Source organism: Sarcophilus harrisii, chromosome 1 (assembly GCF_902635505.1).
Source record: "Sarcophilus harrisii chromosome 1, mSarHar1.11, whole genome shotgun sequence".
Classification (NCBI taxonomy): Eukaryota; Metazoa; Chordata; class Mammalia; order Dasyuromorphia; family Dasyuridae; genus Sarcophilus; species Sarcophilus harrisii.
The window spans coordinates 223,626,015-223,698,103 of record NC_045426.1 but is presented as its reverse complement, the minus strand read 5'-3'; the positions used below and the strand labels follow the sequence as shown (position 1 = coordinate 223,698,103).

The following is a 72,089-nucleotide window of genomic DNA, read 5'->3' as shown; positions in this document are numbered from 1 at the left end:
CACTGAAATTGATAGAAACAATGCTTATGTACTTTCACACCTTTGGAGTTCACATCTTTGGGAGAGTTCACACATTAGCTCACACATTAGAGTTCACACCTCTAGCACCTTTAGAATTCATACCTTTAAGAGATCATATATAAGGAGCTCCCACAAGCCAACTAGAGATGTTAAGAGATTCATGAGTCGAGGAAATTCATGAGTCTGGGAGATTCACAAGTCATAGCTCCCACAAGCCCACTCTCTCAGAGGAGGAGTCAGATCCATTCGATATTTCACCATTGTGCTGGCTGGAGCTTTTGGATTCAGAGAGAGCTGGAGGCTGAAGCTGGCAGATGCAAAAGACTAGCAACAAGCGCTCTTGGAACCAAGGAAAGCTCACTGGGCTATTTTGGAAGAGATAATAAAGGATTGGATTTTAACAGGTGGCTGCATTTGATTATTTGATTATTATTCTGAACTGAAACAAGGTTGCCTCCAGAAGCCTCCCAAGAAATCTGCTCCCAGAGAACATTATATTTTAGAGAAGAGAACATTACATATTTGTGATGTTTCTCTTTTTGCTCTGTTTTGTTTATCATCAGGTTAATTTGCTGGTGATGATCCTTATCAGATCTATGAAGCCAGGATTTCAGATAGGATCCAGGGCCATCTCTAGTCTACCTGATCTATATCTTGCCACTGGATCTAGATACTTTGGAGAAGAAAATGAGGCTGTTGACTTGGGACCCATCCTCAATTAAATCCAAATCACTTGCCTATTATTGAATCAATTCCCCAATATCATGCTCCTCTTCAAAAATGAAAGATGAACAACAATACCTTTGAAGCATTTTTTTTAGAAAGCTAATCCCACTGTTAGAGCTTAATGGAACTAAGATACATGAGACTAGCTCTTATACTTCAGGGACAAAACAATGTTGGGAACTAGAACTATAGGTAGAGAATTTAATTACCAGTCCAATCCTCCTTAAGAGTAACAAAAGTCCTAAAGGACTCATGAAATGCAATATACTTTGCCTTCTGCTAGTAGGGCTGATGGTAATAAAAGAAATTATCTTTTCCCTAGGATCTGCTGCCTGATAGATCCAGAGAACAATTTCAATTGTTTTATGTAGAGTAATTTTTCCCTATAGGCAAACTCCTGGATATTATCTGATATGGAAAGAGTACTACCTCCTTCTTGACTGTGATTTGAAGAATTACATGGATAATCCAAATCAGATACTAATTGGGCTTTCTTGCTCCCCAGGGGGCAACTTTAACTTTATAAGAGATAGAACTTTCTCTTCCACTACAATCATATTTTTTACTTTTCTTCTTTGTCTCTAGACTAAAAATTATATTTTATTCCCAATCCATTTTAAATATTAGTCAAAGGTTGGCAAAGGCCAAATATATTGTTGAGCCCTATGGTTAAGAGAACCCTCAAAGAAAAAAGGAAGCTGAAGGCTTCATATAGTCATGAAGACTAAGGATGTTTGTGTATTCTGAATTTCATTGATTGGGGATTCTTTTCCTTATTCCATCATTGTTTATTCATTTAATATCTTCACAATTTTATTTCCTTTTTCCCTCTTTCTTTTCCTTCTCTTGTGCAATAATTAAATGATTTCTGGGCTAAATATTTTGTTCTCCTACTTCAATCAAATCTCCAGAAACTAAATGGCTTCTGATGAATACTGGCAATGTTTCCTTGGACAAGCTGTCATTACTCTGTATTGTTAAGTTACAAGCAAAGTACTTACCTTAATTAATAAGGGGAGTTTATTCATTGGGAAATTCACTATATCAATGAAATCACAAATTCAGTCTCCGTTCTTTTTTTTAATTTTTAATTTCCCCTGATACATGTAAAAACAACACTTTTGTTTATACATATACATACAATTTTTTACATATTTCCTTACGAATCATGTTGAAAGGAAAATCAGAACAAAATGGAAAAAAAAAACACAAGAAAAAAACAAGAACAAGAAGAAAAAATGAACATAGCATGTGTTGATTTACATTTAGTATACAGAGTTCTCTCTCTAGATGCAAAAGGCATTTTCTATCCAAAATTTATTGGGATTGCCTTGAATCACTGAATTGCTGAGAAGAACTAAGTTTAACATAGTTAATTATTATATAATTTTGCTGATGCTGACTTTTCCTGATTCTGTTTGTTTTGCTCAGCATCAGTTAGTGTAAATCTTTGCAGGCCTTTCTAAAATTAGCCTTTTCATCACGTTAAAGAAATTGTATTCTATTACTTTTATATACCATAACTTATTCAGCCAGTCCCCATTTGGTGTGAATCTATTTATTTTCCAATTCTTTGCCATCACAAAAAGAGCTGCTATAAACATTTTTGGTACATATGGGTCTTTCTCCCTTTTTTATGATTTATTTGTGATAAAGACCCAGTAGTGGCACTGCTAGGTTATGAAATTATATAGCTCTTTGGGCATAGTTCCAAATCACATTTCCACCAACAAAGCACTAGTTTTCCAGTTTTTCCACATCCCCTCCAACATTTATCATTAACTTTTCCTGTCATCTTAGCCATTCAGAAGGATGTGAAATAGTAACTCAGAGTTGTTTGAATTTGCATTTCTCTAAGTAATAGTGATTTGGAGCATTTTTTTCCCATATGACTATAGATAGTTTTAATTTCTTCATCTGAAATTTGTCTGTTTATGTCCTTTGACCATTTATCAATTGAGGAATGACTTGTGTCAATTTATGTTATGAATACAAATTAATTTAGTAACTGGCTAATAGGATTAAGGTTGTTTTTTGCCCCAAATCCTTATAACTACTGGCCCAAAGTCTTGATGCCATACTTATAAATAATCCAATCTATTTCTTCCTTCTGTTTACTTAGTTACTGGACAATCAGAAAACAAAAATTCCAATGGGACTTCTATTAAATGTGGTTGATTTTAATCAACCAATAAATACTTACTAAGTACCTCCTATGTGTCAGGTATTTGTTGCTATCAGCTTTCACTAGCATCTGAAATGGAACCTCATTTCCTGAGCTGTCATTTAAGTCTCAAGAAAACATTAATGAACTTTTCTTAGAGTCCTCTCAGACGGCTATACATTATGCCTTTTCATGTTGCTCACTAGGGAGTCCTACAAACTCCACACTAAGTAATGGGTTACAATTTGATCTATAATTTTCTTGGCATAAGAAACTCATGATGTAGAAATTCCTTCTATAAATATTCGTTAAAAATAATTTTCTTCAGGGAATTTCTTGAGATAGTAGAAAGTCAGAGATTAAATAGTTTGTTTGTGGTCACACTGGTAATGTTTATTAGAGGTAGTTCTTGAATAATTTTTCTAATGCTAAATTTTTAGAAACAATAGTATTCAATTTCTTACCTTTTAATTTATACCTAATAAATTTTATATTGAGAAACAAAGGTAAAATGTAGAGAAAGCTAATCTTGGAGTCAGTCCAACCTCTGGTACATTCTGACTATATGACTTTGGATAAGTCATTTATTCTCCTAGTAGACAAAGCAACTCAGAGACTCTTTCAGCATCTATGTTGATATGAATAAATAAGAGTTTTCTCATCTGGGGTTACCTATAACAGGAAAACTACCAATATATAAATGAGTTCCCTATAGCAATGAAAATTCCCCATACAAATAAAATGACAGGATTCACTACCCACACCTCCAAATAATTTTATTGCATTTATTCTGATATTATAGCCTGCTGAGAATTTGTGACTCCTTGCTATAATGCAATGGATTAAGTATTTCTCTAGTTTGTATGAAATATATAATTCACAAAGTACAAAATACAAATCTACAAGGTGCCAAGTAGCAAAATCATTTGCAAAGTATTTATGTTGTTGATAATTTTTACTATCTATTATCTTGGATAATTTGCTGACATATATAAAGGAGTTTTTACATAATACATTTTTAGCTTGAATAAAAAATGTTTGGAAGAAAACAGAGAACCTCATCCTTTAATATATTATAGGGAAACTCTAATACACATATAGAAAATTGTAATCATATTTAAATTGGTCTCCCTGCTTTAGTCTTTGCTCATTCCCCATTCATCTTGGATAACAATAATATTAATCTTCATAAAGTGATGCATTGGTCTTGTTACTTCCTTTATAAAAAAGCTTCAAAATGTCCCCTTTGCATATGCACTGTTTGTTTCTTGATTTGGTACATTCTGTTTTTATACAATATAAAAATATAATTCTGGGAAAAGATGAAGCAAATTGAAAGAAAAAATAAATCACTATTTGTAAATGTCATTTTCAACTTTTAAAAAATAATATGCAATATTTTTAAAGCAGTAAGTTTGTGTTCTTTAACAATTGTTAATCATAATGATAAATGTTTGTATTTCATTTGAATTTCATTGACATATAATGTTCTTTGATTTACATAGTCATTAATTGATATATTGTTATTTTTCATGTTTTCTTTACTATGTATCATTTAATTCATTTCTTCAATTATTTGTTTAAATTCTTCATACTATTTCATCCTTAAGGAAAAATATTCCATTTTATTCATATGTCATAGTCTATTATTTACCCAAGGTAAGGAACAAAGTTTGCTTCCATTTTTTTTTTGCCATTATAATAATATTCCTATGAGTGTCTTTGAATTACATGCCTTTTTGAAACTTTTTAAACGTGATTTTAAACTTTTTATTAACATAAAATTCACTCTAAAACTAGTTGTGTAATCACTGGTCAAAAGGTATAAGTAATTACATAATTTTTCTTGCAGAATCCATATTGCTTTCCAAATGAGACCAATTAATTACTCCACATATCAAATCAAACAAAATAGCCCAGAATTATTATAATCGAGCCTAGAGTTTATAGGACCAAGAAATATACTACAAGAAATCAGAACAAAAGATACTAAAGGAACACAATCAAATAACAACAATAAAATAAATGTGAGAAAATTTTAGAATGTTACAAAAGAAAAAGAAAAAAAAGTTTATAACCAAGATAACTTGAACTGAAAATAATAATGTAATTCTATAGAAGAAGTAATGGGTCTTCAAATGCAATTAGGACTTGCAAGTGTTCTTAAAGAACAAACCAGCAAACAAAATCCAGAAAAAAAATTTGTAACACACAAACATATAAACAATTTCTCACTCCATCAAAAGAACAACAGTAGGAAAAAACAAACACCATGTCTAACCAAAAAGAATATACTGTTAGAAGCTAAATGATAACAAAATGTTTACATCTTCATAGTGGTATCAGAGGTATACTGTCAATATAAGAAGCTTATTAATTCAGGTTTGATATTGGCAGAAAATGAGGCATTTGTAAGTTATTGGACATTTAATATAAGTATGATTATTTTATCCTAAAATAGCAAGGAAATCCACAAATTATGCAGTAGCACTTAGCTTTCTTTTTCTAGATTTTGTTTTCCTTACCTCCATGTAGAAACATCTGGTAATTGCATCAAGGTAAGAAAACTTAATGGGCTTCAGAAATCCACCAAGTACCAAGAGGTTAGACTTTACCTGATTGAGAATTTTATGCCCATAGATGACCAGGAAGCTGGGTCAGAGATTTCAGGAAAAATCAAGTCATCAAATTCCAGCTGCAGCTTTATTTTGGGCTTCTGCTTCTCTTTATCCTGAGGAGGACCTTCTGGGCTTCACAGAAGAGATTATCACCACCTGTCCTAAGTTTTTAATCTGAACAGAGGGCTATGAATAGTCTAATTATCTCTTTCTATCATATAAACTTCTCTCTAGTTTCTTATACTTGGACTAAAGTTCTCAATAGTTATCACATTTTTTATCTGTTTACTTTCACTCTATCCCAAAGATTCTGAACCTCAGAGTAAAATCCATTCTCTCTCCCTCATCCATAGACCCTTTCTCCCACTCCACTCAATTTATACAATTCCCTTAGATTCCTTCTCTATTCTACCTCAGGAATTTACAGAGATAGTCATATCATTAATTTTTCCATCCCCACAAAGTTCTACTTCCAAGTTTATTAACTGTGAAATATCTGATGATGTTTGTAATCATTTACTTTTCACTTATATTTTCAAACCTGTTTTTCATTTTCATATGACACCCAATTTCTCCTCCCTTTGGATTTCCCTAGCCTTTATTTCACTGGCAACACTTTCCTCTCTTCCCTAATTTGATTTTTTGGGTAATCAATTTAAATCTTGAACATACTCTTTACTTAAGTTATTTGTTCCTTTGTCTTATTGCTGAAGCTACATACCCACACCTGACACATTTGTTATGTTTGCTTCAAGTTCTGTGTGTGTTCTTCTTAAGAAGCTGCTGGAAAGCATTATGATACCATTCAGTCCACTACAAATTGATTTTACCTAATCTCACTGAAGCCCTCACTGAAGCAAACAAAATTCTATTTTTCCCCAATTGATTCACTATCTCACTAACCATAAGCTGTTAATACCAAAGTTTCTTGTCTCTCCTTAAGTCTTCCACCCACTTTCCCAGCTTTATTGTTCTTCCTCATTCAAAAATTTTGCTTCTTATTAATTGGAAATAAACAAACAAAACAGGAAGCCATTTCCTGAGAGCTTTTTTCTTCTCCCCTTCCTTATCATACATCATTCAGCTACTGGTCCTTCTTCCCAAGCAAAACTCCTCTAGATGCACCTCTGATTCCTTCTCAGTCTTCTTTTACAATAGATTATTTCCTTTATCATTCCCACTCTGTCATTAATCTTAACTTTCCCTTGTCACAAGTATCATACTTGCTGTCTATTATTTGTAGACAAATAGTTCACATATCCCCTATTCTTTAAAAATAAAATTACAAGGTAATAATTCTGGGAAGATGGCAGATCAGAAATTTCCACACTTTCCAGATTTCCTCCACAAACAGACAGAAAATCACAATGTAATAAATATATTATTTATTTGCTTATTTATTTACATTTTTATTATATGTAATAAATATATTATTTGCTGCTCTAATATAGAGCAGCAAAATAAAGATGTAAAGCAGTTGTCTTCTTAAACATCCTGAAAAGACCTCAAATAATAATCCAGGGGCTCCAACCTACTAAAAAAGTGGTGATTTTGTCTTCTCCTAAGGCTCAAGAGGCCATCCTCAAAAGACTGACTCTGTGTGAAATATAAGCATCTCCAGGATAACTATACTGAATCAACAAACAGTAGAGCCTGAGAGAACAGGCTAATTTTACCTCAACTTTCACATCTTTCATGGTCTCAAGAAATTTTACTTCAGGAATTTTTACCTCACAAAGTTTCATCTAGAAGCTAAGTGGGAAAAGACTGAAGGACCCCCTACTGTTTCTAGAAGTCAGGCCCAGGGGTGCTAATCAGACATTACCCCCAGCTGTGTTGAGGGTGAGAAGCCCAAGTCTGGTGAGTGCTGTGCCACACTGTGCAAGAACACTTTTAGGACAGCTTGACTGGGGTGTAGTAGAGGAAGAAAAGAGTCCCTGAGTTTGAGCCTCCGGACTGAATGCAGAAAGTAATAGGAAAGAAAACCTGAGAATTAGGGGAATATTACACATAAGTCAGGGTTAAAACTTGATAATAATATTAAGCTACTAAAATAAAATTAGACAAATTGAAAATAAAAATAAATGAGGATGGGGAGACTGACTTTAATAGTCATTTTAGTGTAAAAGAAGAAATGGATTCATTTTCAGAAGAAGATAATGAGGTTAAAAAAAAAAGAAACTATACTTATCCTAAAGAGTAATATCAAATGGCTATAAAGCCAAAAGAAATCTTGAAAAGACTTAGGAAAAAAGGAATTCAAATAATAAATAAAGAAAATGAAGAAAAATGGAGGGGAATGAAAGCAATGCAATAAAATGATGAAAAATGTTTAACCGGTTACAAAAATATATACAAAATCTTAAGTAAGAAAATAAAAAAGAAATTCAGAAATTAAATAAGAAAGAGAAAAGAAAAAAATAGAAAGATTACAAACAAAGAAAACCAATGCTGTCAAGATTAGAAGGGAAGGAGAAAGCTGGGGCTAATAATTATAGCCATTATTTCTGATAAAGTCTTCATTTCTTTTTTTTTTTTATTTATTTATTTTATTTTTTATTGAAGCTTTTTATTCATAAAGCATAAGCATGGATACTTTTTTTCCAACATTGACCCCTGCATAACCCCTTGTCACAAATTTTGCCCCCCTTCCCACCCATCCCCTCCCATCATATCATCTTCAACGAGTGATAATGTGGCTTCCTCATTACCTACTCTAATTTCTTTAATCTTTTTTTTCTCTTATTGCCAAGGCTAGCATTTTTTTTCTTTCTTTTTTTTTAATAACTTTTTATTGGCAGAACCCATGCCAGGGTAATTTTTTACAACATTATCCCTTACACTCACTTCTGTTCCGATTTTTCTCCTCCCTCCTTCCAGCCCCTCCCCCAGATGGCAAGTAGTCCTATATATGTTAAATAGGTCACAATATATCCTAGATACAATATATGTCTGCAGAACCGAAAAGTTCTTTTGTTGCACAGGGAGAATTGAATTCAAAAGGTATAAATAACCCAGGAAGAAAAACAAAAATGCATACAGTTTACAGTCATTTCCCAGTGTTCTTTCTTTGGGTATAGCTGCTTCTGTATATCCTTGATCAATTGAAACCGAGTTAAATCTCTTTGTTGAAGAAATCCACTCCCATCAGAATACATCCTCATACAATATCATTGTTGAAGTATATAATGATCTCCTGGTTCTGCTCATTTCACTTAGCATCAGTTCATGTAAGTCTCGCCAATCCTCTCTGTATTCATCCTGCTGGTCATTTCTTACAGATAACATTCATATACCACAATTTACTCAACCATTCTCCAATTGATGGGCATCCATTCATTTTCCAGCTTCTAGCTACTACAAACAGGGCTGCCACAAACATTATGGCACATAGAGGTCCCTTTCCCTTCTTTAGTATCTCTTTGGGGTATAAGCCAAGGCTAGCATTTCTAAAACAATATTGAATAGCAATGGTGATATTGGGCAACCTTGTTTCACCCCTGATCTTATTGGGAATGGTTCTTGTTTATCCCCATTATATATGATGCTTGCTGATGGTTTTAAATAGATGCTGCTGATTATTTTAAGGAAAAGCCCATGTATTCCAATTCTTGCTAGTGTTTTTAATAGTAATGGGTATTGGATGTTCTGAAATGCTTTTTCTGCATCTATTGAGATAATCATTTTTTGTTAATTTAGTTATTGATATAGTTAATCATATTAATAGTTTTCCAAATAGTGAACCAGTCCTGCATTGTTGGCATAAATCTTACTTGGTCATGGTGTATTATCCTGGGGATGGTTAACTGTAATCTCTTTGCTAATATTTTGTTTAAGACTTTTACATCAATATTCATTAGGGAGATTGGTTTTTAATTTTCTTTCTGTTTTCATCCTACCTGATTTAGGTTTCAGTACCATGTCTGTGTCATAAAAGGAATTTGTTAGGAGTCCTTCATTCCCTATTTTTTCAAATAGTTTATATAGGTTGGAGTTAATTGCTTTTTAAATGTTTGGTAGAAATCGCATGTAAATCCATCTGGTTCTGGGGATTTTTCTTAGAGTGTTGATTAATAGCTTGTTCTATTTCTTTTTCTAAAATGGGACTATTTAAGTAATTTATTTCCTCATCTGTTAATCTTGGCAATCTATATTTTTGCAGGTATTCCTCCATTTCACTTAGATTGTCAAACTTATTGTCATAAAGTTGGGCAAAGTAACGCCTGATAATTGCTCTACTTTCCTTTGCACTGGTGGATAATTCTCCTTTTTCATTTTTGAGACTAACAATTTGATTTTCCTCTTTCCTTTTGTCTTATCAAATTAACTAAAGGTATATTTTTGTTGTTTTTTTCATAAAAGCAACTCTTAGTTTTATTTATTAATTTAATAGTTTTTTTTTAGTTTCAATTTTATTGATCTCTCTTTTTATTTTTAGAATTTCAAACTTCATTTCTAAAATAAAGAATTGGACTCAAATTTGTAAGCAGTCATTCCCCAATTGACAAATGATAACAGGATATGAACAGACACTTTTCAGATGAAGAAATTAAAACCACTTATAGTCATATGAAAAAATTCTCTAAATCACTACTGACTACAGAAATGCAAATTAAAGCAACCCTGAGGTACCATCTCACACCTATCAGGTTGGTTAAGATGACAGGACAGGTTATGATGAAGGAGATGTGGAAATACTGGAACATATATTTTGATGGAGTTTTAAATTGATTCAACCATCCAGGAGAACAATTTGGAAATATACCAAAGAAGTAATGGATTGTGCGTAACTATTGACCCAACAATATTACTAATGGGTCTGTATCCCAAAGAAATTATAAAAGACGAAAAAGAACCCATATGTGCAAAACTGTTTGTATCAGCTCTTTTTTGTGATTGAAAGAAACTGGACATTGAGTAGATGCTCATCATTTAGGCAACAACTGAATAAGTTATGGTATATGAAAGTAATGGAATATTATTGCTTTATTTAAAAATGATACACAAGCTATTTTTAGGAAGGCCTGGAAAAATTTGTATGAACTGATGCTGAGTGAAGTAAATAGAATTAGCAAAACATTGTACAAAACAACAAGATTTTGTGATGATCAATTATGATAAACTTGGTTCTTCTCAGTGCTTCAGTGATCCAAAGAAAGACCAATAAATTTTGAATGAAAAATACTATCCACATTCAGAGAGAGAACTATGGAGACTGAATGTAGATCAACATATACAATGTTCATCTTTTTTTTAAATTCTTCCTTGTGGCTTTTTTTTTATTTTTATTTGTCTCTCCCAACATAATTCACATGGAAATAAGTAAAAAAAAATGAATGTATATGTATAACCAAAAAGATTTTTACTTGTAACAGGAAAATAAAAATAGTTTAAAAATAAAAAAGCAAAGCAACCCTCCCAAAAGATATAAACAGCTATATTAAAAAAGAGTGAAAACAATTAAAAAAGAAACAAAATCTTAAGGAAAATCTTGCAAATTAGAATTGAGCATGTGGAATGAATCAAATTATAAGTCACCAAGATATAATAAAACTAGAAATAATGGAAGATAATGTGAAACATCTCACTGGAAAAACAACTGTCCTGTTGAAGAGGTTAAGGAAAGACAATATAACTATTGTAGGACTACTTAAAAGTTACAATAAAAAAAAAATAATCTGGAGACAATATTAAAATAAATTATTAGCTAAAATTGTCTTGAAGTTCTGGAATAAGAAAGTAGAGTAGAAATAGAATAAAATTCATCTTTTTAAAAACATTTTTATACAGTTTTCTATTTTTCAAATTACATGCAAAGATAGTTTTCAACATTCACTCTTGCACAATCTTGTGTTCCATATTTTTCTTCTTCCCTCCCCACCTCCTCCCTCCCCTAAACAACAAGTAATCCAATATCGGTTAAACATGTGCAACTCTTTTAAGCATATTCCCATATTTATAGGCTGCTGCACAAGAAAAATCAGATCAAAAAGGAAAAAAAATGAGAGAAAAAAACAAGCAAGCAAACAACAATAACAAAAAAGATGAAAATACTATGATGGTGATCCACATTCAGTCCCCATACTCCTCCCTCTGGATGCAGATGGCTCTATCCATCATAAGTCTATTGGAATTGATTTGAATCATATCATTGTTGAAAAGAGTCAAATCCAGCACAGTGAATCATCACATAATCTTGTTCTTGCTGTATATAATATTCTTTTGATTTTACTCATTTCCTTTAGCATTAGTTCATGTAACTCTCTCAGGCCTTTCTGAAATCACTTTGCTGATCTTTTCTTACAGAGCAATAATATTACATTACATTCACATACCATAACTTATTCAGCCATTCCCCCAACCATGGGCACCTTGTGGGAAGATCGTTATTTTAAGATCAGACGGACAGGAATTGGTTGGGGAAAATGTAAGTCTTTATTCTTAGTGAAGAAGGATCAGGTGGAAGAGAATCATGGATGAATTGCAGCTAGTCAAGAAGCTACACCAGCAGCCACACAACCACCACTGGAGTCTCGAACCCCCAATCTCCCCCAGCTTCTCTTCCTGTCTCTCTCTCTCTCCCTCCACCCACCAAAATCGTCATTTCCTATACAACACATCAGGACTTGACAGAGAGGGAGGGACCATTTCTTTATCCAATCATGTATATTAATAGAGTATAGCCCAATTACTATCTGCCCTATGTACTTTGGGACCCATCATCAGCTCAAACCTCAGCCTAACATTTCCTGCTTTTTTATTTTAGAACACTTGGTCTGTCCACCCTCAGGGAGGTCAGAGCCCCCGGATTGATCACAGCCTCCCTAACTTCCTCAGGGAAGGAGGGAAAGACCAAAAGAGGTGATCACAGCCCCCTGACTTCTCAGAAAAGGAGTGAAAGCACTAAAAGGAGATGATCAGCCCTACCTGACATCTCAGGAAGGGAGATGAAAAAGCACCAAAGGGAAATGGGGTTAAGGGGTTTCTGGGTCTATTTGCACAAACCATCAGCATGGAGGTATTAAAACAATAATAACGCAGAGGTTTTAGGGATGACCCTCCTCAGTCAGTAGGCTCGATTTGGGTAACAAACATGAATTTAACGCAAAAGGGAAAAAAAATATAAATCAACATGGTTTGAAAAAGATCACCAGAAGTCCTAAAAGGTGAGTTAAAGCAACAGTCACACATAAAACCTTCTTTCAGCCAAGAAAGTCCAAAACCAATCTATTGTCCATTGTTTCAGTTCAGGAATCCAATGATCTCCTGAGTTTTAATCCTGAAAAAGTCTTTTTATGTTTTAGGGAACCAATGATTCCAGCAGATTTTGAAGTTTGGAAAGTCTTATCATTTCCAGAGAATCCAATGATTCCTGAGAGTTTTGTCCAGTCTCAGAAATCAATGATTCCTGAGGGTTTTCAAGTCCCATGGCTCAGAAATCCAATGATTCCTAGGGTTTTAAGTCCAACAATTTTGGTCCATGGTCAAACGCCATAACTGCCACGCCTGTCAATGGTGACAAATCAGCAACACCACCCGATTTTTCGGTCTTCCTTTTTTAAAGGTCTGTTTTCTCTTGGATGGAAAGGCGATTTGGTTTTGGGGACCCATCGATTTTCTCCACCTGTGAGATAAACAAACCCTCCCCAAACAGTTAGCCTATCTGGTCCTTTCCATTACCACTTTCTGGGTCTCCACATCACCGGGATGATCTAAAGATAGTGGAGCTGCTCCACTGGACACACCTTCCGGGGGTTATAAAACCTGTCAGGAGCCTTTATCTTTGTCAAAATCAAAAGTTAATCTTTTCTCCTCCCATTGCCTGTCCTTGAGGTTAAAAGGTTTTGTGTAAAACAACTGTGACAAAAAGTGTGCAAAATTTTCAAAGTATAAAGGGACCATTTCGTTTTTATTGTTGCAACCCTAAGGCAAATGTTGTATAGGGAATTGTGACCACTGGGCTGTCTTTTTGCTTACAAAAGTGAACTAAAGGTGTCTAACAACATGGATAAAGAAACCCAAAAGATTTAAATGGGCCATCCATTTGCGATTTCATTGGGTCTTCAAAACGAGGTTCTTCCCTGGAGGGTGTAGGAGATGGAAAGGAAGGAAGCCGTACAGGCTTTTATATGCTCCTAGCTTCCTTTTTTATTCCAAATGTAAAGTGCCTAGCACCTGATGATATTTAGAATGAGATGCCTAGCTTCTTGGAACAAAAGGGGTATTGACCAACATAGTTAGAAGGCATCTGTCTTTGAATTATCAAATATGGGCCTGGAAGTCACTATGAGAATGGACATGTAAATATAGATCTTACCTGGATGTTTTCACTTGTCTTGAAGTTTTTAAAGAGTGAATATATTAAGGCTGCAAATTTTATTTGGGCGTAAACCTTTGTACCCCACCTACTGAATGGCGAATCAGATATTATATTTATGTCTCCTGGATAATGAAGAGCTAGAATGATCCTACAATTCATTCTGCTGAGGGACTAAAAGGAGTTCATACCTTTTATAGTTAGATCAAGGAAACACAAATATTATGTTTGGATGTCTGAAAGATTGTTGGTCCTTGAAGAGGAACTTTGAAACTTTTCTTCAAAGAGTCCATTAATTATGTAATAGTCTAGTTATCTTTAATGGAGACCCATGTAAAATTTGGACCATGGTAATAAAAATTTCCAATTTGGATTTCCAACACACATTAATTTGTATTGGTATAAAGGTGGCTTATCAGGTCTTGTCCCAGATAATTGTATGCTCTTGTGGCCTTTAATAAAATTCTAGCCACAAGTTGGGTAGGGTGTAAGGTTTGATCTGTTGTGCCGGGAGGTTCACCCCTTATCCCTGTGTCCTTGATGGGACTGCTGGTGCCTCTTGTGTGAAAACGTTCTCCAAGGGTTTTGGGACTTTTCAACCAATTGATGCGTTAACTTCTCTCAAAGCCTCTTGAGCTTCTTTTGTGTGGCGTGGTGAATTTAAAGTTTCCTTAAATTCATATAAGGTTTTGATAGGTGTCAAACCAACACTGGTCAATCCATTGACTATCTTCTATCAATTTTGAAAAATCATTCAATGTGTTTAGCTTTTCTGTTCTTAGGAGTTTTTGAACTTAACTTAGGGTATACTTCATATCCTAAATATTGAAAAGGAAGGTTTTGAATTTTTTTCTGGTGCTTTATAATTTGTAATTCCTTAATGTTTCTGTGGTCTTTTGAATGCCTCTAACATTTGTTCCTCAGGGTGCCATCCAAAATGTCATCCATGTAATGTAATACATAACTTTGGGAATGCTTTTTCATTTGGACAAGAGCAAAAATACTTTGAACATAGTAGGGCTTTTTTCATTCCCTGTGGCAAAACTGTCCATTCAATCTTTTATAAGGCCAGCTGAACGCTATGAAAAGGCAAATCTTTCATATCCTCCTTATCCGAGGGAAGAATAGAAACAACAATATCTAGACCCAAAGAGACCATTCTAGGCAACTGGTGGAGATGGAAGTCCAGGCTGGAGTTCCCATAGTTTCCATCTGTTCATCACTTTCTTAAATCCGTTAAATCCTCCATTTTGATTTCTTTTTCACAACAAACACTGGGGAATTCCAAGGACAGAGAAAGGTTTTAAGTGTCCTTGGTCAAGCTGTTCTGTACTTATCTAATAAGGCCTTAATTTTATCTTTACTTAAATGCTCATCCACATGGTGTATCAGTTTTCCATTGGATAGAAAGGTGGTGTTGGAGGCCTTCAAAGCAGCCCTGAAAACCGAAGTACTATTTTTAACCTAATTGCTGTAAATTCCTTACAGATTGATGGGGGGATTTTTCAACTATAAAAGGAGTAAAAACTCCTGTTTTGCCTTCAAAAGTCCATCTCATAGGGGCAACTCTTAGTTATTGATCCTCCTACACCAGACATGTAGGTGTCTGTTTAATCTTTAGCAGTGACGGGCAGTGGTACCTCTAATGACCATCCGATCTGCACCAGGGTTTCACAACCTTCCAATGGAAGGCCATTTATATAGATTGTGAGCATAGGTCGGGAGGTTAAGCTGCTGTCCAGTAAATTGCTGGATTTTTGGATCTGGAATCAGAACTGGGGTGACATCACCAGGCTGCTTTTAGGTTCTGTTGAGTAAACCTGATTATATTTTCCTTGGGATAAGTCACACATTGTGTGCCTGTATTGGTGACTGGGATATTATCTAATTCCCCAGTTTCCCATCAGTATGTGGATGGACACTGTTTTGTATGTACTGGAGGTAAAATGGTCCTTACGGCCTGGAGGCAAGGGATCCATAGGCTGGAGGAAACAGATTTCACCTCTCCAGGGGTATCCCAGTTGCCAGCTGCAACAACTCTTTCTCCCTAATTGTAATCCCTTTCTTCCATCAGGTTGCTTCCTTGATTGATTGTGTAATCCTTTCTGCCATCATATGGCTTCCTGGCTGATTGGTCATTGGGGTATTGGCCGTCTGGGCCTCTCTGGGTGCACCATTGGCTGCCATCATGCCCAATTTTTTGCCTGGGGCCCTGGGGCTCCATCCTTTCCCTGAACCTGTCTACATTCTGAGGCCCAAGGAACCTCTGTTATTTGGACATGGGGTACTGGGTCTTGTTCTCCCCACCCTTTTTCCCACTCTGCCTCTATACCAACATTGAACTTTTAGATGCCCTATTTTCCACACGAAAGATTGACATGTTCTCTCTAGAAGTCCCTTGCTGGAAGGGGACTCTGTCACCTGTTGGGACCGGGAAGTTCATCATAGCTGGCTATAAAAGCATTTGTGCCCGCTGTGGGTTCTATGAACTCCTCTAAAGGGACATCCTTATGCAGTCCTAGAATAATCCTTCTGCACACGTCATTAGCTTTTCCCAGCAAGTTGCCTTATTAAAAAATCTGTTGTTGGTTTTCCCCATTAGTTCTTGTGATGAGTCTCAAACGTCCCACAAAGTCACAAAAAAGCTCATCTGGCCCTTTTATTTTTGGAACCTCACCATCATTTTTTGGGGAATCGAAGCCCACGCGATAGCTTGCAACAATTTGTCTATGCTGCTACTGAATAATTAACCTGTGCTGTGACGTCGCATATGGACCCTTTTAGTAGGTCATGGTGATCCAAATGCATTTTGACTATTTGTTGGGCTTGTATCCTACCAAATATTTCAAAAGCCACATGTAATTTTTGTCCATGTTCTAGGCATACCCTTGCTATGGGATTTCCAGTCATCAGGGAGTCAAGACTTAAAAAAATTTTAAAGACCTTAACATAAGCTGATTGCCCCCAAATTAATGCAGGCCTTTTTAAGATCTTTAATGATTTCTAAGTTAAAGGGGCGTATCTTCGACTTTGTTGACCTGGGCATTAGACGGGGAAATTACAGGACAGATAAGGCCAAGGCTCCTGGATGTCCACCCTTTTCTTTGGCCTTCTTAAGCCCTCTTGAAGCCTACAAGATTGGTCCTGTCCTGCCCCACTGCCCCTCTCCTCCATCCCGGAGTGGAGTTGGTGGAGGAGAGTCAATCCTTGCTCCTGGGGTGGGGCCAGCAGCCTCCTGAGGGAAGGTCACCACCCTTTGCTCACTTAAGTCTCCATGCCTGTGGGGATATGGTCATTAATCTTACATTCTTCCTCCTAATATCATGGCTAATTTGAGGAGGAGGGAAGGAACCAAAGGTTTTTCTTTCTTCTAGGATTTAGTCTAACTGAAATACATTTATAAATAAAATGCCTCATGAAATTGAATGAGGACCATATTCTCCAAAATGTATGGACATCTCTTGCCAACCCCGGACCAAGTTATCTCAGAGATCTGCTCCTACTCTATGATCCAAGGGAGATGCAGTTTAATATACCCACAAATCTGCTATCTGTTCCCAAGTTATAAATAATCCATGTATTTCTGTCATTAATATGCTTTCCATACCACCTCTTGGGTGGGGTTGGGGGGGATGGAGAGTCTTTTCTAGCATTTGTCCCATTTTAGCCAAAAAAAAAAAAAAAGATTACTGGTTTAGTTTTTAAGAAAATAAGTTCCTTATTTGTCTATTAACAATACTCACCCAAGTTCCTGGTCACTGGAGACTTCTTCAGTCCTTGGTTCCTACCGTTAGGCGCCAAATGTGAAGATCGTGTATTTTAAGATCAGCACGAGACAGGAATTCAGGTTAGGGGAAAATCGTCAGTCTTTATTTTCAGTGAAGAAGGATTGGAGGTGGAAGAGAATCAGATAGCAATGTTGCAGCTGGTCAAGCTAGCTCAACCAGCAGCCACACAACCAGCCGCTCAGAGTCTGAACAACCCAATCTCCCCACTTCTCTTCCTGTCTTTCTCTGCCCACCCACCAAAATCGTCATTTCCTATACAACACATCAGGACTTGCACAGAGAGTGGGCAGGGACCATTCTTTATCCAATCATGTATATTATTAGAGTATAGCCCAATTACTATCTAGCCTCATGTACTTGGGACCTCAGTGCATGAGCTCAAACCTCAGCCCATTACAACCTTGCTACTAAAAAAGCACTGCTACAAATATTTTTGCACATGTGGATGCTTTTCCCCCTTTTATTATTCCTTTAGAATATAGACTCAGTAGAGATACTGGTGGATCAAAGGGTATGTACAAATTGATAGCTCTTTGGGAATAGTTCCAAATTACTCTCCAGAATAGTTGGATCAGTTCATAACTACAACAACAATGTATTAGTGCCCCAGTTTTCCCACATTCCTTTCAACATTTATTAATTTTTCTGTCCTTTTAGCCAATATGAGATATATGAAGTCAACCAATCATCATCTTAATGAGGTACTAAGAAGGAAAGTTATAGGAATGTTATAGTCAAGTTTCAAAATCTTCAGGTTAAAGAGAAAATATGGAAAGCAACAAGAAAAATATAAAAAAAAAAATCAATGAAGAGCTAATGGTTCTTACCTTAAAAACCATACATCTTGGAATATTTTATTTCAAAAGAGAAAAGGGACTGGTGTAACCAAGAATAACTTATCCAGCAAAGTTGAGTATAATCCTGAATGGAAAAAAAAAAGAGTAAAAATTTGGTAAAGTTGATGACTTTCAGGTACTCGTAACAAAAAGGACCAGAATGCAGTGGAAAAGGTGATATAAAAGATCCAGAAGAAATAAAGAAAAAATTAATTACAAGTCACTGATTAAGGTCCAACTATTTACTTATAATATATAAAATCTTATTAATAGTAGTAATTATTAGCAATTACTATTAGTATTCTTAAAGCTATTATCATTCAAAAGGTATTTTGAAAGGAAGGTTGGAGCTGAGTTGTGTATGAAAAGCAATTCTAAAATATTGGATAGGATAAAGTTAAGAGGAAAAATTGAATTGTAAAAAAATAATACAGAGAAAGCAGGTGGAATGGAAGCCTGGAAATATTGGAATGTTATTTTCATCTGAGTTGAAGAGGAAACAATTACATATCTGAAGAGGTTAAGACATCTTTTGAAGTTCTAGAGATGTGAGAAAATAGTGTAGTTTGGGAGAGGGACTTTTAGAAGATTTTATAAGATTAGGTAAGTGGAATGAATAGATAAAGGGGAATTTTTAGTGGAGTGTTTGATAAAGGGAGAAAATAAGATAAAATTGAAAAAGGATGGAGAAGGTGACAAAGAGTAGTGATTAAACATGAAATGGAAAGTAATTCACAAATAACTATAACTTGGAATGTTATTTGAAGATTATTTGCAAAAACTAGTATGAAAAAATGAAGAGTGAAATAAGCAGAACCAAGAGAACATTGTATACACTAACAATAATAATGTTTTAAGAATATTAAACAAGTGAGTTATTTTGCCTGTTATAAATATGCAAATTAATTATAATAGACAAATAAAAAAGATGGTATATTCATCTAGAGATAGAACTGATCAATAGAAGCATGTATAGAATAACTATATACACACACATCTCTATATTTATCTGATGGTAGCCATCATCTGGTGAGGGAAGAACAAAAAAAGAAAAAAAAAAGAAATTTACAGGATAATTTTGTTGTATATTTGAAAGGAATGGCCATCTGTATACAGTAGATTTGCAGCTTCATGTACAATCTTTCTAATATAGAAATGTTTGTTTCATTCCATGAATTGAAAGTAAAATTTAAAAAGTTAAAGACTCTTACTTAGGGTGACTATCCTCAGAGCTCTTCAATTTTTTTTTTTTTTTTTTTTTTTTTGTGCTTTGTTTCTCTAATTGCTCGTTTCTCATTCACTTCTAAATCCTCTTCAATCTGACTTCGAACTTAATCATTGAATTGAAATTCCTTTTTCTAAAGTCATTAGTTATTTTTTAATTATAAAATTGAATTGCTTTTTCTTAGATCACCTGGACTTTTCTCTTGCATTTGATACTATCAATCTTTCAAAAAAAAAAAATTAAACCTTTTTTTCTCTTCTACCTCTTTTTCTCTAGGTTTTTATGACACTACTCTCATCTAATTCTTCCCAAACCAGTTTTACTCCTTCACTGCTACTTTGCTGATTCTTCTTTCAGATCATTAATCCTAGGTATCTCTATGATGTGAGCCTTAAATAAGATAATAAATATTATTTCATTTATTATCTCACTTTTCAAAACTTTAGTGCTACATAAATAATATTTATTATTTAGTGATAGCAGTAGGAGCAAGAGCGGTAGTAGTAATAGTAGTAGTAGCTGTTGTAGTAATAGTAGTATCAGGGAAAGGAAAAGACAAACAACAGGAAGAGGAGAAGGAGGATGATGAGGAGGAAGAACCTATATTCACCAGGACTCCTGTCTGTTGATAGATTCATTCAGTGCTCTTCTATTACACATTTTTTCCCTGAGGCAATTGGGTTAAATGATTTGCCCAAGGTCACACAGCTAGAAAGTGTGAAGTGTCTGAAGCCAGATTTGAACTCAGATCCTCCTGACTTCAGAGATGGTGCTCTACCCACTACACCACCTAGCTTCCCTATTGCACTCTTAATGAGCTAAAACAATGTTTATAAAATAAGAGAAGATTGTACTAGTAAAAAGTTAAATAACTGAAGTAGGGGTGGGGTTAGGTTATTATATATACATTTTATGTGTATATGTAATGTAAGGTAATGTATATATGTAATATAAAATGTAGATTTTAAATTTACTCCAAATTATTAAAACTTTCTTAAATCTACAAATTAAAAAAAATAAGCTGAGTAGCTTTTGTACATTTCTAAAATATTTGATAATAGGTTCTCAAAATTTGCATTTGCATTGTAAGAGCTAGTTGTTTTATTCCCTTGATGGTTTCCCAAGGATATGTCCCAGACTTTTCTCTCTTTAGAATATCTTGCTTGGTGATTTCATCATTTCAATAAAATTCTACATATTCATCACTAATATTTCAGTCATGAATCAGCAACTATCACTTGGATCTCTCAAATTGGATATTCAATAAACATCTCAAATTCAATGTCTCCAAAGTATAGTTGATTTCTTTCCCCTTAAATCTCTCCTATCTTGAATTCCCCTTTTACTGTTATGGACACTGTCATTCTCCTAACCAACCAGGATTGACACTTCAGTATCATCAATGAGTTTTCACTTACCTGACACACAATTTTTTTTTCTTTCTTATTATAGCTTTTAATTTACAAGTCCTATGCATGGGCAATTTTACATCATTGACAATTGCCAAACCTTTTGTTCCAATTTTTCCCCTCCTTCCCACCACCCCCTCTCCCAGATGGCAGGTTGACCAATACATGTTAACTATGTTAAAGTATAAATTAAATAAAAATAAGTATACATGTCCAAACAGTTATTTTGCTGTACAAAATGAATCAGACTCTGAAATAGTGTACAATTAGCCTGTGAAGAAAATTAAAAATGCAAGTGGACAAAAATAGAGGGATTGGGAATTCTATGTAGTGGCTCATAGTCATCTCCCAGAATTCTTTTGCTGGGTGTAGCTGGTTAAATTCATTACTGCTCTATTGGAACTGATTTGATTCATCTCATTGTTGAAGATGGCCACGTCCATCAGAATTGATTATCATATAGTATTGTTGTTGAAGTATATAATGATCTCCTGGTCCTGCTCATTTCACTTAGCATCAGTTCGTGTAAGTCTCTCCAGGCCTTTCTGAAATCATCCTGTTGGTCATTTCTTACAGAACAATACTATTCTATAATCTTCATATACCACAATTTATTCAGCCATTCTCCAATTGATGGGCATCCCCTCAGTTTCCAGTTTCTGGCCACTACAAAGAGGGCTGCCATGAACATTTTTGTACATACAGGTCTTTTTCCCTTCTTTAAAATCTGTTTGGGATATAAGCCCAGTAATAACACTGCTGGATCAAAGAGTATGCACAGTTTGATAACTTTTTGAACATAGTTCCAAATCGCTCTCTAGAATGGCTGGATGTATTCACCATTCCACCAACAAATGTATCTTTGTCCCTGTTTTCCCACATCCCCTCCAACATTCCACATTATCTTTTCCCTGACATATACAATTTGTTGTGGTCTTAGGGTTTCTACTTTAACAGTATTCTTTATCATTGTTCTGTAAGAAATGACAGCAGGATGATTTCAGAAACGCCTGGACAGAATTATATGAACTGGTGCTAAGTGAAATGAGCAGGACCAGAAGATCATTATATACTTCAACAACAATACTATAAGATGATCAATTCTGATGGCCCTGGCTCTCTTCAACAATGAGATGAACCAAACCAGTTCCATTTCTTCAATAATGAATAGAGCCAGCTACACCCAGCGAAAGAACTCTGGGAAATGAGTATAAACCATTACATAACATTTCGAATCTCTCTTGTTTTGCTTGTTTGCATTTTTGATTTCCTTCTCAAGTTAATTTCACATTATTTCAATGTCTGATTCCTCTTGTGCAACAAAATAACTATATGGATATGTATACATATATTGCATTTAACATATATTGGTCTACCTGCCATCTGGGGGAGAGGGTGACAGAAAGGAAGGGAAAAGTTGGAACAAAAGGTTTTGCAAGATTCAATGCTGAAAAATTACCTATGCATATATCTTATAAATAAAAAGCTATAATAATTAAAAACAACAATATTCTTCATGTCTAGTCCTTCTCCCTACGCAAGTAGCTATGAAAATATCAGACACTCATCATTTCTTGTCTATTGTAATTGCTTTTAAATTGTTGTCACTTCCTTATATTTTTCCCTACTCCAATTCATTCTCTATTAAGCAGTGTGATAATTGTCATAAAGCACTTATCTTCTCATACTAAATATTCTAATTGATTTTTGTGACTCTTCAGTACCTAGACCTTTTTATCTCCTTAAGGTTTTTATAATTGACTCTTGATCTGATCAGCCACAGTTGGATACATGGTAACTCAACACTAACATAGTGACATCATTTTAATTCTCTTCAAGAATGAAGGACAACAACCAACCAACAGACTCCTCCAAATATTCTATCATCCAGAAATCCTGGCATATTTCCCTATTCTTTGTCTTTTCACTATGATTTCTCAATGCTCTTCCTCTTTACTTTGATCTCCTAGATTACCTTTCTTTCTTCATGAGTCAGCTCATCTTTTACAGGAGATGCTTCCCAGTCTTTCTCACTGCTAGTTGCCTTGCCTCTGAGATTCCTTTCCATCTTTTCTCTTTTTATCTCATATGAGGTTTTTTTTTCCTGCTTGCCACCCTGTTAGGATGCCTGAGTTCTTGAGGGGAGAAACTGAAGTGCCCAGATGAGATGAAAGTTTAAGAGTGTTTATTGATAACTGGCCAGGACTGAGCCCCACCAGGATGAGGTGGGGATAAGTGCCAGGTCAGTACCAAGCATTTTCAGAGACACATATTTATAGAAAAATCTACAAAGGGGTTCTTTAAAGCATTCATTATAATAATAATATTCTTTTCCTAGATAAGAGGTAAAGATTATCACATTTAAGAATTATATTCCTAGACAGGCAGTAAAACAATATTTCTTTATGTTTATAAAATTCTCAAAGTCTTAGGTAATGGATAGCAGTGCATCTGGGGTATATAACAATAAATACCATCTGCATTAGGGTGTGAAAAGCTAGCAACATAGTTCTGACTGCAGACAGAGTTTCAAACAAAGATAATGTTTCTCAGAGTCTCAGGGTGTCCTTCCACTTCAAAACCATGTTTTTATTTTTATCTTTGCATAGCATCAGACACCTATCAATCATTTATTTTTTTAATCGACAAAGTTAAATTTTGCAAGTTTCATATAGATCTATCACAGTAATATGACATTGAAAAACATTTTTATTTGTTTTAAAAATGACCTATTTTATGAAAAAAAAAATAACATCTGCATCCAGAAAAAGAACTATGGAGATTGAATGTAAATCAACACAAGCTCTGTTCATTTCATTTTTCCGTTATTTTTTTTTTCTCTCTTTTAATTCCTTAGTTTTTTTTTTTTTTTAAATCACTGTTGAAGTATCAACATCTACAGGATGAGAAGTACTTAAAACCAATTCTCCAGTAACTAGTGCTCTCCCCCATGTCCTGAAATTATTCTCTCTCCTTCCTCCTCCCCTTTCTCCCTTTCCCATACGCTCTCCCTTTTTTCCCTCTCTCCTCCCCCTCTCCTGCTCTCAGATAACATAGATACACATGCGCACACACACACACACACACATATATATATATATATACATTTATATATGTGTGTATAAATATATATATATGTGTATATATATAATATATACACATATACATATATACATTCACATTGCCCACAATATTAAGTGCAGCCAAAACCATATAAACATGTAATTAAAAATACTTAAGATAAATGAAATATAATAAATCAAATAATATGTCCTGCTTAAACTATGTTAATAAATACATGGCAAAGATCTCTATGTCCCATTTAATATTGACTGTTTCTATTTGAGTTTGATAGCACTTTAGTAAATTTTGTCTCCACTATTAATAAATGATGACTGAATTGAATTGAATTAGTTATCTCCAGATTTTTTTTTCTGAGTGAAAAGCTACTTAAAATAAAAAAAAAAAAATACTTTCTTTAAACTGGAAGATATAAAGGTTCATTTCCATAAAGCATTTTTGTAGTTGTATGCAATTATTTAATTCCCACATATTAGTTCTCTGCAATTTTGACTTTTACAGCACCCAATAAAACCCCTGCAGTGGTAATGAAAATGTTAATTCAAATTTGGAAAAAACCTTTAAGTAGTTTTAGAAAGAAAACTCCCATTACTACTTTGCAAATCTTCATTAGTCTGAATAAACCCTTTTTCCTATTATATCTGAATATATATATAATGTTCAGAAACATCTTTGATATGTAGTAAAAGCATATTTTTGAACGATTTTGAGTAATTACAGAAAAAATGTTTCGATAATAATTTTGGACATTTTGTCCATTCTTAAGATTTAATGAAACGTCAAAGAAATTATTTGAACTTTGTGTTAGAAAGGTGCTAAAGTAAAGCTTCATCAATTAGCAATCAAATAATTCTTAATCAGTGGTTATTCAAAGGCAGATTGGTTTTTAGTCTACCTTTGCATTTTTCTTGAGAGGAAAATGATTTGCTAAGCAAATTGAGAGAAGAAATAAAACCAAAATGAAAAGGGACATATTATAATAAATTACTTTTGAGCATTTAAAATGCAATTTGATGTAAAAATGGTGATGCGATCTAGAGTGGCTAGGTGGGGTTGGCAGACAAAGACTGAAGTATTGATAAGATATTAAGGAAGAGCATAGAAGGGAATCATCTCAGCCTTGGGAAACTCAACCTTAGTGTATCTAATCAGAAAGTTGATGTCAAACTCCCTGGCCTACACTTTGCTAAATTCCTTTTAGGTGTTAGCCTGCCATGCTCTACCATATGATATATTTTTCCTTACTCCATCTCCCATGCCTCATGGTATTTTTCTCTTTTTATAGCAAAGTCTTTTAGTATGCTAAATTCCTTTTGGGGTTAGCCCATCAAATAATGCTTTAATCCCCTTCTCTTGTGGGATTAATCTACTAAATTTTATGGATTTAGTCAACTAATGACATATTCCTGCTCTCCTGACTTATTGTGAGTTCCACTAGGGAACTTGTCTTTTTCCTTGTCAATTATTTAAAAAATAATTTCTTGCTAACTATATGTTCTCCTAAATTGACTTCATATTTACTACCCCTGATGTCTATTTTACCTCTTCATTTTGTGTATAACTTCTTCTGATAAAAAGATACCTTTTAACAAAGAGATCATTGCGAATTCTTTATATGTGCCTTGTGTCTTGACCCTAGTGTTTGAACTAGGAATTGCCAGCCCAAATCTTTCATTTGGTGTCCAAACTCATCAATAGGACAGTTACAAAGCATAATTACCTATTCATTAAAATATTAGCTGAACTTTCACTAAATTTGGTTCAATTTTACATTTATATGTATTTCCTATCTGGGGATACAGAGCTCACATATAAATGCCAAGGAACCTGAAAATAAGTATACATACAGGTATAAGAAATAATATGAAATAAAAAGAAATTTCAAGAGGGAAAATACTTCAACTAACCAGAGTACTACAAAAAGATTTCTGTAGGAAACCTGTGCTGAAAAAGGAAAGCAGGGGCTCTAAGAAGCTGAAGACAAGCAGAAATGTATTCAGATATGGGAGAACAGCTGGTCAAAGGCACAGAGGTAAGAAATAGATTGTTTTATGTGGTATGTCTTGTGTGGATAACAGCTAGTGACCTAAATTGATTGAAATGGAGAGTATATATTAGGGGGACTAAAATGAAGTAAAACAAGAAAGTTAGTTGGAAGTAAAATTGGGGATGGCTTTAAAAGCCAGGCTGAGAAGCACATATATAAAAATCTCTTGGCTAATAGTTTCATTACATAGTAACATTTTGTTAAATAAATAAATGTACATATAAATAAAAAGGTTTTTTTTTTCCAAGTATCACTTTTTTAAAATTCTAAAATGCAATTTTCCCAGAAATTCCAGAAGAATGAATGCTTTTTAACTAATACTGGTAGATAAGTGTTAATTGGAAAAGAAGAAAAACTTTGGAATATTTTATTTTCTTAAAAGTTTTGCAAAAAGGTAGCCAAGACCTGCAGACACATTTAAACATGTAATTAATACTCCAAAAATAAACAAGAAAAACTAAATTAAAATGTTGGAAAACCCAAAGAGTAGCTATTTTTCAATTCATTTGCAAGTGCTGGATGAGGAATTAAGATAAACTATGCTTTTCAATGTCATTTTATGCCATTCATTTACTATACTGGAAGAGTCAGCAATATTGCTTTATAGAAATGATTATTATAACAATACCACATCAATTGTTTTGGGGAAGGTCCCAATAATTCTAATGGGAAAAAAATCTATAAATATTTGTATAAAAACAAAAATAACAAACTTATTTTTAGTCATCACTAGCAGTAGAAGGAATACTTGATATGTCATCTGTAAATGTGTAATTGGCACCAAAGAAAACAAAGATGAGAATAGGAGGTTCTCTAGGGTAGTAGAAACCATATAGGATTTAGAGTAAGAAGACACAAATTCTAGTTCTGTTTTTAAAAATTATTACATGAGAATTGAAAAAAAGTCACTTAATTTCTCTGAACTCAAATACCTGAAAGAGGATACCAAATATTTAGTAAGCCCACTTTAGAAAAAGCCAATTTGGAAAATATCAGTCATATAATTAAGAGCCATTCTTTAAATATTTGCTACATAACAGAAAACATGCCAGACAAAGGAATTTGGAAGTGCAAAAGGAAAGTTCTTTTCCTCAAGGAACTTATATTTTATTGAAGGAAGAAAACAAATATCGAAAAAGTAAATACCTGATAGTTAGATAGAAGGAAAAATGATTGATATTTAACATCAAACTCATGAAAAATACAAACTAAACAAGTCCCTCAACTTGGGAAAATTTTCTTAAATTATGTCAAAGTGTCACTTGATCTTGATCAAACTATTATTTTTAATGTACATGAAGGAAATATAGAAACTAAAGGCTTTAATGTGACATTGAATGTCACATTGAACAAATGGACAAAAATGATTACTCCAAATATGTTGGTCTACTTTAGCCAAGACACATGAGATATAAAGTTATTCCAAAGAACAGTATAACAGAATCTATTGAAAAGTTTCACTTGGGTAGCACTGTTACAATAATTGTAAGCAATGAGGTAATATAGTTAATTTGTATATGGTTCCCTCTTTTGTTGTTCTAAAATTGTTGTGCCACAGTTCCCTTTTATTGCCCTGCCTCAGTTTCTGTAATTGTCTTGCCTCAGTTTCCCTACTTTGTTCTGCCTTATTTCCTTGAATTGTTCTGCCTCAATCCCCCTGGTTGCAACCCCCACTTTTCTGTTCATTAGTACTGAGATAATTAGGGCTCTGGAGATCTGGTCACTCTGGCATTCCAAAAGATAAAACTCCAGATGTCTTTATCTCAGATACCTAATTAACATCCTTTACCTCTATCTCTCCAGACTTCCTTGGATCTAGTTGACAATTTGAAAGAATTTATGGTCCTACCCCCAATCTGTCAGAGGAGATTAATGATCCCTTCTTGGAGATTCCCACTAATCAGAGTTTGGATTCCACCCCCACTGCCTTTGTCTATCCAAGCTTAGAGCCATGTGGGGCTCTCATTCTCACATTCCTGGATGGATTCTTTGAGATAAAAGTCTGATTCAGATAAAACTCTGACACCAAAAATGCATCCATTTGGTCCCAGAAAATCTCTCCCTCTCAGATAAATAAAATATTTTAATATTTAATTTAATATCTCCAATCTCTATCTTGCCTCGGTATCTCCAGCATTACAGAATGTATATATAAAATGAAAAAGTTAGTAATATCATCAAAACCATTTCAAAGCTTTAGTTATGAAAATTCCTAACATTTAAGTGAGATTTCATTTTATTTTTTTTTTTATCTTGAAATATGTAAAGGTTTTTTTTTTTTTTTTTTTTTTTTTTTTTAATTTTTCTCTTTCTAACCATGGACCTTTTTGCATCAGAGGCAAAATTTGGGTTACAGGAAATTTCTGAGCAAAGAATAAACACTGAGAAGAAATGTTAAGAAAAATCAAAGAATCAAACAATTTCCTGGTACTTCTCGTTAATCTTTGAGGACTTGCCACAAGTATTCACATGAACCTAAATTATCTACTTTGAGATGCCTTGGTCTTTCTCTTTTTCTTTCTCTCTCCCTCTTTTTCCTACCATACCTAATTCTACTTTCTTTTCTTTTGATGGTCATTCTCTCCATTCATTCTAAATTATCTCTTAATCCTCTTACTATTTCTACTCCACTGTCAGGTCCTCAATATCTTTATCTGGTTTTGATATAGTTCCTCATGCTGTACAATATCTTTATCCATCCTGAACCTGAGTGGAACTGGTTTGTTTTGTATCATCACTGCAGTTCATCCAATGACTTTCAAGATTTTTATAAACTTTAATAATTTACTTAATGGATTGAGATGTAGTTTGATGAGATATTGACTCAGAGTCAAATAGTCAATATATGTTCATACATTTTATATATATATATATATATATATATATATAAACACATACACACACACCTATATATATATATATATATATATATATATATATAGGTGTGTGTGTGTGTGTGTGTGTGTGTGTGGTGTGTGTGTGTGTGTGTGTGTGTGTGTGTGTGTGTATGTATTGATTAGAGTAAAGGTGATTTCAACCAATACTGATTTGCACCCCAAAATAAAAATGAATTGGAATAGCATATTTGAAAGAAAGTTATTTGACAAAAACTTTTATCACATTCACAAAATATAAGCCTATTATATTATATCATAATATTATATATATTATTATAGTCCTAAGATAGATGGGAAAAGATGAATATTTTTTTCAGAAAAAGTAGAAAGACTATTAATAGATATAACAAGAATATTGATAGACATGATAAACAACATTTGATATTCTGAAGGTACTGAAAGTGGTTTATCTCAATTTGGGGTCTATTAAATGACTGATGTCAAAGAATTGAAGCACATCTTCATAGATACCATCTTCATGAATTCAACTAGCAATATATTAAAAAAAGAAAAGTCAAACAAATGTCTGAGTCATGTGAATTTGTTTATGGGAATGAAGGCACTTTGTAGTGGTGATTTGTAGTTATCACCACTAGAAAATATGGAAAAGTTATTTTTAAGGGGCCAAGAGTTAGAGATCAATATGGATTCATTAGCAACATGTTGAAACTTGTACAACATACTTTGTTAGTCTGCCAAAATTAATATCTAGTGCAATTTTAATAATAAATGTCCTAGTGGCTAAAATTATTCATCAGAAAATTTGCTACATTTCATAATCTGACATACAAAAAAATCCTCAATACAAAAATTGACTTCAAAATATTGGAAGTTGAGGCAAGGGGGGGAAATAGAAGGCTATTGCAATTTTGCAAAAGATTATGAAGGCCTGCACCAGCATGGTTACTATTTGAGTTAGGGAAAAAATGTATATGAAAAATTGATTGAAAGTAGAAACAATAATTGAAATGACAGGATATGTTGGGGAAAGATTTAAAAGTCAATGTTGAAGCCTTTGTTAAAACAATTGGTAAATGGGAAAATGGTACTCAGACAATATTATGAACTTCATTGAGAGAAGGCATTTTCAGGAGAAGATAAATTCTGTTTCAGATATTTTGAGTTTTAGATAACTATGGAACATAAAGATCAAGATGTCTTTATATCATGCAAAATGCATCTAAAACAAAAAGTTGAAAATAGATTCCCTTTATTGTCCAAATAATTATATGTTTGGGTATTTGTTCAAAATATTTACAACTTGTATCACTAGAAAAATCTATAAATGTGAGAAAATTGCATGAAGGTAGTTTTAAAATGTTCAGCTTGAAATAATGCTTTATGAGCCCCCATAGAATAAACACAGAGGTATTGAGGAGAAAGTAATGGCTATGTTAATCAGGACATGACAATGACTCATAGAATTCTAGAGCCCCTTTGTATTTCATCCTACCAAGCACTCATACCTTCCAAAGAGTCAGCCATTCAATAAATATTTACTAAGCACCTATTATGTCCAAGGCACTGACATCAGAAGATGAGCTTACAACTTAATTGAACCATTTAGAAAATAAATTTTATCCCCATGATTCAACAAATATTAAACCTAAATGAAAATAAAAAGAGAGCGAATTCTTTATTTTTCCAGCAATGTTTTAATTTAAACTCTTGTGAACACCAGAGAACAAAATAATAGTGTGTTGTTATTGGAATTATTATTATTTATATTTGTCTTTTAAGATTTTCAAAGTGATGTATATATATATATCATTTCACTTAAATCTATAAATATGCTTATAAAATAGTTATTACGTGCAATAATTTTGAAAAATTTACATAATTTCATAAGAAACTAAACTTCTCAAGGTTTAAATTTAATCTTAAAAACAAAGGACACTTTGTGCTTCATGATCACAAAGTGACCAATTGGAAGAAGTGGGATTCAAACCTAGCAACTCCTGACTCAAAGAATAGAGTTTTTCTATTACATTTACAATGACGTTCTGAGAACCAGAAGTCATGGCTGAATCCAATGGGCTTTGAAACAGTGAGGGTAAAGAGTAGTATATTTGGAGATCCATATAATATTTGCTAAGATTAAATTGAGAGGATATGGGCTATTATTGACAAATTTTTCCTTACTATGTTCACTCACATGTGGGGTTGATAGATTTTTCATGCCCATGCTAGTCTCATGAAAGATTGGCTATTCATTCACTAGAACATCTAAGAACTATTTGTTCATAATTGTGTGTGTGTATGTGTGCGTGTGTGTATGTGTGCACGTGTGTGTGCCCATGCATGTGTGCAGGTAGGAGAAGGGATGAGGTTTTAAAATATTTCTGTTTTCCATTTGTTTCTGTGTTACTTGTTATACTACCTAAATTAAAAACATCTCAATCTTTGATCCATCCAATAGTGCAGTACAAAAAATGCTGAAATTAAAATTCAAGGACTTGTGTCAAGGCCTACTACTGACATTCACACCTGTAATATTTTTAGAAAATATTTTAGTATTTTTGGCCCTCATTTTTTCCATCTTTGAAAGGAACTGATTGAACAAATTTTCCTTCTGGATCTTGATCTAAGATTTTATATAGTCTATAATTAGAAAATTTGCAGTAGAAGGGTGCTTAAATCACATTTGCATAAATAAATTTGCATAAGTAATTATAATTAAATAAAATAACATAATATGTAATTTAAAAAAAAATACTTATCTAATCTTAATTATCCAGAAAATGCAGACAGTGAGCATATACAAATGAAACACAAGCTATAGAAATGTAGATAATATATATATATGTATATATGATTAAACAGTTTCCATTTTACATTACATTGTATATTATAACATGCAACTAATAATTGGAAATAGATAACTGAGAACAGTGGTTTGGAAAATTCAATTCAGAACTATTTCTTTTAGTAGCATTGTTACGATTATTATTATTTCTAAAGTTCATAATGAGCACATCTATAGCTTTTTATATTATGCAAGCACTTTCCTTAAAACAATGTTTTAAAGTTAGAAGCTCAATAATTAGTACTCTCATTTTAGAGATTAGAAAATAATGGATTAGAAAGATTAAGTGATTTCTATAAAGTCATATATCTAGAAGAGCTGATAATGACATTATTTAATCAATCTGCTATGTGAAAGAAAATACCTATGACTATGCATTAAGAAGTAGATTTGTAAAGATTCCCAACATGTTTGAATGAGTTATCTAATATGAAAGGTGATGCTAATGTGTAGTAAAATTAAATATATGTACAAAAGGAGAGTGATCCTTTTCCTCAATTTGGAAAAATTAAAGATTTCCAAAAATATTATCACATAACAATATGAACTAATGTTTTCTTCATATATGTGTTTCTAAAGATGAATATATTGTTAATCCATTTAAAAATTAATTTTGTTTACTCCACTTTGCGAATATAAAAAAATCTTCTAATTTTATTTTTATATGGTTTGTCATTAGATTACTGAGTAATGAGATTACCATCTTATATTCAGTTTGAGTCACTCACTCTGTATATTGAACCCTGGATACATTTTTATGAATATATTTTCCTTTCATGAACTTTTGAGAGAGTAAATATGATCAATTTTGTTTAGCTTTATAGACAAATAATTGCAAATAGCAGCAAATCATACAGAATGGGAATGAAAAAAATTATAAACTCAGAATTGCAATGATGTTGCCATTAAATATGATTTTTCAGCAAAAATAGTTATTGGTATAGCTGATCCTTATTATTATTTTTTTTCTTATATGCTTTGTTTTAAAATTGCTATTCCACAGTGTAATGAAGCCATCCAGGAAAAGGAATGAAAGTCAGTATTTAATATAAAAAAATAATCATGAAGGACAATATTGAATATATGGAATAAGTTTTAAAATGTATTTAAGTAAATGGGAGCCTTTTGGTTGCAAGAGGTCACCTTTTTAGCTAATCTCCTTCTCTCTCTCTCTTTGAGCCCTTCAAAATACACATAAGGAACGTGGCACAGACTCAAAAACCCAATTCCTATCATATGTGATATTTACCATTTCCTTCTATTCACCAAATATATTTTTATCATTAATGCCTTCCATATATCCCCTGCTGTTTATGACAAAGTAGGTTGGTCACTTTTCTCTAAATAGCTGGCTAGTACTTAACCTGAAAGTCTGTATTGTAAACTTGAATAAACCTGCAATAAACCAAAGCTTTGATTTTCTGTTTGAACTATGGGTCAAAGGCTGTAGAACTAAAATTCTATAATACTTTTTTTTTCAGAACTTCCTGCAGTCTTTATAGGTTCCAATGCTTGGTGAACAACTGAATTTTGTACAAGGATATAGTTCTATAACCCTTTTTGTCTTTCTCTTATCTATGTCTCATCTCTTTTACCCATATTTAGCTTTTATTATTTTTCAACCAAAAAAAAGATATTGTTTTACTAGATCTCTAGCATCAGCAACCACTCAATTATAGAGAACAGAAATGATCCAACTACAGTCTAAAAATAGTATTTTAAATCATAAGTATACTTTCAAGAATGGGATTTTATTGGATTATTATATTAACAGTCCTTTATTGTTTTATTTTAAATATGTAATAATATATACATAATAGGGGAAAAAATCCTAAATGTGGCTTTGAATAAATATATTGTAAATACGTAATTAAATAATTTACTTCTTACTAGATAAAAAAATATGGTGGACATACTTCACTTCTGCTCCAGAACATATTAAAATACTAAATACCATTTTTCTTGGTTACTACTAGCTCAGTGAATCAGGTTTAGAAATATAATGCAATGAGAAACATGAAGACTATAAACTACCAGAAAATAAAACAACTTACAATAGCCAGATGTTTTATGAAGCTCAAATAAAAGTAAGGGATGTAAAATAGTTTTCAAACATTAAAATGCTAAATGTTGATAGTGATGGTGGTGTCAAAATACCAGACTTTCTGTCTAATGATGTCTTTATTCCTTGATCCTTCACTATACTTTCAGAATTCAAATAGTATTTATAGGTCAATATAAGGGTCTGCTTGTATTGGACTGGACTCTAAGGAAAAAAAAAAGTAAAAATTCTAAAAACTTAATCTATGTTGTTAACACTTTATTAAGTCTGGATAATTAGAAAAAATAATAAATCAAGTCCTGATTTGAGGTGATTAACAATTTCTGGGTTATGAATGCTCACACTGAAATTTTAACAATCAACTAGAACATATTAGGAATGGCTGCAGTACATCGCTGATTATGGTTTAAAATGATAGAATTTGGATAAAACAATATCCCTTTTCACATTTTCATTCAACATAGCAATAGTCATCCCATGTGATACAGGTTGAGCATCTCTGAGTAATAGGGATTGGGTTGAATTTCTAATTTCAAATTCTCCATATGCTTAGGGTTTTTTTTTTTTTTTTTTTTTTTTGTTTTTTTTTTTTTTATGGCACAGACAGTAAGAAAATCAAACATATGATGTTTTTCAGAGTATACTCCACATCCATAAAGTAGAAAAGTCTACATGAATCAGTATATGCAGTGTTCTGGGTTGGTTTTCTGGAGCTCCTGGAGCAGCCTTCTTTTCAGCCAAGTAATCACCAAGAGAAAGTCCAAATCCATTATTATCTCCTTCACAGTCTCCATTCCTTGCCTGGGGCCCAGCTAGCTTTCTTGAGAGCCTTTCAGACCTACCTTGATCTCAGTGGGTGGAGCAGGAGCACAGGCCAGCCACCATGGGCCTGATAAAGATGGAATGAATCTGTCTCTGCTTGGCTCCAAGAACTTGAGCTCCCACTTTCAGCATGCTTGTCTTCTCTGGCTCTGACTCTGACTAAATTTGTCCCAGCTTTATATGCTCTATTTTAATTACATTATCATAGGTGTGAATCTTGTGGAACTATATTAAGAAAGAAGTATCTGTACTGAACTAGAGAAATATTATGCACCATGCTAAACTAGATAACCATTGTCTCATTAATTCCACTGATTTAATACCTTGTAAGAATCCTTGTTTTCAGTATGGCCATAACCAGTATAACTTTTGCCATAACTCTCACCTTAATATGAATTTTTTTTCACTATAGTTTTATTAGAAAAAAAAAATGATTTTCCAGAGAAGTCTTTAAAATGTTTGCATTATACACTAGGTTCATAAGTCAAATGCATCACCTTTTATTTCCTATATCCTAATTTCCTCCATTATGGTATAGAAGTAAACATTTGTTCACTTTTGGTAAGTCTTTTTGGAGAAATTAGTCTTTTAAAATGTAATAATAGAAAACGTTGTCTCAGTTTCACTCTTTTTGTAATATTTATTTTGTTATTCTCCAAGATGCACTAAGCACTGGGGATGTGAAGCCAAAATGCAACAAATTCTTGTCTATAAAAATTATATTATATTGGAAGAAGCTACATAAACAAGTTAAAATAAATATACATATCATGTAATTTCAGGAGACAGGAGAATTGAACTATTGACAAATTGAACAGATGAAAAAGACCTGCTGTAGATAGTCAGCTGAATCAAATTTGAAAAGATGGGAGTGATTCTGTGAGACAAAGGTGAAAAGAGAGTCCATTTCAGACAGGGAAATAACCTGTTCAAAGACAGAGAATAAGTGGAGAGATGGAATGCCAAAGGCAAGATCAGCAATTAGATCAACTTGGTAGGAAATTTGGGTGCAAGAAGGAGAATTATTACGATAATAAATCAATCTTTCTTTTTAAAAAAAAATTAATAGCCTTTTATTTACAGGTTATATGTATGGGTAAATTTACAGCAATGACAATTGCCAAACCTCTTGTTGCAATTTTTCCCATCCTTCACCCCACCCCCTCACCCATCATAGCAGGATGACGAGTAGATGTTAAATATATTAAAATATAAATTAGATACACAATAAATATACATGACCAAACCATTATTTTGCTGTATAAAAAGAATTGGACTCTGAAATATTGTATAATTAGCCTGTGAAGGAAATTTAAAAATGCAGGTGGGCAAAAATATAGGGATTGGGAATTCAATGTAATGGTTCTTAGTCATCTCCTAGAGTTCTTTCACTGGGCATAGCTGGTTCAGTTCATTACTGCTCCATTGGAAATGATTTGGTTGATCTCATTGCTGAGGATGGCCAGGTCCATCAGAACTGGTCATCATCTAGTATTGTTGTTGAAGTATATAATGATCTCCTGGTCCTGCTCATTTCACTCAGCATCAATTCGTGTAAGTCTCTCCAGGCCTTTCTGAAATCATCCTGTTGGTAATTTCTTACAGAACAATAATATTCCATAATATTCATACACCACAATTTATTCAGCCATTCTCCAACTGATGGAGAACCCACTCTCTTTCCAGTTTCTGGCCACTATAAAGAGGGCTGCCACAAACATTTGTGCACATACAGGTCCCTTTCCCTTCTTTATGATCTCTTTGAGATATAAGCCCAGTAGAAACACTGCTGGATCAAAGTGTATGCATAGTTTGATAACTTTTTGAGCATAGCTCCAAATTGCTCTCCAGAATGGTTGGATATATTCACAATTCCACCAACAATGTATTAGTGTCCCTGTTTTCCCACAAACCCTCCAGCATTCCACATTATCTTTCCCTGTCATTCTAGCCAGTCTGACAGGTGTGTAGGGTATCTCACAGTTGTCTTAATTTGCATTTCTCTGATTAATAATGATTTGGACCATCTTTTCATATGGCTAGAAATAGTATCAATTTCTTCATCTGAGAATTGTCTGTTCATATCCTTTGACCATTTATCAGTTGGAGAATGGCTTGATTTTTTATAAATTAGAGTCAATTTTCTATATATTTTGGAAATGAGTCCTTTATCAGAACCTTTGACTGTAAATATATATTCCCAGTTTATTGCTTCCCTTCTAATCTTGTCTGCATTAGTTTTGTTTGTACAAAAACATTTCAGTTTGGTATAATCAAAATTTTCGATTTTGTGATCAGTAATGATCTCTAGTTCTTTGTTGTTCATAAATTCCTTCCTATCCACAGGTCTGAGAGGTAAACTGACCTGTGTTCCTCTAATTTATTTATAATCTCATTCTTTATGCCTAGGTCATGAACCCATTTTGACCTTATCTTGGTATGCAGTGTTAAGTATGGGTCAATGCCTAGTTGCTTCCATACTAGTTTCCAATTTTCCCAGCAATTTTTGTCAAACAGTAAGTTCTTATCCCAAAAGCTGGTGTCTTTGGGTTTATTAAACTCTAGGTTACTATAGTTGTTGTCTGTTTTGTCCTTTCAACCTAACCTATTCCACTGATCAACTAATCTATCCCTTAGCCAATACCAAATGGTTTTGGTAACTGCTGCTCTATAATATAATGTTAGATCTGGTACCCTAAGCCACCTTCATTTGAATTTTTTTTCATTAATTCCCTTGAAATTCTTGACCTTTTGTTTTTCCATATGAATTTTATTGTTATTTTTTCTAGGTCATTAAAATAGTTTTTTGGGAGTCTGATTGGTATAATGCTAAACAAATAGATTAGTTTATGTAGTATTGTAATCTTTATTATATTTGCTTGCCCAATCCAAGAGCATTTAATATTTTTCCAGTTGGTTAGATCAGACTTAATTTGTGTGGAAAGTGTTTTGTAGTTTTGCTCATAAAGTTTCTGATTTTCCCTTGGCAGATAGATTCCTAAATATTTTATATTATCAGTAGTTACTTTAAATGGAATTTCTCTTTGTAACTCTGACTGTTGGATTTTGTTAGTGATATATAAGAATGCTGATGATTTTATGCAGTTTTATTTTGTATCCTGCAATTTTGCTAAAGTTGTAGATTATTTCTAATAACTTTTTAGTAGAATCTCTGGGGTTCTCTAAGTATACCATCATATCATCAGCAAAGAGTAATAATTTGGTTTCCTCATTGCATACTCTAATTCCTTTAATCTATTTCTCAACTCTTATTGCCAAAGCTAGCATTTCTAATACAATATTGAATAGTAATGGTGATAGTGGGCAACCTTGTTTCACTCCTGATCTTATTGGGAATGGTTGCAGTTTGTCTCCATTACATATGATGCTTAATGATGGTTTTAAATAGATGCGGCTGATTATTTTAAGGAAAAGTCCACTTATTCCTATACTCTCAAGTGTTTTTAATAGGAATGGATGTTGGATTTTGTCAAATGCTTTTTCTGCATCTATTGAGATGATCATATGGTTTTTGTTAATTTGGTTATTAATATGGCCAATTATATTGATAGTTTTCCTATATTGAACCAGCCTACTGGTATAAATCAAGTAGGCTTGATCATAGTGTATTATCCTGGGGATAATTTTCTGTAGTCTTTTTGCTAATATCTTATTTAAGATTTTAGCATCAATATTCATTAAGGAGATTGGTCTATAATGTTCTTTCTCTCTTTTCAACCTACCTGGTTTAGGTATCAGTACCATGTCTCTGTCATAAAAGGAATTTGGTAGGACTCCTTCATTCTCTATTTTATCAAATAATGTATATAGCATTGGGGCCAATTGTTCTTTAAATGTTTGGTAGAATTCACATGTAAATCCATCTGGTCCTGGGGAATTTTTCTTAGGGAGTTGGTTAGTAGCTTGTTCTATTTCTTTTTCTGAAATGGGACTATTCAAACAATTTACTTCTTCCTCTGTTAATCTGGGAAGTCTATATTTTTGGAGGTAGTCATCCATTTCACTTAGGTTATCAAATTTATTGGCATAAAGTTGGGCAAAGTAACTTCTTATTATTTCTCTAATTTCCTCTTCATTAGTGGAAAGTTCTCCCTTTTCATTTTTGAGCCTACTAATTTGATTTCCCTCCCTCCTTTTTCTAATCAGATTTACCAAAGGCTTATCTATTTTATTGGCTTTTTCATTGAACCAACTCTTAGTTTTATTAATTAGATCAATATTTCTTTTACTTTTAATATTATTACTTTCTCCTTTTAATTTTAGAATTTCAAATTTAGTATTTGATTGTTTTTTTAATTTGATTTTTTTTTAGTTCTTTTAATTACAAGCCCAATTCATTGATTTTGCCTTTCTCTGCTTTATTCAAGTAAGCCTCTAAAGTTATAAAATTTCCTCTTATTACCACTTTGCTTGCATCCCACAAATTTTGGTATGATGTCTCATCTTTGTCATTATCTGGAGTGAAATTATTAATTGTATCTATAATTTTATGTTTCACCCAATCATTCTTACAGATGATATTGTTTAGTTTCCAATTACTTTTTGGTCTATTTACCACTAACTTTTTGTTGAATGTAGTTTTTATTGCATCATAGTCTGAAAAGAAAGCATTTACTATTTCTGCCTTCTTGCATTTAATTTTGAGGTCTTTATGTCCTAATATATGTTCAGTTTTTGAATAAGTTCCATGAACTGCTGAGAAGAAAGTCTATTCCTTTCTGTCTCCATTCAATTTCTTCCAAAGATCTATCATACCCAATATTTCTAATATTATATTTACCTCTTTAATTTCTTTCTTATTTGTTTTGTGGTTTGATTTCTCTACTTCTGAGAGTGCAAGGTTGAGATCTCCCATTATTACAGTTTTGCTGTGTATTTCTTCTTGCAACTCTTTTAACTTCTCTTTTAGGAAGTTATATGCTATACCACTTGGTGCATTTATGTTTAGTATTGATATTGCTTCATTGTCTATGCTACCCTTTAGCAAGATATAGTTTCCTTCCTTATCTCTTTTAATTAGATCAATTTTTGCTTTTGCTTGATCTGAGATAAGGATGGCTATCCATGCTTTTTTGACTTCACCTGAAGCATAATAGATTTTGCTCTGTATATATCTTCCTGCTTTAAATGTGTTTCCTGTAAACAACCTATTGTAGGGTTCTGACTTTTGATCCAGTCTGCTATCTTCCTCCTCTTTATGGGAGAGTTCATCCCATTCACATTTATGGTTAAAATTACTAATTCTGTATTTCCTACCATCCTAATATCCCCCAGAATATGCTTTTCTTTTTCTTGCCCCCCCCAATGCTCTTTCCCCTTTTTAAACTTATGTGCCCCACTTGTATCACGACACTCACCCTCTTTAGAATTCCTCCCTCCCCCCTTTGAATCTCTTCCTCTTTCTTGTGCCCTTCCCTTATTACTCTTTTTCTTTTCCCTTTTCCTCTCCCCTTTTTTAATGAGGCAAGAGAGGATTTTCTGTAAAACTAGTATGTCAATTATTTTTTTTTTGAGCCAACTCTGATGAGAGTAAGATTCACAGAATGTTCCTCCCCCTCTCTAAATTCCCTCAGATACGATGTTTCCTTTGCCTCTTTGTGGGATGTGGTTTCCCTCTTTTTATCCCCCTTTTCCTCCTTTTTCCATATCTACTTCCCTTTTTTATGTTATATCAGTAAAATCAAATTATTTATGTAGTCTTTTTGTATATCCACAACAGAAATTCAATTCTCAAGAGTTCCTTTTACTTTTTCTGCATCTCTTGAGTCCTGTGGTTGGAGATCAAATTTTTTGTTTAGTTCTTTTTTTTTTCTCTTAGGAACAGATGGAATTCATTTGTTTCATTAAATATCCATCTTCTTTCCTGAAAGAAAATGGTCAGCTTAGCTGGATAATTTATTCTTGGCTGCATTCCAAGTTCTTTTGCCTTTTGGAATATCAGATTCCAGGCCCTTAGATCCTTTAATGTGGAGGCAGCCAGATCTTGGGTGATCCTTATTGTGGCACCTTGGTATTTAAATTTTTTTTTCTGGCTGCTTGTAAAAAATTTTCCTTACTCTGATAGTTCTGAAATTTGGCCACAATATTCCTTGGGGCTTTTATTTTAGGGTCTCTTTCAGAAGGTGTTCAATGAATTCTTTCAATGCCTATTTTACCTTCTGATTCTATTACCACTGGACAGTTCTCTTTGATGATTTTTTGTAAAATAGTATCTAGGCTCTTTTTTTCATTATAATTTTTGGAAAGCCCAATAATCCTCAGATTATCTCTCCTAGATCTATTTTCCAGGTCTATTGTTTTTCCAAGTAGATATTTCATATTTTTTTCCAGTTTATCATTTTTTTGGTTTGCTTGATTCTTGATGTCTCAATGAATCATTAGTTTCTATTTGCTCAGTTCTGATTTTTAATAAATCATTTTCTTCATTAGCTTTTTTTCTTCTTTCTGTATATGTCCAATTGAGTTTTTAAATGAATTGTTTTGCTCTATGGAAATTTTTTCCATTCCACTATTTTTTTTTTTTTAGTGAATTATTTTCTTTTTGTAATTCACAGGTCCTACTTTCTTGCGAGTTCTCTGTCTTTTCCAATTCACAAATCTTACTTTCCAGAGATTTTTTTTTTACTTTTTCCAATTCACAAATTTTGTTTCCCTGCACTTCCTTGGAATTTTTTATCTTTCATAATTCATATTTCAGGAAGTTGTTGCTCTCTTGTAAAACTTCTCTTTCCTTTCTCCATTTTTCTTTTAACTCTCTTTTGAAACTTTTAATGGTCTCTTCTAAGAGAGCATTATGTAAAAGGGGACAGGTAACATTCCCCTTTGGAGTATTGTCTAGTGCCTCATTCTCTTTGGGGTTGCAGACCTACTCTTTTTCTGTATAGAAGCTGTCAATAATTTTTTTCATTTTTTAATTCATTTTTTAAAGCCTTTAGGGTATGCCTTCTAGGCAAGGGGGTTACCAGCTTCCTCTGCAGAGCAGGGAGAGATGTAAACTGGCTTCTGGCTCCGAGGAATGGGAGTGCTCTGAGTGAAAATTTCCCCTTCCCCCAACCAGAGGTGATTTAAGACTGGGCAAACTATCCAAGTGCTCAGTTGAGCTGTGTGGTTTAGTGACTGCCCTAAGACTAGAGACTAAGTGGTGAAAGTGTCACTACCCCAGTCCAGAGCCCCTTGTGGGGCTGTGGTTATTAGCAGCTTTCCAACAAGTAGCCTGGTTCAGACCAGAAGTCTCCTCCCGGAAGTCTCTACCAAGACACAAATCGCCGGGCAAAAGCTCTATTGCCCCAAGCCGAGTCCCCTACTGTGCATATTAGAGGCTGCCCTGGGCTGTGCCCCCCTTCCGTACAGCTTTGCAACTATCCCAAGGAAAAGTTCCGTGTATGGGTTGAGGCTGTGAGCTTGTGCTGCAATCTGTGCTCTCACTTCCAGTTTGGGGCTCCACTGCTCTAGTTCTTTACCTGCTTGTGCTGATCTCTCTGGCCCCAGGGACAAACCTTTTCTGGAGAGACTCCAAATTATCTTCGGCTGGTGAGTTGTTATAATTCTAATCTTTATGAATTGTAGCAGTCAAGCCTATTTTTGAGGCTAAATATAATATTGATAATGAGGGTAAGAAAGGAGCTTAGAAAATTGCGTGTGCCTTCTCTGCCATCTTGGCTCAGCCCCTGGTCATTTCTTACAGAACAATAATATTTCATAATATTCATATGCCACAATTTATTCAGCCATTCTCCAATTGATGGGCATCCACTCAGTTTCTAGTTTCTGGCCACTACAAAGAGGGAGGTCAGATTCTTTTTTGATTGTTACTGATATTATTTATCCCTCCTATCTTCCCTCCCTTCTCTAACTTTTTAAAAAAAATTTCTTTTTACATTTGAGGTCTGTTTTACAGGGGAAAATAGTATTTCTTGTGCCAGTGGAATTAAAGCATTGGCTCCTTATATGGTATGTGTTGCTGGCTGGGGGGGGGGGGTCAAGGTAAAGATTTCTTGGCACTAATGGAGACTCTAGATGTCTGGCATCTTACTTGGTGCTATTGGGGGCCTAGTGTTGGTGTTTAGAATGTGCTGGGGTCATATGGAGCTACTCTAAATCACTTGAAGATTGGTCCACTGGCGTTGCAACTTTGTTGCCTATGGCTATGCTGAGGCATATTGAGGTCTAGAAATTGACAGATGCCTTGTTTGGCTGGAGTTACTTTGGAGCATGTATTGATTTCCCAGACTTGGGTTCTGCCTGGTTTTTCCAAGGCACATAGGGGGTCCTGGTGTTGGTATTTGAGTGTTCCACCACCCTGAGGTTTAGGATTTCTTGTTGATTTGCTAATGGAGCTTGCTGAAAAATTGTTTCATCCTGTCTCCTTAGTCATCTCAGGACCACTCTTGGGACTGCTATTTTATGGTTGCCTCAGAGGTGATCATGGGAGTGTTACAGTTCATTGCTTACTGCACCATTTTGGATCTTGAATTCTTATTTCTAATCAAGTTTGCTATCCATTTTTATTTTATGGGTATTCTTATGCCATTCATATTCATAGTTATGATTGTTAACTACTTTCCATTACATTTCATTTTCTTCATTTTCTTCTTTCTCTTTTTAATCTATCCCCCTTAAAAATATATTTTTGTTCTAACTGCTAACTCCTTTAATATGATTTTTTATCATCACCACCTTTCTCTTATCTCTTTCCTTTCCTATTACCTTATTAAATAATTTACTTTTCTATATTCAATTGAGTGTGTGTATGTGTGTGTGTCTGTGTATGTACATATATTCTGATTCTTTGAATAAATTTCAACGTAAGGTTCAAACATTGCTTAACACTTCCCTGTTTTTCCCTTCACCATAAAAACTCTTTCTTGCATGTATCTTTTATGTTACAAAAAAAAATCTTCATTTTACTTCTCACTTTTCCTTTCTCCAAGTGCATCCCTTTTTCTCATTTGTTCAGGCTTTTTGAGGGAAGAGATCACATTCTTGCTTTCTTTCAATGTAAACTGCTTTTACTTATCAAATATTGGAGGGAATGTGGACAAATTTAGAAACTAATTTTAAACTCTAGAAACTAATTGATAGAGTTGTGAACTAGTCCAACCATTCTATAAAACAAATTGCAACTATGTCTATAAAACTGTGCATACCTTTGACCAACAATACCAATACTAGGTATATACATAAAGAAAATTAGGAAAACAGCTTATTGTTTTGGCAAAAAAATTGGAAATAAATAGCATAACTGTCACTTGTCAAAAAAAGTGTGAAATATAGTTGTGTTGGATTATTATTGAACTATAAAAAATGATGGTTTTAGAAAAAAAAAGCTTGAAAGGTTTACTTGAACTTATATAATATACATTGTATCCAGTAAGGAATATTGTAAGAATGATTAATTATGAAAGACTTCAATTTTCTTTTTAAGTCATTGATCCAAGAAAATTCTGAAGTACCAAGGATGAAAAATGCTATCTACCTTCAGAGAGAAAAGTAGTAAACTCTAAATGATGATTTAAGTCTCTTTTCTTTTATAATATGGATAACATTAGAATAATAATTGCATGAAATCACATGCATAATTGATTTTAAATTTGTTTTTTTTTTCTCAAGGACCCAGGGCCAGAAGGAGCAAGAGAATATAACTAATTTATATAAAATTTATTTACATGTAACACATATATACACACATATATATATATATATATAAACATATATATGTATGTATACACCCATGTTCTATATCTATATCTATCTATCTGTCTGTCTATCTATCTATGTCTTTGGATCTAAAGTGATATTTTTTACACAATCCATGTAGCTGTAAGAAAAAATTGAAATAATCTATGAATACATTAATTGCATTTGATTAAAAATGCTCATAATAACTACATAGTACAAACTTTGCCAAGTCAAAATTCTAAATTAGTTGATAGGCTTGGTTTTTTAGATTCTCATTCACTGATTCAAGTAGCTATCAAGTGATCGTAATGAGTTTAGTTATAATCAAACCACCTAATGTAATAAAACATTATTGTAGTTGATGAAATAGTTAAAAGACATGAACTTATTCATGAATAGTCTATTTCTCAGGCTTGATACTGGTGCTGAAAGACTATTTAATCAGTTGATGAGTAGTTTATAAGTATTTCAATTAATTAATTCTAACACATAAATCAATCAAAGCTAGCATGATAATTAGCTACTTCCTATCTATTTCTCCTGATTTTCTATCATTCTTTATTTGCCCAGTCAAAATTATTATCTACTAGTCAACTTCATTTTATATATCATGACCTTTTACTAACTCAGGTTCTTCTTTTACATTTCAAACAAATGATTTTAAGACAAATAGTTTATTTTTAATATTTTAAAATGTTATTTTATTTTGCTTTTCATTTGTACTATAACTACAACATTTTCCACCACTTAGTCAATAAAGGTATCTTATGTGTGTATAAAATTTAGTCCATTATCATTTTTTTAAACCAAAGCCACTTATTTTTAGTTCTACCATAAAAAACTCATATATTACATTGTTAATAGTATCCATTTTCAGTATAATGTCATTTCTTATAATTTCAAGACAGCTAGGGAGTTCAACTGCATTTCAGTCTCAAATCTAGCTTTCAACGAACTTGATCATATAGCTCAGAAAGTAAGGACATGGGAATACTAAGATCAAAAATGATTTTATGTAATTTAGATATTCTTTTCTGTTAATCAAAGATTTCTCTCTTCATATATGACTGATAACTTTAGTTTCTTAATGTACTTCTTCTGTTAATATCTGCTAAGTACAATCTATCCTCTAATCTTTTTCTCTTTAGTTTATAACTTCCTATTTCATAGAAGCATATGAAATAACGTAATATTAAAACTGCATTAATAAAATAATTAGTATTAATTAATACAAATAAAATATGAACGGTCATAACTATTGGCCAATTGGCCCATTTGTCTCAATAAAAGTTTAGAAATTTATTTAAACAACATAAGGACATATTTATATTTTTACATGATACATGATGGGTTTATTTTCATGTTTCCTTGCTGTTTAAACATAAAAGATGTAAACTTAATTTTTTTTTTTAACTTGAATCAGTAAGTTATTATTTTTAATGAACTAAAAAGAAAAGGTTCAACATGCTCATTTCAAGTAGTTCATTGAATTTCACACAATTTTTGAATTGTGTGAACTCTTTTAAATTTGATTAGAAATTAAAATATGAAAGTAAATTAAAATTTACTTTAAAAATACACATGTAATTATAAGTGAATTTGAAAACCATTCTGTCTTTGTGAGCCCCTTTTCTTCCTTTCTTCCCTCCTTCCCTCCGTCTCTCCCTCCCTTCCTCTTTCCCTCCTCCCTCCCTCCTTCCCTCCTTCCCTCTTTCCCTCCTTCCCTCCTTCCCTCCCTCCCTCCTTCCCTCCTTCCTTCCCTCTCTCCCTTCTTCCCTCCTTCCTTCTTTCCTTCCTTCCTTCCCTCTCTCCTTCCTTCCCTAGTTCCTTCCCTTCTTCTTTCCCTCCTTCCCTCCTTCTTTTCTTCCTTCCTTCCTTCCTTCTTTCCTTCCTTCCTTCCTTTCTTTTTCCTTCCTTCCTTCCTTCCTTCCTTCCTTCCTTCCTTCCTTTCTTTCTTTCTTTCTTTCTTTCTTTCTTTCTTTTCTTTCTTTCTTTCTTTCTTTCTTTTTTGTCTTTTCTTCCTTTCCTTCTTTTAATTTGGTGATTGAAACCATAGTTGTTATTAATTTTAATTGCCATGTTTATTTAGGAGAATAATGCAATATGTAAAATGTCAGAATCAATATGTACCTTTTGAAAGCAATAGAAGGAAGAATCTGTACCTTATGTCAAATATTTTTGGACAGAAGACTTCTTCATCTCTATATCTCTATTCAAGTTTCCTCCATTCCTAGAATATATTCTCCCCTCCCTTCTGCCTCCTAGAATCTTTACCTTGCATCAATTTTCAAATTTAATTTTAAACAGGAAGGAGTAATATGTACACTATATTGTTGACTAGAACTTGAATAATATAATAATTTGTTTTGTTTCTGGGGAATGATAGTGGACCTCTAGCCTTATTAATTTGCAAGCAAGTAGGAGAAGATATGAGTGAATAAGGAAGGATAATGAAATTAGCTTTCATATAGAGGCTTTAAGAAAATAACTCTAAATAAGCAATCACTGATGTACTGTTGGAGAGGTTAGGGAAACTGAGGATTCTACTAGAGTAATGGAGAATTGAGATCTCCAGAGATGAAAGATTACAATGGAAGGCGGTCATAATTCTGAAAGTTTTAGGTACCAAGAAATTCTGAAGAAGAGAGTAAAACTTTGTTACCATACACATCTATGTTCACAGATCTGCCAGCTTTAGGAAGGAACTTTCAAAGAGACTCATCAGTGCTTTCAATATGATAAAGCAGGACACTACATTTTGGTATTCAATGTGGGGCCCTACACTCAGCAGTTGCAATAGTAAGCTCAGTGGAGAAGTCCCTATGACCTGGAAATAAGGTGAGGACAAAAATAGACAAGCAGGAAAATTTGGTAAGGGCCAAATTAGTCACTTTCATTTTTAAGCTGAAATGGGGCAAATACTAAGAAAAGAGCCTCCCCAACCCCAAGGGCAGTATGTAGCATACATAAGTAGGTTAATAGAGAAGCATGGTTTGTTGATAACTCAGAATTGGACTCATAACTGATAACTGGACTCTTAAATATATTAGAGTGCACATCTCCTTGGCTCTCTAAGGAAGAAAATTTAGAGCCAGACGTGGGAAATAGTAGGAGAGAAACTAATAGAATCTTACAAAGCTATGGGTCTTGGTTCAATTCCTGACCAAACATGCCTTACGTACAATATAATATAAATGGCTTTAAAGAATCCCTCAAGTTCTAAAAAAAAAAAAGGAAACCATTTTAATGTGGACAGTCAGATAAGGAAGTGTGAAGAGAAAGAGCAGGAATGGTATTGACAATGCAGCTGGAAAGCATTGAGAGAGGCAGGAAAAGAATTAAGTTCCTTAAGAACAGTGTTGATGAGCTTAAGGGGTGTGGAACTTGTCATGTTCACAGCTCAGTTTCACTTCAGCCTGCACTTGAGCAGATACCCTTAGGTCATTCCCCATCTTCTGTCTCTTCTCCCTCAACTCTTCAGAGGGAAGAAGGAGAGTGGGAAGGGCAGTGACACCATCAGCACCACCTATGCAGCAGCTTTCTCCACCCCACCTCCCATGTCACCATTATAAGAGGCATTAGTTAAAGCTAAGGAGGAAGGACAGGATACATCTGATTTGAGAACAGAAGCACATCCTGTGATTGAAGAGCTTGACTCTTCAGGTCAAATCGGAGAAGATACATTTTTTTTTAATCTGGAAATTATCAAAGCTCTAAAAAAGGCTTGCATTCTTTATGGATCTACATCATCTTATGTTAAGATGATATTAGATAATTTGGCTTATGAAATTTTAACTCCTAACGATTAGAAATCTATAGCAAGGACATGTCTAGAACCTAGACAAGACTTGTCATGACTTTTTGAGTATAGTGAACTCTATAGAATACAAGCCCCACAAAATAGGCAACCTGGAGTTGATATACCAGTCACCTTTGATCAACTAGCAGGTGTAGGTCCTTATGCAGACACTTTAATGCAAATTAATTACCCTTTAGCAGCATATGAGCAAATTGCTTCCACTGCTATCAAAGCATGGGGCACTGTCCCAGGAAGACAAGATAGAGGGGAAGGCTTCATGAAAATAGGACAAGGTCCAAATGAAACCTTTGCTGATTTTGTGGGACATATGAACAAATGGTGAAAATGCAGCAACAGAAATTATGATAAGACAACTTGCTAGAGAAAATGCTAATAAGAATTGTAGAAGAATTATACCAGGACTAAAAAAGGATGCTCCTTTAATGAGATCATAAGACACTATGCCACAGTGGACACAGTGTTTATACCCAGACTGTGATGCAGACTTTTCAAGATCTGAATATGGGAAGATAAAGTCCCTTTTGGGAAGGGACTTACAAAGAGACTTGTCAATGCTTTCAGGTTGGTAAGGCAGGGCACCTGAAAGCTCAATGTTAACAAAAAGATAAAGTAAAAAGACAGGGTGGGAGAACAAGACCCAAAACCTTATGTTCAAATGCAACAAGGACTTCCACTGCGCATTGGAATGCAGACTGAGTCAGGGAAAGGGGAAGTGAGACTTGGCTCCAGGGCCCCAGGCAAAAACAAACAAACAAACAAAAAAAAACCACACACACTTGGTGCATGATAGCAGCCAAAGAGTCTTTAAAAGATCAGTACTCCAACATGATCAGCCAAGAAGCAACCTAATGGGGGAACGTTATTGCAGTTAGGGAAAGTAAAGCTGTATGCTACTAGGACTACTGATATATCCTCTGGAAAAGTGAAATCTGTTCCTGTCTGGCCTATAGATCTCGCTTCTACACAATTGGCTTGAGCATTTCGCCTCCTGAAAGTGCTTACAAAACAATGTGTATCCATAAACTGATTTGGAAAACTGGATCCAGCTAATATCCCAGTCCTTAATTCAGGTAGATAATGTGGGATCTATCACCCAGGAGAAGTAGTAGCATCAGGTTTACTGATACATACTCCTAATAGGCAATCTGGTGATATTTACACAGATTTTGACTTCCAGCAACAGAATTTAGGAATATTCTGGACTGTAGCCATTACAGCTAACCATCCTATGCTCACTATCTATGTAAGTGGTATATCATTGAAAGTGTTGATAGTCACGGGTGCAGATTGTATAGTCATTACAAGTGCCCATTGGCTTAGTTATTGGCCAAAAACTATGACAGACAACCCATATGTCTGGCATAGGAGGATTAATAGCTGCTGAAATTTGTGCTACCCTTTTGAGATGGAAATTTGAAGATAAAATTGAAGATTTTACTCCTCTTGTAGTTAAAAAAATCCCCATCAATGGGGAAGAGACATCTTACAACAGTTAGGATTACAAATAAATATTTTCGCTTTTTAGGCAGGGCTGCAGTTGAAGACTAGCCAGCACTCTCACCTGTTATCATTCAATATAAAATTGATACACCAGTGTGGGTAGAACAGTGGCCCTTAACTAGTGAAATAATGCAGGCTTTGTTAGATATAGTATAGGAGCAATTTGACTAAGGACACTTAAACCCTTCTCTAAGTCCTTGGAATTCCCCTGTATTTGCTATACAAAAGAAATCTGGAAAATGGAGAATGTTGATTGATTTGAGAAAAGTAAATAAACAGATGGAAATTATGGGAACTCTTCAGCCTCAATTTCCTAGGGAATGGCCTCTTTGGGTTATAGTCATTAAGGATTGTTTTTATTCTATCCCTCTGGATAAAGAGGATATGAAAAGATTTGCCTTTTCAGTGCCCAGAGTTAATTTAGCTGAGCCTTATAAAAGATTTAAATGGACAATTTTGCCACAGGAAATGAAAAATTTCCTACTATGTGTCAAATGAATGTATGTGGTTACTGCTCTTACTCCTGTAAGAAAAGCATTTCCAAAAGTTATGCTATTATATTACATGGATGATATCTTGGGGTGTACACCTGAGGAGTAAATGTTAGAAGCATGTCTACAAAAGACCATAGAAACATTAAGGAACTATCAATTGTACATAGCCCCAGAAAAAAAAAAAAATTAAAGGCACGTTTCTTTTCAATATTTAGAATATGAAGTATATCCTAAGGTGCTTACGATACAAAAACTGTTCTTTAAGAACAGAAAAATTGAACACCTTAAGTGACTTTCAGAAATTGATAGGAGATGTATCCAGTGTTAGGCTCAACTACCTATCAATTGTAATCATTATATGACATTTTAAGAGAATGCAACTGCCTCTCAGTCTCCTTGTATCATCATCATCATCATCATCATCCTCTCACATGAAGAGATCTATTGTACAGGTCTGAGTTAGACATCCAGCAGCCACTGGCAGGTGGCTCCCATATCACAACATATGGTGCCTGAACATGGGACACAGGAAACAAGAAACAAGGAAGCATCAGCACTCAATAACTGTTCATGAGTAGGATCTTCCCAGAGTTCCTTTAGTAACCTGTGAGGAAGGAAAGGGACAAGGGACCTGGTAAGACATTTTTAATTGGGGTAATTAAATGGGCCAACACATCAAAGGGCTAAGCCAGGAGACTGATGAGAGACTTATGAAAAAAGCCTGTTCTGACTACAATCCTCTTGTCTGTTTGATTTGCCTCCATGACACCTCACAAGATTTAACACCTGCTATGGTATCTCACCCTACAACCATCCAGAGGTGATAGTGCTGCTTGCACTCTCTAGCATGTACACTCAGATATCTTAGTTAATGATAATATTAACATTATTGATAACAGATAATAGCTAATTCATAAACTTACTGACTATGCTGTAGGGGAAAATAATTGCTTTTCCATAAAACAAACAAACAACAAACAGGGAATTGTAAAGGACATGCCCAAATGAAGGGGCAGGTCAATTCTCCAAGAGCCTCCACAACTGTAAATCATAACACTTGAAAGAGTTACAAAGCAGCCTTCACAGATGTTCCTTATGGATTGGGAATGAAATAACTTGGAGGCAAGAGGGAAGAGGAGAGACGTAAGACAATGCAACTGTCTCTCAGTAAGCAAGTCAAAGAATGCAACTACCTCTCAATCTCCTCGTATCATCATCATCCTCCACATGAAGAGATCGATTCTACAGGTCTCAGTTAGACCTCCAGCAGCCACTGGCAGGTGGCTCCCATATCACAACAATCAGCTAGGGCATATGGATAAAAAGTACAATAATATTGGCCTATGTTCCCCACATCACGACAGATTGAAGAAATGTGTAATACTTAATAAAGGAAATGGATGCATACCTCTTTTGAAGGCTGTTGCAATAGTCTTTGAATTATTTTCCTTATTTTCAGTTTTTCCAAGATTAGCTGCCATAAAGTAGGTGGCAATGTTTTAACTGTATATGGTGTAAAAGCCACTAGAATGGCTTCTATCATTATCAAGGGAAATGCTGACCTTTTCTCCTTTCATATAACATGTGAGATGTCAAATTTAGGGACATCTGCATTCCGAATGTCATATGAACTATTTGTGCTGTGCCTTCCAAATTCATAGTGGTTTGAACAGTCATAATTGAATACATTGAAGATTGATCCCAACATACTTAGGGATATCATTGTGGTCCTCTTCTATTATGAAAGGCAAAAGTCATGTTCAATGTACTGCAACATTAGAGTCTGAGATATGATTTTCAAGGTGCTTGGTGCATGCTTTATTTTTCCCTCATAGTGACCTGTTGCTTTACTTAGACTGGCTAAACAGTCTACTGTGTGACATTTCACTGACAATGGAAGGGGATAGCTGGCCCTTTCTCTGCAGGAGTTACTTTCCCACATTACAGCTGTGGGGTAAGTATTGATCTGGAGACTTCTGCCACTCCTATGGCTTCCGTGTTTATCTAACTATTTGTAGCTGTTGACCTGAAATTGTTACTGGAATAAGGTAATTTGGCTCCTTTGCATTGATTTTTTCTGCTGTATGATTTTAGGGGATTTGGGCTAGAAGTAAATCTGTTGGTTTAGGTGACACTACAATTCCCAAGGCTCTTTATTTTAGGATTCTGAAATGTTTCCATGGATATTTGAGGGGAGAAGGTAATCAGCATTTTGGTGGTGGCTTGATTGATCTGAAAAATTATTTCCCCTATTTCTTTTGCTGAAGGCCTTGATGCTTTAGCTAGGCTGGGCTTCTACAGTCTCATGTGGGGCAATTGGTTGAGAATAATCCTTATTTGGCAGACTTTCTTTTCATATACTCCATATTCTCATTCAAACTGGTTTCTAATTATTCCTTCCAAAATCAGCAATACATTTCCTATCTTTGTGCCTTTCAATAATTTGTCTCTGCCCAATGCCTAAAAGGTTATCTATCCCTTCCTATAGGTCTGAGAGCCATTAGCTTAATTCAGGGCTCAACATTGCTGCTCCTTTCTATAGTAATCTTTTCCTAATTCCCCTCATTATTTTCATTATCTTTTTCCATTTTTTGTATGTACTAAAATCTGTAAATTCTGTGTATATATTAAGTAGAACAGAAACTCCTTAATGTCAAGGGACTATTTTTTTTTTTTTTAAACTTGTTGCTAATCATCAAAAGTCTATGAATACAATTGGTATTTAATAAAAGCTTCTCAAAGTGAAGTCTATGTTCTATGTTGTCTTACATTTAGAAGTAAGAACTTAAATGAGGAATTTATTACTTAATTTAATCCTATTTACAGTCTTGCTAAGTTAATATGGGGAATACTTAAAATACCTCTTCTTAGGACATATAAAAACACATTAGAAAATTGATAATGAGTCCTAGATTATTATTTATTTTTGTAATGCATTATCAGCTACTATTTGTCTTATCATAACTTTTTATTAGCAGAAAATGTTAGTTTTGAATTTTAGAAAATGTTATTCAATGCTCAGTTATGTTTAATGAAAATTTTCTATATGTGAATCTTGGATATAATATATTCAGTTTTATTTTTTAACATCACTTATACTCCAATCTTCTTTTATTGTAAACAAATGCAAGCCATCTCACTTCAAGTTCTTATCACCTCTCATCTGAACTCTTAAGAGTCTTTTGATTGCTTCTCTACTTCTAATATTTCTGCTTTTCCAACTATCTTCTACACATCTGTCAAATTAATATTTCTAAAACAAGGGAAGGGAGGAACAAATTACCTTCATTATGGCTCTTTAAGCTTTTTTCACTTGTGACCTCTTTGCATCCAATAATTATTTTTACGATCTTGGTGTATAGGTATGCAAAATGGATATGTAAATCAAATATTTTCTGATAATAAATCATAAATTCATGACTCTCCCATTTAGTTATAAGATTCCATATAGGGTTATGAAACCACAGTTTCAGAAGCTGGGATCCATGTCATGCATTTACTAAAGATTACTAAATGCCTTTGGCCTCTAGAATTAAATATAAAGTACTCAGACTAGCTTAGTTTCCACTACAACTGTTAGTCTGTTTTTATTCTTATTTCCAATTTTTCCCTTTTATGGGCATGTTAAAGAAATCATCGTTCTCTGTTGAGGATAACTGTAATCCCTGGAATGAATTCTATATTCATCTTAGTCTCTTTAGCATCTTATATCATTAAATTTTAAGTTGAAGCAAATTGGAAAAGGGATTTTCATCATCAATGAAGATTCCCATGTTATAATAATGTTAATCATTAATTGTATTTTAAAGGAAAAATAGATATTTTAACTGAATATAAAATTTTTTGTATTTCCTATAAAAGCTCATCCAGTCACTTTTCAAAAACAATGTAAATAGTTGCAAAAACTTATTCCATTATATACATATATGTAAATTTTAAATTGCATTACAGTAATCCAAAAATATGAAGGTTAATTTTGCATAATAAAACCCTACTTAAATTGTCCAACTTTTTAAGTAATTAGAGCCAGTTTCTTTTAATAGATGTATTATTTTTTAACTTCCCTGCATTTTTGAATAAAAAGTTTATTTCAGAAAAATCGGGTTAGGGTTATCAAAAGATATACATGTGTTTGTAGCAATAATTGTCATTATGGCCACTTTACAATTTATTTTTTGTCTGCCAAGTTCTTTCCCAGCACTCAAGATGGGAAAAAAATAACCAATCAATTTTTCTAAAAACATCTGTACATTAAGGAGAAAATATTACAAGCAGCCAGAAAGAAACAATTCAAATATCAAGGAGCCACAATCAGTATAAACCAGGACCTTTATTTGAAGAAACTCAGCAATTATATTTGTCAAGTCTTTATACCCTTCCCCCTACCTTCTTGGCTAATGATCTCACCCAATTCTTTGTTGAGGATTCACTTCAGCTTCTCATTTCCCATCACTCAGATATTTTACACAAGTGATCCTTGTTTCCCACTCTGTTATATGAAGTAGTGGATCTTTCATGTATACATAATTTATAAAAGATATCCTAATCTTAAATTTAAATTTATTTCAATAATTCCCACAAAAAGAGGTGAGAAAGATTATCACATAAGATGGCAAAGTATTTGTCGATGTTGAATTATGATGCAAACTTCTTTGATTCCCTACCATTCCTCTTTCAAGGGAGCATTATTGTTGCTCATTATCAATCTCTCTCTATCTCTAAACTAACTTTCCTTTATCTAGAAACACACCTGTAATCATTCTATTACTTCTTCCCTTTTTGGAGAAAGCTGCCCTAAGTGGCATTACTTTTTCTCCTTTCAGTAAATTCTAAATTATATGTGATTTGGCTTCCACTTTCATCATTCAAATGAAACTCTTGTTTCAAAAGTTACTAATGATTTCCTAATTATTAAGTTCAATATCTTTCTTCCACCCTTCCCAATCCTCATTCTTTCTGACCTCTCCATGGTTTTAAAAGTTCTCATTTAATCTTTGTTTTTTCATAGATAAACTCTTAATTTTGTTTTTGTTCTCATTGTTTTATTTTTATGTGTATAAATTTATGTAGGCATCAATGTCTTCTCACTCGTCTATTGGTCTGAATAGTATTTTTCAATTCTTTTTGTCAGATTTGAACACTGATCATATCACCTCCTCCAGGACTTGAATTCCCTCATTTATCTGAAATAGGAATTTAGTTTTTTTTAAACTAAAAAAAAAGTAAGCTTGATAAGGTGAAGAATGTTCAGCAATGCATCAAAGTCATTTTTAAAGATCAATTGATTAAGTGTATGAGAGTTAAGGAGGAGTCTAGATTTTGATGATGTTAAAATGATGAGTTAAAAAATGATGGTTAAAAAAAATTGCAAGAATCCATTTGGATATGTGAATGTAGCAGAGAAAGCTACCACAAAGAATGGGTAGGACTTCAGGAAAAAGGCTGCCTGGGTAAGCAGAAATTAAATGTATCATTCTAAAAGCTATTTTATTGAAGCTCCTACACTGAAACAGTTATCAATGATCCAGATTTTCCTTTCTCTCCTTGACCTCACCCTATACTAAGCCTTATTTTACAGTGCATAAAGATGGAGGGAGGATTAAAGAAAATTACCACCCTCCTCTTTTTTAAATGTTATTTTGCCTTTACAAAAAATTGTGACCAACTGCACTGTGAATATGTTGTATTTATTATGTAAGAATACAAATGGAATGAAACAAGTGTTTGGGGAAATGTTCTTAAAAGAGAGGAGTTGAATCTAACACTGAAGTGTAATTTGTTAATGCATTGTCAATTGCTTGAATACGAGAGTTTATTCATACATCAATCAATCAATCAATCAATGAAATTACAGATATATTGGTACTATTTCCTAGAGGAGGGTTTTTATGTTCTGGCAAATCCATCTTGTCAATAAATAAGTAGTAAAAGGGTAAAATGAACTGACTGAAAAATCCTTGTTTCACATGACATGTCTTTAACTCTGTTAGAGATGACTATGGTGATGGTGGTGGTGGTGGTGGTGATGGTGATGATAATGACAGCAATAAAAATATAGAAAATGAAAGGAGATGATAGATACCTAGACACATACATAGAAGCATGGATAGATAGATGAATGATATATGTATGTATGGATGGATAGATCACTTTCTATTCCTTACATTTAAATGTATGTAGCTAATTTTCAGAAAGAGTAATAAGAAAAAGTATAAAATAACAAGATAAAGTATCTGAAACTGTTAAATTATGGGAAAAATGAAAAGCTCTGTGTCTAAATAACTTGCTTCAATTAAGATCAAAGGTTATAGATAATTGAAGATTATTTTGTTCTTTGTTTCTTTTAACAGGGTTTGTTTTAAAAGTATCACATTTTAATTTGAAGTAAAAAGATGACAAGTAGTTAGATTCTTAAAAGAATTATACAAATTATAATGATTGAACAGTTGCTTAGATTTACCCTTTGTAAATCTTATTTTTATGCTAAAAATAAAATAATGCACTCTAAAAATTCAGCAGTATATTCAATTCTACTTGATTGATGATTTTAATCTAGGAGAAATCTTGAGTTAGGATGCAGCATATCTGTGACATATGTGCCTAATGTTAAGACAATAATTTGAAGACATGATTTTCTCTTTTTTTCTCTAAGTAAATACAATTGTGTTTCTTCATATAAGACTGATAATAGGAGAGCAGTTGATGGGACTATCCATTATCATAAAACATGTAGTTAAATTGTTTCAGGATGTTTCACTCATCCCTCAGAAGGTTTAGTCCCCCATCTAATTCTAATTTATTTTTGTGGGAAGGAAGGTGCCTTTATATACAATGTCACTTTTATCACTAATGGATAGACTTCTCTTCAGGATTCTGTAGTAACTTTATATTGCCTGACCATGTGTGATCTAAGTTCTTAGTTATGCTGTTCAATTTTTTAATTAAAGATGGTTAATAAGGGAGGCCTTTCATTCTACTTAAGCTAATATTTGCTACTATGTTAACATGCCCTTATATTATTTTTACCCTGAACTATTTTAATATGCATGAAATTGGGGAGCATTGGGTCTTCCCCAGACCCAATAATCTTAAACATATAAATTTTCATTATCTGTGAAGCCATTCTAGTCATAATCATTTTACCTTCTATGGTTGTTTCCATTTCTTCAACAGTCTCAATATTAATTGTATCAGAAAAGTTTTGTGCTGAAAGGGACATTTATTTTAAAATAGTATAGTATGACTAGCAAATTAATGACTAGTTGTTTATTATAATCCTAAGCAAAACCAAAACCTCAGAAAAATAAATCTCAATTTTTTTTTTTTTACAATTAGTGGTTTTGATTGCTTTTCTCATGCCATGAATCCTATGTAAAGAAGCATTTTATTATACAGAGGAGTAAAATAATGTTTTCAAAATTTTATCTTTATTTGTAAGTTTATATACAATTATAAATAACAAATAATTAGAAAAAAGAGGGGAGTGTCAATAATGTGAGAAATCATAATATTATAATATAATCATAATATAAGAACCATAATCATAAGAATATAGAACAATGTTACTAAATGAAATGTTACAAAAGACTGATTTTTTTTTTTTTTATTTAATAGCCTTTTATTTACAGGATATATAGATGGGTAACTTTACAGCATTAACAATTGCCAAACCTCTTGTTCCAATTTTTCACTTCTTACCCCCTACCCCTCCCTAAAATGGCAGGATGAATTTAGTAGATGTTAAATATATTAAAATATAACTTGATACATAATAAGTATACATGACCAAAATATTATTTTGCTGTACAAAAGAATCAGACTTGGAATTATTGTACAATTAGCTTGGTGAAGGAAATCAAAATGCAGGTGTGCATAAATATAGGGATTGGGAATTCAATGTAATGGTTTTAGTCATTCCTAGAGTTCTTTTTCTGGGATATTGTTAGTTCATTACTGTCCATTAGAAATGATTTGGTTGATCTGTTGCTGAGAATGGCCTGATCCATCAGAACTGGTCATCATCTAGATTGTTGTTGAAGATATAATGATCTCTGGTCCTGCCTATTTCACCAGCATCAGTTCGTGTAAGTCTCTCCAGGCCTTTCTGAAATATCCTGTTGGTCATTTCTTAAGAACAGTAATATTCCATAATTTTCATATACCAAATTTATTCAGAAATTCTCCAACTGATGGACATCCATTCAGTTTCCTTTTAGCCACTACAAAAAGGGCTACAAACATTCGTGCACATACAGGCCCTTTCCTTCTTTATAATCTCTTTGGGATATAATCCCAGTAGTAAAATTGCTGGATCAAAGGGTTGCAACAGTTTATAATTTTGTGAGATAGTTCCAAACTACTTCTCCAAAATGGTTGGATTCTTCACAACCCACCAACAATGAATCAAATGTCCCAGTTTTCCCACACCCCTCCAACAACCATCATTATTTTTTTCCCTGTCATCTTAGACAATCTGACAGGTGTTAGTGGTATCTAGGAGTTGTCTTAATTTGATTTCTCTGATTAATAATGACTTGGAGCATCTTTTTCATTGACTAGAAATAGTTTCCAATTTCCATCTGAGAATTTTGTTCATCCTTTGACCATTTTTCAATTGGAGAATGGCTTGATTTTTTATAAATTAGAGTTAATTTTCATATTTTGGAAATGAGGCCTTTAACAGAACCTTTGACTGTAAAAATATTTTCCCAGTTTATTGTTTCCTTCTAATCTTGTCTGCATTAGTTTTGTTTGTACAAACCAGTTTGGTATAATTGAAATTTTCATTTTGTGACGAAATCTCTAGTTCTGTTTTTGGTCATAAAAGACCTTCCCTTCCACAGGTCTGAGAGGTAAACCATCCCATGTTTCTAATTTTTAATAATTTCTTTTTTTGCCTAGGTCATGAACCCATTTTTGACCTTTATCTTGGTTGGATTAATATGGATCAATGCCCAGTTTCTGCTATATTAGTTTCCAATTTTCCAGCAATTTTTTATCGACAGTGCCTTATCCCAAAAGTTGATCTTTGGGTTTGTCAAAGACTAGGTTGTATTTTGGACTGTTTTATCCTTTAACCAATTTTATTCAAATCTAATCTATTCCTTAGCTAATACTAAATAGTTTTGGAACTGCCTTATAATATAATTTTAGATCTGGTAAGCTTAAGCCACCATCATTTGATTTTTTTTTTCATTAATTTTTGAAATTTTGGACCTTTTTGTTTTTTCCATAAGGAACTTTGTTGTTATTTTTTTCTAGGTCATTAAAATAGTTTTTTGGGAGTCTGATTGGTATAGCGGCTAAATAAATAGATTAGTTTAGGTAATATTGTTATCTTTATTATATTTTGTCGCCCTATCCAAGAAGGAATTTTAATATTTTTCCAATTGGAATCAGACTTAATTTGTGGAAAAGGTGGTCTGTAATTTTGCCTCTAAAGTTTTGATTTTCCCTTGGCAGATAGATTCCTAAATATTTTATATTATCAGTAGTTACTTTAAAATGGAATTTCTTTTAACCTGACTGTTGGATTTTGTTAGGATATGTAAGAATGGCTTTGATGGACTTTATGTGGTTTATTTTAAACCAGAACTGCTTGGTTGTGGATTATTTCATTAACTTTTTAAGAATTCTGGGATTCTTAAAATTATTGTCATCAGTAAAGAGTGATAATTTGGCCTTCCATTGTTTATTCTTATTCCTTTTAACTTTTCGTTTTATTTTAATATGTTTCTAATACAAATATTAAATAGTAAGGTGATAGTGGGCAACCTTTGTTTTACCCAGATTTAATTGGGAATGGGCAGTTGGTCTCCATTACATATGATGTTTACTGATGGTTTTAAATAATGTTGATTATTTTAAAGGAAAAGTCCATTTATTCCTATACTCCCAATGTTTTTATTAGGAATGGATGTTGGATTTTTATCAAATGCTTTTTTCTGCACTTATTGAGATGATCATTGGTTTTTGTTAATTTGGTTTTAATATTTAAATTATATTATTAGTTTTCCTAATATTGAACCAATTGCATTCCTGGTATAAATCCTACTTGATCATAGTGTAATTATCTTGAGATGATTTTCTGTAGTCTTTCTTTAAATATCTTATTTAAATTTTAGATCAAATTCATTAGGGAGATTGGTCTATAATTTTCTTTCTGTTTTCAGCCTACCTGGTTTGGGTATCAGTACCATGTTCTTGCAAGAAGGAATTTGGTAGGACTCCTTCATTCCTATTTTATCAAATAATTTATATAGCATTGGGGCCAATTGTTCTTTAAATGTTTAAAATTCAATTAAATCCATCTGGTCCTGGGATTTTTCAGGGAGTTGTTTAATTGCCTGTTCTATTTTCTTTTCTGAGATGGACTATTCAAGCAATTTACTTTCTTCCTCTGTTAGTCTGGGGAAGTCTGTATTTTGGAGGTAGTCATCCATTTCACTTAGGTTATCAAATTTATTGGCATAAAGTTGAGTAAAATAAATTCCTCCATTTCTCTAATTTCTTCATTGGGGAAAGTTTCCTTTTCATTTTTAAGACTACTAATTTCCCTTTTTCCCTCCTTTTTTAATTAGATTTACCAAAGGTTATTTTTTTTTGGCTTTTTCATAGAACTAAATTTTTAGTTTTTATTAATTGTTCAATGTTTTTTTATTTCAATTTTTTAATTTCTTTTAATTTTAGAATTTAATTTAGTATTTGATTGGGGTTTTTTTTTTGGTTTTTTTAGTTTTTTTAGTTGGTTTCCATTAATTTTTTTTGTTTTTTTTGGTGCCTTTGGGATAAACCTTTTTACTGCTTTTTTTGATTCCCACAAATTTTGGTATGATGTTTCATTTTTTAAAATTTTATTAATTTTATTTAATTTGTTTTCAAAATTTTTTTTTAAGATGAGATTGGTTTGGTTTCTAATTCTTTTGGTCTATTTCCAATTTTTTTGTTGAAGGTTTTTTTTGTATTATGATTTAAAGGGTTATTTTATTTTTTTTTTGATTTAATTTTGAGTTTTTTATGTTCCTAATATATAATTTTTTTTGAATAGGTTTCCATGAATGTTGAGAAGAAAGTATATTTTTCTATTCTCCATTTTTTTCCAAAGATCCAAATATTAATTTTTTTTTTTTTTTTTACTTTTTTCTTTTTTTTGTTTTTGGGTTTGATTTTTAATTTCTGAGAGTGCAAGGTTGAGATTCTCCTGGTTATTAAGTTTTTGTTGTTTTTTTTTTTGAAATTTCTTTTAATTTCTCCTTTAGGGTTGGAGTTTACTACTTGGTATTTTTATGTTTAAATATTGTTTCTTTGTTGTTTAAGTTACCTTATGGATGTATTTTTTTCTTTTTTAATTAGATTAATTTTTACTTTTTGCTTGATTTGGAGATAAGGATGGTATTTCCTTTTTTGATTTTACCTGGAAGGTTAATTAGATTTTTGTTTGGCCTTTTACTTTTACTTCTATATGCATCCCCTGCTTTAAATTGTGTTTCCTTGTAAAACAATATATTTAGGGTTCTGACTTTTTGATCCAGTCTGCTATTTGTTTCCTTCTTATGGGGGAGTTCATCCCTATTTAATTTAGGGTTAGAATTACTAAATTTTATTTCCTGCCATCCCAATTAAAGGATTGTGTTTTACTTATTCTTGCCTCCCCCTAAATTTTTCCCCTTTTTTAAATTTAAATTCTTTTGTATCAGGATATTTAATTTTTATAATCCCTCCTCCCCTTTTGAGTCTTTCCTTCCTTCCTTTTATTACTTTTTTTCCCTTTTTTCCTCTTTTCTCTGTTTTTTTAATGAGGCGGGAGAATTTTCTAAAACAAATGTCAATTATTTTTCTTTTGAGCTAACTCTGATGAGAAAAGATTACAAATGTTCCTCCCCCTCTAAATTCCTTGGATATGATAAGTTTCTTAGCCTTTGTGGGATGGTTTCTTTATCCCCTCCTTCCCCCTTTGTTCTGCCATCATCCCTTTTCCATATCTACCCTTTTTATGTTATATCATAAATCAAATTATACATGTATTCTTTTTGTTATCCACAAAGAAATACAATTTTCAAGAGTTATTTTTTACCTTTTTCTGATCTCTTGAGTTCTATTCTTGGGATCAAATTTTTTTTTAGTTCTGGTTTTTTTCAGAAACAAATGAATTTTATTTGTTTCTTATTAAATGTCCATCTTTCCCTTGGAAGAAAATGTTCAGCTTATTGGGTAGTTTATTCTTGGCTGCATCTTCGTTCTTGTGCCTTTTTGGGAATATTCATATTCCAGGGGCCCTTTTTCCTTTAATGTGAGGGCCAGATCTTTGGTGATCCTTATTGTGGACCTTTGGTATTTAAATGGTTTTTTTTTGGCTGCTTGTAAAATTTTTTTTCCTTAATCTGATAGTTCTTGGAAATTTTTGCCCAATAATCCCGGGGTTTTTATTTTTAGGTTTTTTTAGAAGGTGTTCATAATTTTTTCAATGCCTATTTTACCTTCTGATTCTATTAATTCGGGCAAGTTCCTTTTTGATGATTTCTTGTAAAAATAGTATTTTGGGCTCTTTTTCATCATGTTTTAGAAAGTCCAATAATCCTCAGATTATCTTCTCCAGATCTATTTTCCAAGTTCGTTTTTGGTAGAAAATTGTGGTTTTTTTTTCAGTTTGTCATTTTTTTGTTTTTTGCTTTGATTGATTTCTTGCTGTTCTAATGAAAATTTGTTTAAATTTTGTTTCCTTTAATTTTTAAAGGATTTTTTCTTTTCAATAGCTTTTTTTTTACTTTCTTTTCTGTATATGTCCCAATTGAGTTTTTTGAAATGTATTGTTTTTTCTGGGAATTTTTTTCCATTTTACTTAATTTTTTTTTTTAGTAATTATTTTTTTTCCAATTACAGATTCCTACTTTTCTTTTGGTGTTCTTTGTCTTTTTCCAATTACAGATCCTACTTTCTTTGCGAGTTTTTTGTCTTTTTCCCAATTACAAATCCTACTTTCTAGTGAATTTTTATTTTTTTCCAATTTCAACCCTTACTTTTTCCTGAGATTTTTTTTATTTTTTCCAATTACCAATTTTGTTTCCCTGCACTTCCTGGGAATTTTTTAACTTTTCCAATTGTATTTCAGGAAGTTGTTGCTTCCTTTGTAAGGCTTTTTTCCTTTTCCCATTTATCTTCTAACTTCTTTTGAGACTTTTAATGGTCTTCTTCTATGAGAGCATTATGTAAAGGAGGACAGTCTGATGCATTTTTGCTGTTTGAGGTTCTCTTCAGGTTTGTTGACCTGCCTTTTTCTGCATAGAAGTTTCGATTGTTCTTTTCTTATCTTTTTATTCATGTTTTAAAGCCTTTGGGTAGGTCTCCCTAGGCAAGGGGTTACTTCCTCTGCAGAGCAGGGAAAGATGTAAACAGATTTCCGGCCTGAGGTATGGGAGTGTTTCTGGGTGAGAGTTTTCCCCCAACAGGAAGTGGATTCAGCACTGCCGCTTTCAAACTGCTTTAGGGGCTGAGTGGATTATCGAATGCCCTGGGCTAGACACTAATGGTGAAAGTGTTACCGCCCCAGGCCGGAGCTCTTTGGGATTGTGGAGGTATTAGAGCTGATTGCAGAAGCCACAAACTCTGCCCAGTGTCTCTGCCTGATGCAAATAGGGCCCTGGAAAAGCTTCCCATGGCCCCAAGCCGGCTCCCCACTGGCAATTGAGGCTAACCACAGGTCCTCCTGCTGTGCAGGATCACAACTGCCCTGGAAAAGCCTGTATTTGGGGTTGGGCTGGGCCCAGGAGATCTGTGCTTTTCACCCTCGGTTTGAAACCTCCCGGAACCTAATTTCTCTCCCAGTCTGGCGTCGGGATTCCCCTGGCCCCGGAACCAACCTTTTTTTAGACTGCAGATTTTCTTCGGCCGGTGAGTTGTTTTACTTATCTTTATGAATTGTAGCAGTCAAGACTATTTTTTGAGGCTCGATATAATATTGATAAAGAGGGTAAGAGAAGAGCTTATAAAGTCGTGTGTGTCTTCTTCGCCATCTTGGCTCCGCCCAATCCCAAAAGACTGATTCCTGAGGCAACTAAATGGTGCAGTGAATAGAACACTGGCCCTGGATTCAGAAGGATTGTGTTCAAATTTGGCCTCAGCCAATTAACACATATTAGCTGTGTGACCCTGGACAAGTTCCTTAATTTAGATTGCCTAAACACCCCACCCCACTGCTCAGGAAAAAGAGAATTTTTTTTTTTAATTGGGATGGGGAAGGCAAAAACAAGGATAGTGAAGTGAAGCCAGGATATTGCTTGAGCTCTCCCTAGCTTCCTTTAGAATCAATGTTAGATCAAGTCTTTGAATGAATTTTGGAATGACAGAACCCACAACCATTTGAAGCGTAATAATTTTCAAGCTTAAGATATTTTGGAAGGATTTCAGAAAAGGCCTGTTTGAATTTGGCAGGGAGAAATTTGGCTCAGCAATGGCTCACGGTGGGAGAAGATGACGGGCAATATATGACATTATGAAAGAAGAGTCAACAGTTTGGAAAAAGGAAATACAACTTAAAAAGTAGAATTGGCCAAATGGAAAAGGAAGTACAAAAATAACTGAAGAAAACCAATCCTTAAAGTTAGAATTGGGCAAGTGGAAGCTAATGATATTGGGAGACATTAGCAATCAGTTAAACTAATTCACAAGAATGAAAGAAAAAAAATTAGAAGAAAAATGTAAACATCTTCATGGGAAAAGCAACTGACATGGACATAGATTCAAGACAAAGAAAATGTCAGAATCACTGGACTAACTGAAAGCTATAATCAAAAAAGGAGCTGGACAGCATCTTTCAAGAAATTATTAAGGAAAATTGTGTTGATGTCCTGGAATGAGAGGGCAAAATAGACATTGAAAGAATCCACTGATCACCTCAAAAAAAAGATCTCAGAATAAAAATTCCAAGGAACATTATAGACATTTTAGAGTTTAAGGTAAAAATACTATAAGTGCCTAGAAATAAACAATTCAAATATCAGAGTGTCACAATCAGGATTGCACAGGATTTAGCAACTGCAACAAAGTATTGAAAATAATAAAATATGATATTTCCAAAGGCAAAGGAGCAGAAGTATAAACAAGAATCACCTTCCCAAAAAAATTAATCATAGTGCTTCAAGGCAGGGAAAGGTCATTCAGTAAAATAAAGATTTTCAGCTTTCATATGGAGAAGACCATAATTGAATGACGACAATAACAGCAACAAAAGTGCCCTCCAAAATCAAAATAAAAAAGAAACATATAAAGATTTAAAAAAAGGAAACCATAAAGGATTTCAACGGAAATGAATTGTTTATATTTCTAAGTGGGAAAATGACATTTGTAATTCTTTTAAAATTGAATCACTAATAATAGATCAAGAAGGTACCCTAGAGAGAGAGTACAGGAATAAGGTGAATTTGAAGGAATAATCATTAGTCAAGGGGTGAAAGAAAGAAGTATGCTAGGTGGAAAAGGAAAGGAGAGGTAGAATGGTGTAAATTATTTTACAAGAAGAGGCATGAAAATCTATTACAGTGGAGTGGAAGATGGATAGGCAATGAGAATAGCTTGAACATTACTCTGTTTAAAATAATAACAGAAACTCTAAAGAAAGAAATGTAATCTTATTGTATTTTAAAAAGTGATTTTAAAAATATAAAATGATTGAGGTCAAACTAGATAAATAGTTTATGTGAAGAAAAACTAGATATTTTTCATGGGCCACAGGCTTGTCAAAACAGTTTAGCAGTGAGATATTACATCTCAAAAACAAAACAAAACAAAACAAAAACAAAACAAAAAACAAACATCTACACTTTTAAAAATATTTGTTTTAAACATCCATTTAAAAACAAAAAGCTCAGGGCAGCTAGGTGGCCCAGTGGATAAAGCATCAGCTTTGAAGTCAGGAGAACCTGAGTTCAAATCTGACCTCAGGCACTTAACACTACCTAGCAGTGTAACCCTGGGCAAGTCACTTAACCCCAATTGCCTCAGCCCAAACAAAAAAAAAAAAAAAAAAAAAAAAAAAACTTGAGTTCCAAACTCATTCCTTCCTGCCCCTCTCCCTGCCTTGGAAAAGGCCAGCCCATTTATTTGGCATGTGTCCCAAGAAAAAGAGGCTTAAATATTATGAGATCATAGGCTTGGAGCCAGATGGAGTTTTAGAGTCTTTATTCCCAGATGAGGAAACTGGAGCATGGAGAGAGTGAACCTTACCCAAAGTCACATATGAATCAAGTTACTGAAGTGAATTTTGAACCCATGACACTTATGCTTCTAAATTCAGAACTCTATATATAGTACTATATTCTCTCTCTATCCTAAATCATCTTGTCTTTCCTCTTACAGTCACTCCTTGATCTTATGAAACTCCATGGATTCCGGTTTCATCATCAACTGCATAATTGACATTGTGATCTGGATTCTAACAAACTTAACATGTCCAAAATGAAATTGATTATTTTTTTCTCAAATTTATCCCAGTTTTCCTTACTACATTTCAGGACACTACTAACTTCCTACTCATTAAGTTTCACAAACATGATGCCATCCTTCTTTGTCTTTCCCTTCTAATTAAATGGCTGAAGGTTAGAGCAATAAATTCCTCAAAAAGTGTTTCTTTAAAGAGACTTAGAATGTTCCAGGTAAGTCCTTTTTCTATCAGTGACTTTACTTGTTTTTGACTCTTGTAGTTATGTTTATGTTTCTGAATTGTATACTCTCTGGTCCTCCCCTTTTCAACTTCATTTTTGTGTATTATCACCCCACATTAATTTGTAAACTTCTTGAGAGCAGGAACAATGCTTTTTATTTGTTTCCCTAGGACTTACCATGATATCTGGCACATAATAAGTGCTTATTAAGTGTTTATTGATTATCCTCAACTATTCATTTTCACTCACCCCTATATTGAATCTGTTGGCAAACCAATTTTACAGTTATTTTCTACATCTCCATCAAATTAAAATTCATCCCTATCTCTCCATTTGAATTGTGACCACTTTACTTCAGAATTTCATTACCTTTTTTTTACCTGAATTATAACAATAGTCTTCTAACTAGTTTTCTTGTCTAAAAATTGGCCCACTTGAATACACTCTTTTTGCAGTACCCAAAGTTCTTTTTCTTTTTCTTTCTTTTTTTTTATTTAATAGCCTTTTATTTACAGGTTATATGCATGGGTAATTTTACAGCATTGCCAAACCTCTTGTTCCAATTTTTCACCTCTTACTCCCCACCCCCTCCCCTAGATGGCAGGATGACCAGTAGATGTTAAATACATTAAAATATAAATTAGATACACAATAAGTGTACATGAACAAAACGTTATTTTGCTGTACAAAAAGAATCAGACTCTGAAATATTGTACAATTAGCTTGTGAAGGAAATCAAAAATGCAGGTGGGCATAAATATAGGGATTGGGAATTCAATGTAATGGTTTTTAGTCATCTCCCAGAGTTCTTTCTCTGGGCGTAGCTGGTTCAGTTCATTACTGTTCCATTGGAAATGATTTGGTTGGTCTCATTGCTGAGGATGGCCAGGTCCATCAGAACTGGTCATCATATAGTATTGTTGTTGCAGTATATAATGATCTCCTGGTCCTGCTCATTTCACTCAGCATCAGTTAGTGTAAGTCTCTCCAGGCCTTTCTGAAATCATCCTGTTGGTCATTTCTTACAGAACAGTAATATTCCATAATATTCATATACCACAATTTATTCATCCATTCTCCAACTGATGGACATCCATTCAGTTTCCAGTTTCTAGCCACTACAAAAAGGGCTGCCATAAACATTCGTGCACATACAGGTCCCTTTCCCTTCTTTATAATCTCTTTGGGATATAAGCCCAGTAGTAACACTGCTGGATCAAAGGGTATGCACAGTTTGATAACTTTTTGAGCATAGTTCCAAACTACTCTCCAAAATGGTTGGATTTGTTCACAACTCCACCAACAATGCATCAATGTCCCAGTTTTCCCACACCAAAGTTATTTTTCTAAGCTCATGGTTCTACTCACCCTCCATGATTTTCTATTACTTGCAGAATCATATATAAACTCTTCTGCTTAACATTTAAATGTTTTCACAATTTGGCCAACCTTGTCTTTATGCAATGTTGCCTTTTATGCAATGTTGCCCTTCACATACTCTGTGGTACAGATATACTTAATTACTTACCATTTCGTGCATCCCCCATTCCTATGCCTAAAAATTCTGTGTATAATATGTTGTCCTTCCTCAGCTTAGTCTGTTAAAATCTTTGCTATCTTTCATGCCTTAGTTCAGATGTGACCTTCTCCAGGAGAAATTTTCTAGTCCCTTTGGTTGCATATAGTTCGTACACTTATTTTCATGTATGCTATCTTTATTTAAATATAAACTCTTTGAGACTAGGAACTTATTTGGCCTTTTTGTTTATATTCTCACTGCTTAGCATGCTACCTCTCATATAACACTTGAGCTTATTTATTAAACCTGATATAAGAAAAATGTTTTCTAACAATCAAAACTATTCCAAGTAGCAGGTTTACTCTTACAAGTGGTATTAAAGTAAAATCTAGCAATGATTTGTGAAGTATGTTTTTGAAAAGATCCTTATGATTTTAACCTTTATTGTCAAAAACAAATAGAAATGGATTCCTGCAGCAGCAGGAAATGACTGAGATGACTCAGAAAACCATAAAGTAATATGTCTATATTTTATTTAACATTTTCCAATTAGATTTTAACCTGGTTCTGGCAGTACTTGGGAGTTTTGTATCCTGTTCCATGTGCTGTAGGTTTGACATCTCTGTTTTCAACAATATAGACTTTTGGATATCTTTTATCTTGGATTCTGTGAAGTTCTGATAATTTATATCTAACATTTTCTTCTAGTTGCATGCATACATAACTGGTGAAATATTTTTAAAGGATCAAATTCTTAATTATATGATCATAATGAAGTTGTAGTCTATGGTTATAATATCTTAGGATAGAGAATTGGGGTTTCTCTATTGGAAAGGCATAAGTATTCAAAGAGTAAAGAAAAAAGTCATGGTATATTATTTTGCATTATATAATCTCTTCAATGCTGACTGAATTATATCACATAGCATAATGTTTTAATTGTGTTCTTTTAGACTGACAATTCTTAGAAAACATTTCAAACAAAAGGTACTCCTTAGAAAAATTCTGCTTATGCTTTACAGTATCTTCCTGATTTGTGAAAAAGAGAAAAAAGCAACAAAACAGATGAATCTTTGAACACCAAAATGTCTCTTTTGTAAAGAATTCAAAAATCATTTTTACAAGGGGGAAAGTGGGAAAAACTACAGAAGATCCATTAAATTTAATAGTAGCAGAAATGTTTGTATAGAGTAATGTCTGTTGTTAGATCCATGATACTTCCATGATGTGTTAAATTGTCTGAACACTATAAAGCAATCAGAATTAGATTATGTAGTGAGAATTGAATTATATGCCAATAGACTGCCATTCAGTGAGAAAACAAGCACTTTTTCTAATGCCCTTGTCCTCAATGTGGAGAACACCCATATGTTACAAAAAGGAAATCATTTTTTACCTTAAAGCTATTCAATTCTATTCTGACAGAATACCTTGTTTTAGTCTTTACTGTCATATTTTTCTGAGATGAACTATCTATATCTATATATAGTAAGCAAGAAAAGTATCAATTTTAAATAACTGTTTTACATAAAGTATCCCTCAAAATACTGCTCCCATTCAATTTCAAACAATGTCTTGGTCAACCTTTAGTCTGATATTAAAAGAAATAGTGTTTTTAATCATCACCAGCATTTAGATCAATGATATTTTAATGTGTCACACAGGGCTGTATCATGATACCTAATGAATTACTTGTGTGTAGCAACCTGACTCAAGGGATAAGGCATCAGAAAACAGAAGGGCTGCATCTAGTTACTACATCAAGTAGAAATTTACATTGAAATGGGGCTAGACTTTTCCTGAATTATAATAAAACTCCAAAATGCTTCTTAGACCAAATGTAGAGTTTAGTTATGAGAAAGTATAGTTTTATATTCAAAGCTGATACAAAGTTGAATCTGGATTTAAATTAGATAGTACCTGTGACCCAGTTGAATAGCTGAGACTCTGATATCTGTAATGTTATGCAGTGTATTGTCTAGCTTCAAACAAAGGAATGTATGCATATAAGATAAAGAAAAATTTTAAAATCTTCTTCCATATATGAGTATGAAGGGCTGCTCATCATTCCCCTTCACATCTTGACTATGAGTCTAAGGAAATGTTTTCTTTCCTTTCTTCCCTTTTTCTCTTCTCTATAAGCTGCTACTTAAGAAGCAACAGCTTTGCTCTTTCTGACAGACACCCAGGCACATTCTCTAACTATATCTTCTTTAAAGATAAAAACTTTCTGGCCTGGTATAGACTGCACAAGGTAGTTACTTTTTAGCTCTCTTTTGTGTTACACATGAAACTGTTTCAAATATTATTTTTGTCACAATGTGGCTAAACCATCTATGTCTGACACTTGGGCCTTTGGCTGCAGCTGAGATACCATTCCCCTTTGATAGTTTATATAAACAATAGTATATTTTATAAAGTAGTGAGAAGAATTCCCCATTTAAACATGCTATTTTATTATTGTGAATATTTATACTATATCTAGAATATGCTGATTATATAAATATTTTCCTTATATGAGTGGCAGCTCATTGATGCAGTGGATAGACAGCTGGGGCTGGAGTTAGAATTACTAAAAACTGAGTTTAAATCCAGCCCTAAGATATTTTCTATTTGCATAACCCAGGGGAAGTCATTTAACCTTCATTTTGCCTCAGTTTATTTATCTGTAAAATGGGAATAAATTAGCACCTATCTCCTTGTGAGGACCAAATAAGATAATAATTGTTATTATTTGTTATTGTCATTTAATGCTTAGTAGAATGTCTGGAACATACTAAATGCTATATAAATGTTGTTATTATTAATAATATTATATTTTAACACATCTCTATATATGATCGATTTATTTAAATAAAATGGGTGATACATGTCTGTTATATCATTCCATATCCAGAATTATATATCTAGAACCTTTACCAATGATTTCATTGAGTATATGATAAGCTTAGTGTGTTTTTAAATATATTAGGAAAAACATCTATATTCCAATCAACCCAGAGTGAGTAGTACTGGACAGAAATCTATGGTAATAAAGTACTAAAGCAAATATTTTAAGGCATGATGTCTCATGCATAAGTAACTTTCATGGGCTTAAGATTTGATTAATGTGGAAACTGTACTCATTGATCTAGATCACAATAGCTGTATTACTCTATTTAATATATATCTAACATAAAGCCTACTATAAGACAGTATTTTTATTAGTAGCCTATATTTAGTAAAACACTTTTGATAAATTTACTATAAAATGTCTGATGGTAAAAGAAATTATTTTTGAACATATATCCCTTTCTTAAGAAGCCAAGCACATCGAGAAAGATTATACATATGCAGTGGTACAAAACATATCAACCTTGTTGCAAAAAAAGAATATAGACCAAAAATAAATGAATAAATAAATACTGTAAAATGTATGCTTCAAACTACATTCAGACTCATGGTTCTTTATTTGGAGGTGGATAGTATTTTCATTATAACCCTTAGGAAGTGTTTTGTATCACCATATTTCTGAGACTAGTTAAATTATTCACAATAAACCATTATACAATATTGCTATTGGAGTGAACAATGATTACCTGAC

The 72,089-nt window shown here is 33.3% G+C and overlaps 1 pseudogene; it reads right to left on the bottom strand.

Moving 5' to 3' along the window:
• Window positions 1-51,798: 51,798 nt before the first annotated feature.
• LOC111719309 lies at window positions 51,799-51,916 on the bottom strand (annotated as a pseudogene).
• Between the last annotated feature and the right edge of the window lie 20,173 nt (window positions 51,917-72,089).